Genomic DNA, 71,359 nt, shown 5'->3' with positions numbered 1-71,359 from the left:
CAGAGCAAGGTCAGAGTACAAATGCACAGGGCAGTGAGCTGGGTTTTCATTATCTATAACATCAGAGAGCATCCATATAGCTGCATTTGTCCCCAAACCTGCCATGTACAAAGCAAAGCACAGCCTGTCCCTATCTATGATCCCAGCCTTGGGTGCAGGAGGAGGGGGTAAGCCATGATTGTCCTTCTCCTTCAGCCCAGAGAAATCAGGCTTGGGGCTAGGCTGAAAGGAGGCTTTTTCAAATACTTGCTCATTCAAGAGGGAACTGGAGAGACATGGTTCCAGGTCAAAACAAACCATCGGCACTATACAGATCAAATTGCCTTTTAATATGTAACCAAATAGAGGGGGTGAGTTTCAGGACATCTTTTTCTCCTCAGGATCTACCAACAGCAATACAAAGAAATCACGAAGCATAAAATGAGATCCAGCCATGAAAACAGAGGTTGTATGCACACACACAACTTAGAAGACACAGAGCACCAGGGGTCTATCTCAGCCTCAGTCAGAACACCCTGGCAGGGTGTACCCTCCCCAAGGGCACCTCTGGCAGAACCAGGAGACCTCAGCACCTTCTGGCACCATTTCACATCATCTTACAGCTGCCAGGACCCTAAAAGCTCATGAGCAGTGTCTATTCTGCTGCTTTTTGGATTTGCTGATTTGTAAGGCTCCATAATCATGGACAGTCAGCTCCTTGTCCCATCCTAGATGCTCCTCCAAGTAATTTCAAACGGGTCTGACCTGTTTCCATCATCTGTCACAGTCAGGAGCTCAATCCTTCCCAAGCCCCATCTTTCTCTGTGAGCAGCTGTGGGAGCCCTTGCACAGCAAGACAAAGCAAGGCATGGAGGAAGAGACCCAGGGAAATGAAGCCACCCCACACCAGGTGTGCAGGACACACACAGACTTGCTGCTGGGCTAGCCCTGCACCAGTTACCTGGTTTTACTTACATGCCACAGTACATGCTTAATACTGCTGCTCGTGGTGATGGGTGCAAGAGGGGATGTGGAGGTCCCCAAACAACTCTGACCTCTCTGACCAACCTGGCTTGCCATGTTTGAGCTTGAACCAAGCCCTTTCCCTCCAGATTTCTCTCTGTGTTGTGTTTTTTTTTTTTTTTCTTTCCCTGAGGTATCTGGGGGAATTTGTCCCATGGCAGAATAAAGTAAAAAAAAAATTCACATCCTGGGTTAAAATACAGGAGAAAGGGAATTCAAAGTGGTTGTGCTGGTCTCCAGGATGACAGTTTGAAGGGCACAAAGTTGGTCAGAAGTAGAGAGGCAGACGGGAGTCAGTGTATCCATTCCTGCCTTTCCTTTTCGCTGCTTTAGCAAAACCACATCACCCTGAACAGCAGCAGGAGGAAATCCCATCGTTCCTCCATCTGATGGCACTGCTGAGCACAAGAGAGGAAGGCAAGGACACATCAGTGACAAATCCAGCAGAAGCTTGCTGGACCTTCCCCACCCTGCTGTAAGGGAAAGTCACAACAATCTGGTACATGCTTCTCCCACTCACCGGGAAGGCTTCTGGGAAGCCCAAAACTCTAAGCTGCCTCTGCTTTCTCCAACCCCATCTTCCACAGAGACTCTTCAGATGCTGCTGAGCTTCACGAAGTACTTGGAAACATCCCCTTTTCTAAAGGAGCTGGGTCACCAGAGGCTCAGGAGGAGGAGAGGAGACAGAGAGAAGAGGAGCAAATCACAGAGGCTCAGGCAGGCTGAAATGATGAAGGGGACCAAACAGCAACATGACTGTGGTCCACACGCAAAGGTGATGAGGAAACCACACTGCATCAAGAAACAGCAATTCAGTGTTCCAAGCCTCAAAGGGAGCAGGTCCATCTGCAAGGGGCTCCCATGAGCACATGGGCCAGAGTGTCCTTCCTTGGATCCCAAGAGCATGACAAACCTCCCCACTGGCATGGCTGCATCTGCGTGAAAGACTTCTCATGAAAACAAAACAAAACCCAACCACAAAATTTCATCCTAAACTGCTTGTAAGCTCTGCCAGGGCATCTAATTTCAGGTGCTGGAAGACAAAATCTTGAGTCACAGGTGTGCAGTCCAAAGGGCTCATCATTGCTGGTAGCTTTTAAAAATGTGGCTTCTAGTTCATAGTGAGTCCATGCAGTTCCCTGCATCCCCCATGAGAAATATCTGCTCCACATAAGGTGTCACCTCAGTGCCTAGCCTCTCAATAACCTCCCAAGCCAGCAGCTCTTCCTCCTCTGCATCCAAGCTGAGCAGAACCTCCTCCCGCTGCTGCAGCTTTGTGTTGTCTACGTGGAGATTATGGAGGGTCTGGCAGATACTTCTGTCCACCTTGCTCTTCTCAAAGAACAAGTATTGCACTAGATAATAATTCCTGCCCTCTGCTCTTGTCTGTAATAGATTTATTAGTGAATAGAAGGAGAGAAATTAGGAAAATGAAACCTTAAGTGGAAGTCTGGGTTTGATCAGGATGCAGGCAGAAGTCTCAGCAGATTTTCATGAGCATCAGGCCAGGACCTTCCGCAAACATATTCTCTGCCCTCACTGTCCAACTTGGCCATGCTGAGCTGCGCCTGGGCAGGGGGTGACCATGGGCATGTGCTGTTTGCTTGAGACCAGGCTGGAGAGAAAGGTCTGGCCACCCATGCTGTTTCTTCAGCCCTGCTCACCCTCACGCCACAGGGGGTGCCAGTCAGCTGGCACCACTGCTGCATTTGCTCATTTACAGCCACGCTCAGGGTGCCTGGTGTGGCTTTTTTTAGTCACTTGGATTCCTTGAGAGGCTGCTGGATTGAGCACATTGCTTCTAACCATACAGATCCAGCTTGCAGCAGGATATGGGTCCCTTTGTGCACTGCAGCTCCCCAAGGGGCCCTGACTCAGAGTTTTCTGCAAATTACAGCATCTGATTAAAATGCTTTTTGAGGAAAAAACCCCAAGCCCATCAGGCAGCTCAGCTAGGGGATTTCTGTCACATTAACACCTCTTCAGCTTTCCAGATGCCATCAATCACCCTAGGCTGCCAAAGCTCTGGTGACTTAATAAATTGCCTTCATATGGTCCAGCTCAGACCCCAGGAGAACCCTTATGAGCAGCTCCATCATGTGACTGGTGCAACTGTAGGCTCCCCCCTGGCTATTGTGTCATTCCAGCTGTTCCTCCATGACTAATCACACTTTCAGACAGCTGAGACCACTCCTGGGAGTGAAGCCTACATGGGAGACTTCATGTAGTCCAAGCTTTGTTGCCAAAAGTTACACTGGGCTTTCAGCAAAAATCTCAGCATTTTTTCACAGCAAAATCCCCCACAGGGACTCCCTGCTCATACCAACCTGCCGGTCCATAACAGTGAGCATTCATGTCAGGCTGTGCAGGAGCAGGCTTGTAGGAACCAACATCAGACTTTGAAAAACTAAGTGTCCATCTGCTAGTGTTTGGAGAATCAGAAGGTAGAAGAGGACTGAAGTCCCAAAAAGCACAGACACAAGCAACATCAGCGTATGCCATGGAATTAAAGATCTTGCACACACTTGTTCCTGCAGCCTCAAGGAGCAGCACATTCCTAAGTTGAGATGTTTAGATGTTTATTCAGCAACCAGCCTTTCTATGTGACCTTTCTAGCTGATTTCGTTCCAGCTTACATTTATAAGTTGTAGCTCAAGTAAACAGCATCCTGGCCAGCTGATTCACCAGCTCCTTGTTCTCTGAAATCCAGTGAGAGCTATTTCATAAGACTCACACTGGCCTTTCTACAAAGAAAAGCTCCCATCACACATTGAATTTGCCACCACTGTCTTCCAAGATCCAGCTTCCCTTCTTTCCTGCCCCTCAACCTACAAATAGAACCACCAGAAACACCACTCAAGACTAAGCAGTCTTCAGGTTAGGGCCTGGTACAGCTGGAGTTGGCTTCAAGCCACCCCAGAGCCACAGTGTCTGTTCTCCTGTGCTTTACAGCTGATGAAAGAAGATGGTTTGGGAAGGTTTTCCACCAAAGATGCCACCAAAAGACCCATAATTTTTTCTCCTTTTCACCTTTGGCTGCTCAGAAGCAGATCAGAAGGTTGGTGGCCATGGCACTTCCAGTGAGACACCTGAGCAGTTCTTGGCTCCCAGGACTTGCTGCCAAGACCTTACTAGGCTGCTTCGTGTGCTGCCTCACGCTTTCTCTCTAAATGTCTTTAAGGCAACACCTGTGGATGCTGCCACTGTGAAACCTCCTGCCCTAGTCACAGGACCTCAAGCATCATGGGACACACAAAGCTGGTTGTTCAGGGAACAGGAATGAGGATGGTGGCTCCAGGGGACATCCCCAGCGTAGCACTTCATCTGCTGGGGAATTACTACTGAAAAACAGAATCCAAACACAGCTTCCATGAAAATGACAATTTACAAGGCATGTTTTAGTGCCAACTTGACCAAACACCCACAGTAAAACTTCAAAGCAGCCCCTGTGTAGGAACCACCCCACCTCTGCCACTGCCACCAGTTCCTGCAGTGCCCTGAGGTCAGACGGTACTCACGTGTCCTGCGTACAGCCACATTCCAACACAGCATCAAGCCTGCCCCACTGAACCCCAGGTTTCTGATGGTATTGCATGACCTTAACTGGATCCAAAGAGAAAAAGTATTCTGAATTTGGGGGAATGGTAGGAAATGATGAAAAACTTTAAACCGTCCCAAGTCTCACCACACTTTTTTTTCTTTTCATGGTAGAAGCTCTCACTTCACTATTGAAAGGTTTGAATGATTTGTGTTTGGGTTGTGATTTTGGCTTTGTTTTTCTTCCAAAAAACCCCAACATAATTCCAAACCTAAAAAAAAAGGGTCCATCTGAAACTTCTCATATGAGACATTTTCCTTTTCATCAAACAATCAATATACAAGATATCCCATAACAATCAGTATTCCTTGACAGATCTGCATTTTCGTATTAAAACCCAGTTTGAGGTCAAAACATCACGCAGACCTACCTACATATGGAGCCTGAGTGACAAGTACCTGTTCATGCAGGCTTTCAGCAACCAGGAACATGGTTACAGATAATTAGCTGAAAGTCTTGCATAGGGTGACACAGAGAAGCCACACAAGTTTAGTAAAATCAGAGAGCAAGGGTGTTCAGAGCCCACCAAGGAGAATTAGCCTCAGTTGTTACTGCTGATGGGACTGGGCTACCTCAGCCTCCTCCAAACCTTGAGTGCTCCTTGGAGATGCTCGGGCCACAATTTCATCTTTGGTGCCTCCACTTGCTTCTGGTTTCTACAGACAGCCCTATCATAGATTCACAAAATGCTTTGGCATCTCAATGGACCTTCTGCACTGACACTTCCCAAACGGGCAGGAGGTGAATCAGCCAGGCCAGGGAACATGAGACTTCTGGGAAAGATGAGGTTCAACATCAGGAAAGCAGTCTCTGTGCTCAGTTTAATCATCAGTCAAAGAGAGGCGTGTCCCCAAGAGCTTCTAAAGGCAGATTTGAGGCAGTCACCAAACAAAAAGCCTCCTCACATCACTGCCAAGCAATCCCCAAGGCAAAACATCCAAAGCCCATCTGGACCATGAGTATGGCTTCAATTTACACATGATAGAGAAGAAAAGCTTCAAAATGAAACATAGATTCTTTTTCTAAATTTGAATTCTTTTGAAGGGCTGACTCCTCTCTAAAGCACTGAAATGAAGCAAGCTGGCAGGGAAATTATAGAAGAAAGCAAGTTCTTCCAAAACGAAGCCCTAACAGGCCAGAGAGTATTTTAAAAGGACACATATCCCAAGAGCCATCCATCTCTCTCCCGGTGTACACCACCAGTAGGGAGAGCTGCAACAAGCTGGGGAGACTCCTGTAGGCTTACAGAATCCAAAATGAAACAGCTATTTTCTCATTTTGTGCTTTCCAGCAAAATGATTCTTCCAACTCTCGCATCAGTCACAGCAAGGGGTTTTTAATCTCCCATCAGAGATGGTCACTTCTGCTCTCAAACACAGGTAGTCCATTTCTGCACAGCTAAGCTGGAAAAACCCCCAGAAGCCATCTCCTGTGGAATAAACTGATGACTTGGCTTGGGGAAAAGGCCTGGAACACAGTGAGAGAGAGAAAGAAACCTAAAGAGATAGTGCCTGTAATTGCTTTGCCATGAAGCATCACTGCACTGGGGTTGCAAGGTCCCAGCTGCAGGGCATGGATTAGAACTGGTGCTTCTAAGTATTGATGGTGTAGAGGAGCTGCAGCTTCCATCCAGCCCATACTCACCATCCATAGCTAGAGGCCAGTGTGTGAGGCAAAATGCATGGCTCTCTCCAAACCAAATAGTTCATGAATGTGTGACACCAGCTCCCCTGACTTTCATCATCACTTCAACACCTGCAGCCTGGTCTTGTTCTTCCAGGACTGTGCTTCAAGAGACAGCCACTCTGCTGGGGATGGCCAGTAGCAGAGTGGGCATCCAGCAGACGGGCAGAGCTGAATCTGCTCTGAGAAGCCACAGGCATTCCTCAGCACTCTTGATGATCTGCAGACCTCCTACACATTTTCAGGTAGTGATCCTCCCCATGTTCAAACATGTCATGACTGCATGTCCTTCTCAACCAACAAGTAAGAAGCAAAGTGTCCCTGTGGGTCCTCTCCTCCACACAGGTCTCTGAACTTATCCTCGCTCAAACTGCCAAGAACTGCAGGAGTTGGGAACAATCCCAAGAGATGCCTGAACACATCCAGATAGAGGACTCCAGGCCCATGTAACCACCAGGTGTACAAAGTCTATTTCCAGTAGTTTTTTGAGTTGGAAAGGGGAAAAAAAAGTAAAAATCCTTTTATTCAAGCTGCAGAAAAAATAAACATCCCACACATCTGCAACATGGGTAATCTCACAGGAGGGAGGGATCACTCCTGAAATATCCCCCATTTACTTAAGACAAGTTATCAGTCTCTGGGGGACTTCACCAGTACATATATTCATGCTTACAGAAACAACTTGCAGGATGATCACTCCAAGACAGGCAACTTTAAATCCCTCTCCAGAGGGTAGTGGCTTGAAGCCTCTTTCCCCTGCTCCTCAACAGCCCTTCATCCCTTCCTGGGTGAAGGAGATGCAGAAAGCATCTCTGAGACATGCTATAACTCGAGAGTAGAGCCTGTGGCAAGGTCAAGCTGGAGCCAGCACTACTGGGAGCAAAGAGGACTGACAGCCAGAGTTCTTCACCCCAGCAGAGCAGGCTCCATGATGAGGAGATGCCACTCCTCAGCATCCAACCAAGAGCCCTGGGTGCCTCAGCCTGCTGAAGTCATGTCTCCAAGGGGCTGCTGGCTAAGATACAGACAACAATTAATGGCAAGAAGAGGAGATCCCTGTCTGCTGCAAGGCAGGGGAAAACAGCTGCCAAGTCACATTAAAAGCTAGCTAATTCATCCTCTGTTTAAGATACTCATTGTAATTGACCACTACATGTCAAGGCACACTTCCACACAGAGCAGCTGAGACCACAACACTAACATGACTAAAAGAAACAGGTGTAACATCTGTACGAACTACAATGTACCCACAGCAAACGAGGTCATTACAGATAAAAGGAGAGTGCACATTTGATGTCTGTGCCCAGCTTTTTCAGTCTCCTGCTTGTGCAGCTTTGAGAACGAATGAGAATTGGTGCAGGATTAAAAAGACCATGACAAAAGTGATCTGTGGTTACAAGACAAACTAGACATTTGCTGAAGCGATTGGTGATCATTTCTATTTCTGAAGTGCTGTGATAACATGCAATGGTTAAAACTGGAAGAGGAATTCCAACTCTATCCTGAATCCCCACACTGGCCAAGAGCACCAGAGAGGCTTCCTGCTGCTGGTGTGATTCCCCAAAGCCTGAAAGGCTTTCATTCAGCAGGAAGACAGGCGAGATGTCAGCCCAGATCAGTAACATTTTCAGCATTAATGAGTTAAGAGGTGTCTTGTACATCTTCAGGAGCATCACTTTGGGTTGGCTTTATTGCCTCTGCAAGGAGGTTTCTAAGCCCTGCAGTGTGGAGGAAAGACCTCAAGCATGAGAAAAAGAGAAAGGACTGAAGCAATCTAATCTCTTCACTTTTTGCTTACCATGTTCACAAAGTAAAACACTGCAATGCAGTCATGGAAGCTAACACACCCCTTGCCTCTGGCATAGTTTTGTCACTGAAAAAAGTTATTGCTATAAAATTCTGGAGTCAGTTCTGCTCTCATGGACTGAGAGATGTGGGAGATGACAGACTTCACCCATGGTAAACGTTGCCCTTTGAACAGGCTCCAGAGCTGCCTGGCATCAAGAAACCAGGAGCTCCCAGCAGTTCCACCAACACCAAGTTGTACACCACCATCTTTATTTTGAATCTGATCCCAAAGCCCATCAAGTCGGCACCAGCCTTTGCCTCAGCTGTTTAAAAAAGGCATTGTGCCAAGCAGAGTAGCCTCATGCTATCTAAGGCAAATGCCAAACCCAAGATTATAAACCTATCAGGAAGAAATTTAAGCTTGACTCCTTTCTCTGTATCAGTTAACTTCAAGTCCAGACCCCTCCAGCGCTCACCTATGGCAAGAACAAACAATGAGATGACTACTAAAAGCTAATTTAATGCTGACTGCAGTGAAATTATCCAGGCAAACCTGCTGCCAGCTGCTCTGCAGCAGAGCATTGCAGTCACATGGAGAACAGCCAAGGTGGGAAGGCACCCAGTGAGATCTCCTGGGCCAGCTAGAACAGGCTTTCTTGGACTGTGAGCAGCCCCTGGCACACATGGCAGATGGGAATTTTGGATCTAAACTTCATGACTGTACCAGTGCAGGGACAGGGAATGTCTGAGACTGTTGGTGGGAAGCACAAACCTTGGAGGACTCATCCTGTCCTCCTTCGTGGGCAGGAGGACAGAGAACCACCAGGACTCCAGCTGCTGTGGTGGCAGAACCATGCCAGCCAGTTGATCCTTGTGGGATCCACCTCTGCATTGGTACCTGGTGGTGCCCAAATGTTTGCCTGCAAACAGCAGCTATGGGCCTTGCTCTGGAGCTAAGAGGCTGTCATTACAGCTGAAAGGTGGCAGCCAAGACCAGTTGGACCTAGCACAAAGAGGGACTCTTGCTCAGCACAAAGCAGAAGATCCCATCATGGCTGTCTGGAGAGCTTTAGGTGCCCAGGGGAAAGGTTGCATCATGCAAAACCATCCCCATATTCATCCTAAGTGTGTTGCAACACTGAAATGGAAGCAGTCTAAAAATGTATCCATGTTTAAGTGTCAGATTCAAAACAAATTCATAGCCTGTGACCTGCTACCTCTGGTGCAGCAGCATAAAGCACAGCCCCTGAAATTCATCCCACCTGGCCAGCCTCTATCTGCAGCCTTAACTACTTGTGCCCATCAAGCCAAAATGCCCAATAACCTTGTAGGTGTATTTCTAGGTCTTCAACTGTGCTTACAAGGTGCAGAATTCTGCAAAGGAGATAGGCTTGCCACATATTGTTTGGGTCACAGCCCCTGCAAAATACTGTCATGCCCTCCCTTAACCTTGGGCAGCAGCCTAGACTGGGTATTCAGTGCAGGTTTGGCAACAGGTGAAACAGAACAAAGCCATGTAAGGAGCACACCTTCTCAAAAACACTCATGTGGAAAACAGCAAGTCCTGCCCCAGGTTGACACTGGGATTGGTGCAGACCAGTGGGTTGCAGGGAGGTATCCCATTATTTGCCATTTATTATGAGCTCCTAGCCATGATAAGTTTTTACAGCCTTCTGAGCATGGTTTTGTATCAGGAGAGAGGTTTTTCCTCCAGTCTTTTCTATTGCAGAACCTGCCACCCAGGTGACCTCAATCTATGAAGAGGACACTGCAGCACATATCTTAAAAAGCACATCTTCTCCACCTCATAATACATTTTGAGCCCCATTTTCTTGATGCTCTCACTCTTGGCAGAGCCACATCTTAATCCCCCAGCATCTGCATTGTTCCACAAACCCTACAAAATGAACCCCCAGCACAGATCTACAGCTAGCTGGAGGTTTTCCAAGCCATTCAACACAAAACAAAACCACCCAAGCTTTCATGAGGTCTCACTGCTTACAGCAAATGGAGCTCCCATCACATTGTACAGAGACCAGAACATCACAGCAGCTAGCAGCACTGTGAACACAGAGAAAGAAGCTTTTCTTCTTGGGCACGTACTCTCAGAGACACAGGGATCAGCAAAATCACTCCAAATTTATCTGAAGACCAAGTAGCAATCACTGCAAATTGGTTTGCAGACAGAAACTTGATGCAGGTCTGGTTCAGCCTTTTTTATACAAAGGTATAGATGTTTAGCCTGGATCTGAACCTAAACTACAGCAGTTGCTCTATTACTCAGTGACCCCTCCCCAGCAGGGAAGGGGAACCAAGAAAAGAAGATGCAGGGGTTGAAATGAAAGGACATTTAATGAAATTACCAAACTGACACCAATGTCAATATGAATTATATAAAGTACTAGCAGAGGTACAGCAGCCACACTAAATAAGAAAACAGTCCTCAAGAGCAGGAGAAGAAAGAAGAGCAGTACAAGAAGAGACCCAAGCAAAAAGCTCCCCTCCCCATAGCAGACTTACCCCTTTATACCAAGTGTGATGTCCATGGCATGGGATACACCTGTGAGTCAACCCAAGTCAGCTGCCCTGGTTGACCCAGAATTCCTAATGGCCTGCAGCCCATGGCTGGCCTGTAATACTGTTCCAGCAAAACCAGAACACATGGGCAGAAGACAAAGAACATTTTAAAGTGAAGCAGATTTAAAAGACGATCCAGTGAGTCATTACCCTGCAATATCATCTCCTAGTTTACAAAGAGCCCTCTGCTCCAGACCAGCTTCAAATCCCAAAAGCATTTTCTTTCAACTTTCAAAAATTAAGTCCTTGTGAGTTTCCAGCCATGATCCAGCTGCAGATTCTAAGCATAAATCATAACCAGGATCCTGCCCAGCTAGGAGAGAGGAGGGTGTAGAAGCTCCTGTGTATCTGCTGCTGTCCCACAGCTCTCATGGACCATCCCTCACCTTGGCCAGTCCCCCTACTATGCCCACCAACCAGCTCTTCCTTACACCCCAGGGAAGGTGATGGTGAGCTAAAAACAGCATTATGAAGGAATCACACAGTTACTTTTTTTCAATTGCACCAATTACCTGGAGACAAGGAAACAGACTTGGGCTGCTGATAGAGAGATGGAGTCAGCAGAAGACAGGGATGCTTACCAGGTGATGCCACTCTCTCCTGCTACAGGAGAGGAGCCTGAAAGCATGAAGCAGAAAGCAGAGGACAGCAACACAACCAGAAAACACAGCATGAAGGCTTTCACCACGAGCAGGCTGCTGTGGCTTGCAGCTGACACAGGTCTTCATCAGGCAGAGCTCGAATTGAGGTCGAACTTGATGAATCGGTGAAATGATCTGAAGTCAAACAAGATGAACTTCAGGGCAGACACAGGCAAAGCAAGTGGGAGGTGTAAATCAAAGGTATAGTGGCCAAATGGCAGTAATTGGCCTGGCAGAACAGGTCTCCAAGGACTGGACAAGGCTGCCCCTGGGAGTGAATCCATACAACACTGATTTCCAAAGCAGTTCTCACACTGGGAAGCACATAGTGAGTGCATCCAGAGGGAACACCTCCTTCCCTGAGGCAATGGTCCCGGCTGGACTGCTCTCTTCCTGGAGACTAGCATCCCTAGCTGGAGAGGACCCTGGGAGAGTCCCAAGGGACTGGGCATGGGACAAAAGCTAAGGGAGCCAAATTTGTTCAGTCTAGGGGGAAGAAGATGCAATAGGAGCTTCTAAATATGGAGAGATGCTGATGGCTTCCAGCCATGTCCGATAGGCGCTTTCCAAACCCAGTGTTGACTTTGGTGCAGCCACAAGAGTAAAACATCAGGTGGCCAAGGTAAGGCCACGTGGCAGCAACAGTAAGCTCCAGAAAGTCCACAATGCAATGGCTGGAAGAGACATGGACATCCCAGCTGGCTACCTTGTGCAGCCCCAGGCATGATGTTCTTCAGAAGGAGTGTTGGTTGATAATCATCTGAGCACATTAGTGTGCAGCCTGGTTGAGACAGCTCAGCAGCATACTACAGCCTTGCTCTCACCACTGGGTCCTGTCAGGGAAAAGGATACCAACACAGAGACCTACAACCCATCCAAGCATCTGTTGGAGGTCTGGTTAGACTTTTCCATCCACACTGTGCTCTGCCTGTCCTTTATCTTCTTCTTCCTCATCCCATACCTTTCCCTACATGTGTCTGTGGCCACACTCCGCATGCTCAGACCAGATCCTCTCCATGGAAAGTGCTACCTTGAGTTGCTCAGAAGACTCACATCAGCAGGACTTAGCAGCTCTCAGTGAGGTTTTTGCAATGAATATGCTAACAAAGAGAAAGACTGGAAAGCAGGAAGGTCAAATTTTTTTTTTTTACTTGAATTTATTTCAATTAGCTTCTTTAAGATTCCTCTGACTGCTCAGATTCTGAACCCAGTGCTTTAATATTACGAAGAGGAGTGCATGTGAAAGTTAATGACAGGGCTTGGACAAAGAGATGTCACATAGGATGATTTAGGGCACATCACTTCAAAAACAAAACAAAAGGAGACTAAAAAAAAAAATGTATTGTTCTGTTCCAATATTATGATTTCTGATTTTCTTAAATGGGTATTTGCACCTAAAGCAGCATCTGCCATAGTCTGCAGAAGAAATAAGGTCCATGAGAGCAGATCCTCTCTCCTGTCTTGGATGCCACCTTGTCTCCTTTGTTTTTTAATGCTGATTTGAATTTTCTAGCTTGAAGAAGAACCCTTCAGAGCCTCCCCTCTGTATTTGGCTTGACTGCATCCTGTAACAAGCAACTCATGTTGTTCTGATGTAATTTGTCTAACCACAGCCTCCCCCTCTGCAGGCATCCTTACTGCATCAAGTAGGATTGGATAACAGGATCTGCCAGTATTTAGCAGCAATTTCAGCTCTCCCCCCGACTATCACTCTTGAATCTCATCTGGCAGGACTGCTTGTGTGTGTGACAAGAGAGGAAATGAGCATTAAGTGAGATGCAGCAAGGTGCCTGTTGAGTTTTCCTTGCAGGAACCTACCAAGTATCACTGGAAAACTGTAGCATTTCTCCAGAAAAGCTCAGTCATGCTATTTTGTAAAATAAGCATCAGGAGGGACATACCCTGCTTCTCAGAGAGGCTAGGTTATAACTCAGGACCAAAGCAGTCCATATAAGCTGGGCAAAACAAACTGGCACCAGTACTTTAAGTACTCCAGAACCCAGTGGTTGAGTCACTTCTGAAATCAGTCATTCCTCATGAAGGAAAAAATACGGTAGTTTTCAGTTGACTCTGTCTAGAATTAAAAAAAAAAAAAAAGAGAGAGAGAGAGATTGAGAGGGTTATTCTGATTTTCCTCAGGTATCCTTTAAAGAAAAGTCCTCTGCCTAGTCACTATCCAAAAATCTAGACCACAAACAGCCAGAAAGAAGAGAAAACAAGCCTTCACAGGAAAAAGCTAGCCCAGAATTGCAAGCTCCATTTAGTCTCTCTCCTCAAAATAGAGCAAATGGAAAAAGAAATTTGGTGCTAGGAGGTTCCCTTCATCTGTTAGCCCCCAATGCTTTTGTTTGTCTCTGTGCGGCTTGTAAAGCAACTTTTTCCCCCATGCTTAGACAAGGCTGTAGCTGGTGACAAGAAAGAGCTAACCCAGAATTGCAAGCTCCATTTAGTCTCTCTCCTCAAAATAGAGCAAATGGAAAAAGAAATTTGGTGCTAGGAGGTTTTCTTCATGTGATAGGTCCCAATGATTTTGTTTATCTCTGTGCGGCTTGTAAAGCAACTTTTTTCCCCATGCTTGGACATGGCTGTAACTGGTGACAGGAAAGAGCTAGCCCAGAATTGCAAGCTCAGTTTAGACTCTCTCCTCAAAAGAGACCAAATGGAAAATGAAATTTTGTTATTAGAGGTTCCCTTCATGTGTTAGCCCCAATGCTTTTGTTTGTCTCTGTGCGGCCTTTAAAGCAGCATTTTTCCACATGCTTAGACATGGCTGTAACTGCTGCCAGGAAAGAGCTAGCCGAGAATTGCAAGCTCCATTTAGACTCTCTCCTCAAAATACACTAATTGGCAAAAGAAATTTGGTGCTAGGATGTTCCCTTGATGTGTTAGCCCCCATGCTTTTCTTTGTCTCTGTGCGGCTTGTAAAGCAGCTTTTCTCCACCTGCTTAGACATGGCTGTAACTGGTGACAGGAAAGAGCTAGGCCAGAATTGCAAGCTCCATTTAGTCTCTCTCCTCAAAATACACTAATTGGCAAAAGAAATTTGGTGCTAGGATGTTCCCTTGATGTGTTAGCCCCCAATGCTTTTCTTTGTCTCTGTGCGGCTTGTAAAGCAACTTTTTTCCACATGCTTAGACATGGCTGTAACTGGTGACAGGAAAGAGCTAGCCCAGAATTGCAAGCTCCATTTAGTCTCTCTCCTCAAAATAGACCAAATGGAAAAAGAAATTTGTTGCTAGGAGGTTCCCTTGATGTGTTAGCCCCCAATGCTTTTATTTGTCTCTGGGCGGCTTGTAAACAACTTTTTTCCAAAAGCTTAGACATGGCTACAACTGGTGACAGGAAAGAGCTAGCCCAGAATTGCAAGCTCCATTTAGTCTCTCTCCTCAAAAGACCCTAATTGGCAAAAGAAATTTGGTGCTAGGATGTTCCCTTGATGTGTTAGCCCCATTGCTTTTCTTTGTCTCTGTGCGGCTTGTAAAGCAACTTTTTTCCACCTGCTTAGACATGGCTGTAACTGGTGACAGGAAAGAGCTAGCCCAGAATTGCAAGCTCCATTTAGTCTCTCTCCTCAAAATAGATCAAATGGAAAAAGAAATTTGGTGCTAGGAGGTTCCCTTCATCTGTTAGCCCCTAATGTTTTCGTTTGATTCTCTCTGTGCGGCTTGTAAAGCAGCTTTTTTCCACCTGCTTAGACATGGCTGTAACTGGTGACAGGAAAGAGCTAGGCCAGAATTGCAAGCTCCATTTAGACTCTCTCCTCAAAATACACTAATTGGCAAAAGAAATTTGGTGCTAGGATGTTCCCTTGATGTGTTAGCCCCCATGCTTTTCTTTGTCTCTGTGCGGCTTGTAAAGCAGCTTTTTTCCACCTGCTTAGACATGGGTGTAACTGGTGACAGGAAAGAGCTAGGCCAGAATTGCAAGCTCCATTTAGTCTCTCTCCTCAAAATAGAGCAAATGGAAAAAGAAATTTGGTCTAGGAGGTTTCCTTCATGTGTTAGCCCCCAATGCTTTTCTTTGTCTCTCTACGGCCAGTAAAGCAACTTTTTTCCCCATGCTTAGACATGGCTGTAACTGGTGACAGGAAAGAGCTAGCCCAGAATTGCAAGCTCCATTTAGACTCTCTCCTCAAAAGAGACCAAATGGAAAAAGAAATTTGGTGCTAGGAGGTTCCCTTCATCTGTTAGCCCCTAATGCTTTCTTTTGTCTCTGTGCGGCTTGTAAAGCAACTTTTTTCCCCATGCTTAGACATGGGGTTATCTGTTTACAGGAAAGAGCTAGCCGAGAATTGCAAGCTCCATTTAGTCTCTCTCCTCAAAATAGAGCAAATGGAAAAAGAAATTTGATCTAGGAGGTTTTCTTCATGTGATAGGCCCCAATGCTTTAGTTTGTGTCTGTACGGCCAGTAAAGCAACTTTTTTCCCCATGCATGCACATGGCTGTAACTGGTGACAGGAAAGAGCTAGCCCAGAATTGCAAGCTCCATTTAGACTCTCTCCTCAAAATAGACCAAATGGGAAAAGAAACTGGTGCTAGGAGGTTCCCTTCATGTGTTAGGCCCCAATGATTTTCTTTGTCTCTGGGCGGCTTGTAAAGCAACTTTTTTCCACATGCTTAGACATGACTGGTGACAGCAGGGAGTGCTGCTCTGTATGGGAGGGGGTGAAATGCAGAGGTGTAATGGGGTCTCCTGGAGAGTCTGGCCAAGCATTGAAAATGCTCTGGCTGAGATAGATGGGGTGACACAGCCAGTAGCAAAGCCCCACAAGACTAAAGGACGACACCTCAACATCTCTGTTTCTGCATGTTCCCAGCTGCAGCACACAGAACACTTCACAACCACTCCTAAAAGGAGGAATGACAAATTGGAGAACAGCTCTGGTGATGCTGGGTGGCACTTTCAGCAGCCTGTTTCTCTGGCAAACACTGCACCCTGCACCCAGGAACTGACAGGGCCAGGAGCTTCAGAGTTCTCAACCCTTAGGGATGCCACAGGAAAACAGCTTCCAGGTGCTCAGTGCTGATAAATCTGATTTTTTTTCACAACAAGAACAATCAGCCATTGGAACCATCTGTGGGTCCTCAACATTGGACACTCTTAAGATTCATCTGATAGTGTGCTGGGCTATCTTGTCTAGATTATACTTTTGCCAAGAAAGCTTGGACCAGATGATCCTTGAGGTCCCTTCCATCCTGGTATTCTATGATTTTCTGCCAGGCAGTTATGAAGCTCCAAAGAGCTCTGTGCAGGCAGGACCAGGAGAAACACCAGCCTCCACCACACACACCAAGGGAAAGGCATTGGCTTGAGTACAACCACATTATTAGTCACCAGAGCATCTGCACAGGTGAACACTACATGAAAGGACATTTCCCCTCACAGAAACAGTGAAGCATGGTCTGGATGTTTAAAATATGTTTAAATTCCCTGACCTTAGGACTGTCTTCATCCTCACAGCAGGGAAAAGCCCTGGCTGACTCTTCCAGCCCTGGGCATCATGCAAGGCTGTCCCAGATAGTACTGCTATCCAATCACAACCCTGGAGTTCAATGAAGCAGCTCGACACCTATCCAAGCAAGCAAGGAAAAGGCATTTTAAAGGGGTCTGAGCCCCCACTCTGTTTGCAGGGGCCCTAATGAAGCACAGTCTTGTGAAATGGATCCAATGCAAAGCTCAATGTGGCCATGCCATACAGTTTATAATGAAGCTGCTGAGAAAAGCTGCTAAACCCTGCATAGAGAGGCTGGAACAGAGCCACAGGGAAAGCTCTCCTCCCAGCAGGGCAAAGGCTGTGCCACTGCTGCAGTGTTGTTTTTCCCCGGCTGCCCTTTGAATGGGGAACCCAGCAGGAAGTTTATCACTTTTGCAATCTGGTGAGTACCAAGTGATACTAACTATTAGCAACAGCTGAGATCGCCTGAGCTGATCTATTGCCTCCTCATTTTTATTAAATTTTAATAAGTAAAAAGCTCTGAGGGAACGGCAGAAGGACTAGAGAACTCTCTAACCCCATTCTCCCCTCTCCACCTCTCTGGTTGCACATCTCACCACCTCCAGACCAGCTCTGCCTGACCTCTCCCAGCAGGACCCTCCTGCAAGATCTGCCCAGTCACAGGGGAAAAAAAATCCCTTCTGATTCCCAGGGTTGGCCCTGCAATACCAGGGATTGAGGTCACTTCTGCTCCAAAAGGACACCTTCTCTTGCACCCTGAACCACACAAATCCAGCCCAAAACGTCAATCTGGCCATAGCAGCCCCACCACAGGACTGGAATCACCAATCCAAGGTCAGCAGGCAGAAGGTTTGAGGCAGGGGAACTACCCTTTGCATTTTCACACTTCTTTAAGACTCCCTAAGAAACACCCAAGAGAGGCTCTTCTCACAATAGGTTTAGAACTTGGATTCTTCTTCCCTTCATCCCAGGTTTGGGCTCAGTTCATCTGTCTCCCCTGCACTACCTCCCAGAAATACATATATGTATATACACACCTTTATTTCCCATGCACCTGGTAACCTGAGGTAAACAGTCTGAAGTGACTTTGGAGCTGGTGTGGGGACAGGCACAGGGATCTGGTTTTAAAGCCTGGCTTCTACCACTCACATTGTCATGTGGATTTTTGATTGTCCTTTCTTGCCTTTCTTTTCCACCACATCCTTTCTGAAACAAAAAGGACAAGAAAACTGTGAGTTCACACCAGTGACAGATGACGTCCTTTATATTCTTTCCACGTTTCCTCACAGCTTTCCATTTTTGATCCTTGCTGAGCTGAACATTTTCAGGGACAAGGTGCTGGTCTTAAGCAGCAAGACTCAGCTCAGAGCCCATGTGTTACATGTCCATGTGAGAACATATTCCTACCTACATCACTTTTATAGTTGCCTACACTGAATAGGACCTGCTATTCTACTGCTCCATCCTGTAAGCCCCCTGTGATCTCATCCTTAGGATGAGTAAACATCACCAAACATTCTCCTCAGCATTCACAGCCCATTTAGGATGCTGGTGTCAAACAACAGTTTCCAGCTTGACCTCCTGGTGCTGTGGGAACGTCTATCTTATTCCCACATGGGTAAAGAGGAGCATAGTGCAATGGTCCCTGAGAACCAGCCTGTCTCCTGCTTGGGTTACTCCTTCAGTCTCCACTGGATGAGTTTTTCCTATCATCCCACGGGAAAGACCTGACAGCATGCTGCAGAGCTTAACAGCTTACAGAGCTGTTAAGGTTAGAAAGCCAGACACAATGTATGGGGGTTGTGGTTTTTAAGCCGTTTGCAAATTCCAGGGATAACTTCTTGAAATGAAATGTGATCACTTCTTGCCAAGGGGCAAAGCAGAAGGAGCTAATGGTACAAAAAAGGTCTCAGGTCAGCAGAACTGATGTCAGTTTGATGGGGAGTATGGATGACCTTCTTGGATTGTATGTAGAGACCCAGTAATTTAGCTGTGCTTTTGAGTAAGGCAGGCAAAGATCTAGCTCAGCCCTGGAAACTGTTTCAATCCAGTGGAGAAGGGAAGCTAGGGGAGGAGGGTGGTGAGGCACGGGAGCAGATTGTCCAGAGAGGTTCCGGGTGCCCCAGTCCTGGAGGTATTGAAAGTAATCTTAGAAGAGGCTTTGAGCAATGTGGTCCAGTGGAAGGTATCCCTGCCCATGGCAGGGGGGCTGTAACTAGAGGATATTTAAGGTCCCTTCCAGCCCATATCATGCTGTGAAAGGGTCCCAGCTGCCAGCACCATGGGATGCCAAGCTCTCAGATGTCTCAGTGGCAGGCAGGGCTATGGGAAGGCAGTTTCCAGAGCCACTGGGACACCCCCAGATTTGGAAATCACACAAATGAGCTCTTGTTCAGTCAAAGCCATCCCGCCCCTCTTTTTCTGCGATGCTCTCCTGGACTTATCCTCCTCAGCTCCTACAAACGACAGCACCTCTCCAAAGCACCTCTCCATTGCTCTCCTACCTTTACTACCAACTCTCCTCTGGGGAAAACGCACCACTGGAGGTGGACTTTGTGTCAGAGGTGGAGCAAGGAACTACTGAAGAGAGTTCAGTGGAGGGTCACAAAGATGATGAGGGATCTGGAGCATCTGTTTTAATGAGGAAAGTTTGAAAGACCTCAGCTGTTTAGCCTTGAGAAGACTGAGAGGGGATCTTAGTAATGCTTATCAATATCTAAAGAGTGTGTGTCACTAAGTTTAGGCTAGACTGTTTCCAGTGGTGCCCAGGAACAAGGGGCAACAGGCATAAACCTACACAGGAGGTTCCATCTGAGCATGAGAAAAAACTTATTTCCTTTGAGGATATCTGAGCACTGGAACAGGCTGCCCAGAGAGATTGTAGAGCCTCTTTCTCTGAAGATGTTCAAAACACTCCTGGAAACAATCCTGTGCAGCCTTCTGTAGGTGAACCTTCTTTAGCATGGGGGTTGGACTAGATGATCTCCAGAGGTCCCTTCCAACCCCCACTGTTCTGTGATTCTGTGAAGACCTAGAGCAGCTTTGAGCAAACAGGCATTGCAAGGCAGAGCCAGGCTTGGAGCACTGCACATGATTCAAGCTGTAAAACCAGGAACCCTTCACAGGTGTCTCTGGTACTGCTGAATGCAGGAAGGAGGGAGCTGTGAACATCCCCACTGAGATCCAGGCCCCAAAACCAGGTGCCTGGAGTTGTTTTCTCATTGCTTATATTCCTCACCTTACATTCCTCATCACCTGCTCTACACAGACTCACAGGAGTCTTGGTGGGAAGGGACCTCTGCAAGTTTCCAGTCTCACCTCCCACCTGGAGCAGGAAAGGCACAAGGCATGAAAATGGATCATCAGGGAGGTTGCATGAAGTATGCAGTCCTGTGGGTTAACAAGGCAGGATGTCTCTGGGGCTGTCCCTTCCTGTTCATGTGGGCTTACCTGCTGGCAGCTTCCCAGTGGGCCAGGTTTGCAGCTGGGAGATTATTTTATTGTACCTGGGCTGCTGTCTTTGTCAGCATCTGTACACTCAGGTGTCAAAGGTCAGCTGCACCCTGCTTTGAGTGACTCAACTTCCCTTCTCCACTTGATTGAACATGGAAGCTCAATTTCCATAGCTGCCCTGATGTCAGCAGTGCCAGCAGCCTTTCCATCGAGCTCTGGGCTAGATGGGTGCTTACTGGTGGTCAGAGTATGGCTCTGTAGGACAAGCCATGGTAGTGGACAGCGGGAAGGCAGCTTCCCTTCAGCATTACCCAGCTCCATCTTGTGGCAAGGATCAGTAAAACCTCCAAAGGCAGCAGGGAATTTCACCACCACCAATTCTCCTGCCCTGTGGTTAAGGCATCCCCTCTCCTCTAGCACCCACAGTCCCAGTCACAGGCAAGAGTGGTAGGGTTGGTCTGAGCTGCAAATGGCCAGCTCCAGTGCGTGCATGAAGATCTTGTCCTTGTCTGCTGTCACTTGAACCTCCTGTGGGGTTTGTGTAAACATGTTGGGCACATCTTGGCTGCAGAAGCACGTTGGTGAGCTATGCCCTCTCTTTGCTACCTCATTGTGGTCCCTGTTCCCAGTCCACCTTTAACTTCTGGAGACGATCAATCTAGTTCACTCCCAACCCTGATGAAGGAGGCCCAGGGAGCTCTGCTACAATCAGAGAGCAACAGCAAGAAGCACCGCAAGATGCTCTTCTCTCTGTAGAGAGTGATGGGAATCTTCCCTCCATGGTGGCCGAGCAACCCAAGGCTGGGAGCAGCTGGTGGCATTGTGAAGTGACAAATACGTACAAGTGTTGGCGGATCTTCACCACTCTTTTCTCCAAGGATAAAAGAAAGACAGGTAAGGATGCAGATGAGGATGGGATGATTCAAAGGGAGCAGTATTGAAGGTACCATGCTGTCCCTAGCTCGCAAGGGCTAGCAAACACAACCCAAATCAAAGGCCCAAAGTACGAGGGCAGGAAGCGTTTTAGATGGGGAACTGGAAGCTGAGCTAGATCATGCGCTTCCATACAGATGGAGAAGGGCCTAGATCTTTATTTCATTTCATATAATAGAATGGGTTGGGTTGGAAGAGACCTCAGAGAACATCTAGCTCAAATCCCCTTGCTATGTGCATGGACACCTTATCTTAGATCAGGTTGCTCAAGGCCCCATCTAACTTGGCTTTGAACACTTCCACAGTTGGAATCTCCACAGCTTCGCTGGGCAACCTGTTCCAGTGCCTCACCACCCCCATAGGGAAGAGTTTCCTCCTAACATCTAATCTAATTCTAGCTTCCTCCAGTTTGAAGCTGCTACCTCTCATTATGCCACTACATGCCTTTGTAAAAAGTCCCTTCCATCTGAGTTGCAGGCCTCTTTCAAGTACTGCAGGGCTGCAGTAAGGTCTCCCCAGAGCCTTTTATTCTCCAGGATGAACAACCCAAACTCTCTCAGCCTGACTTCATAGGGTAAGTGCTCCTGCCCTCTGATCATCTTTGTGGCCTTTCCCTCCTTTGCAATTCTTGAGTGGGGCCTTTGTTCTAAATGAGAGATACCAACCAGTCTGGAACAGCAACTGGTGGTCTTGCCTACCTTCTGTCAGGTAAGAGGAGGAACACTGGGGTGGACACAATGGCTGGCTGTGAGGAGGCAGTGGGAGCACATGGGCTGTATCCTCCATATCCAACTGTGTGATCCACCACGCTGCCTGATGGAAAGTGTACATGATGGCAGAACACGGCTGGTGTGCAGTGGCATCTATCACAGTAGAGAAAACACGACTAAGCAGCTTGCTTAGTCCCCAGAGCTCAAGCCCTGAACATCGCACTCCTCTTGGCTCCCAGACCCAGTGGGCAGGGGCAGCGTGAGGGGCTTTCGCACGAGTCTTCCTGTCTATTTCGGCCAAGGGATCAACACCTGAGGAGCCAGCGGGGACACTGGTGCAGAAATGTCATTTTCCCATCTTCTGCGCTCCTCACAGAGCCTTGGGACTGTCCAAGGGAACAACATTTGCCAGAGAACCTTCCCGCCCACCTGCTGCCAGCCTTCAGAACCCAGGCGGGGCGGTGCCCGGGCGAGGGGCAGGGCGGAGCGGCTCGTGCCCTCAAGGCCGCCCCGCACAGGCTCCACCCCTTCCGCCAAACGTCATCTCTCCGCGCCGGTCTCTTCCGTCGCTTCGGGGCCGGCTGCGACTCCTCGGTGCCGCTATGTCCTTGTGGGTGGCCAAGCTGGGCCCGGCTGCGGCCGCTGCCGCTCGGGGCCAGCTGAGGAGTGCCGTCGTGCCGGCGGTGAGCGGGGTCAGGGAAGGGGGAGGTCTCCGCACCCAGCCAGGGTCCCCTGGGCTGCCGCGGCCGACCCTCAGCGCGGACGGCGGGCTCACCTTGGGGTGCCCGGGCTCGTCCGGCCTCGCCGTGGGGCGGGCGGCTGGGGCCTGACCGGTTGCGTGGCGGAGGGCTCTCCTGGCAGTGCGTTCTCCGCACCTCTTGGGAGTAGGGCTGGGCTCCCGAGCCGGCTTCTGCTAATTCCTAGCAGCGTTCCTGGGCTCGGGGACGCTGTGTCTCGGGGAGCGCTGAGGAAAGGCTCACGGCGGGGGGCGGGGCACTGAGCTAGGCTGGCCCTAGTTGCTCCTTAAAAAGTGACATTCCTAGTGGGCTTCAGAGAGAAGGAGATTTATGGTAGAGACACAAATACTTGAGACTGGAGTGTGGTGACCCAGTGACCTTCAGTATGTGAATGCCATCGCTGGTTGTGCAGGCAGAAGACTAGCACATAAAAATAAAATCTTACTTGTGCAATTGAGGTCACGTCATTGTTCAAACTAAGCCTTACTCTGTTCATATCAGTCGCTTGGTGGCTTTGCTGAGGAAGGCTTATTAAGATAATGCCTTCAGGCTTACAGGTCAGGTGCTATTTCTTCACACATTTGACCAGGAATTGTTTTGTGCAGAAACGAAGCTCTAACTCTACTGAGAGACAGGGGGAGGGCCTTGAGACAAGGAGAATGTTTAATGTTAATCTCTGCCCAGCAACAAACAAACAAAAAAAAGCAAGCAAATGCACACTGTAGGATGTGCCATGGGAATGCATGGTGCATTGTGTGTCTGTCCTTCAGTAAGTCTGGAAAGTTTCAGTCGTAGTGCATGTTCAGAGCAGTGTTTAGGCAGAGCAGTCCTGCTTTAAATGCACTGAGAATTGTCATTTCTGTAATTTCAGCCTTATATTTCATAAACAGCTTCTTGCAGTTGTTAGGCTGAAATGGCAGCACTAGCTTCACAGTGTGAAAATTCCTTTCTGCTATGTGTGTGAGTGTGTATCCTGCATGTGCAGAAGCTGCTGAAAAAGTTGCCTTTTGAGCCTGCCTGGCTCAGCTGAGAGAGCTAAAACGTGTGAATTTTGTTGTGTTTTCTTTCAGGCAAGAATTCATATGAGTCCTGAGCGGAATTTGGAGTATGGTTGGTTGGCTTATATGTTGGGAGAAAGAACTACAAAAAGATTCACTGAACACAGCAAAATCTTCACAGTGGAGGGAAACTTATCTTCTGGGAAGGGCAAGCTTGCACAAAAAATAGCAGAAAAACTAGGTAAATCGTACTGTTTCGCTAATAGAGTTTAACAATGGAATTGTGATTCTTTGACTAGCAATTCTTTGACTAGCAATTTATTAGTTAGGCATTGCCACAGTTTGTGTGGAGGGCTTACAGACAAGAAGAGAATAAAATGTTGGTGAGGTGTGAAATGATGGTTAGAACACTTGTCAGATCTGTGGGATGCTTGAGTAGGTATGATTTGTTGTGAATGAAATTTCAGTTCTAATGAAGTTGGTTTGCTCACTGAGCTTCTGGCTCTGGTAAAGTCACCAAGCACCTTGAGAGCTAGGATCTTCTGCATGAATGTATGCAGAGCATCGAGGTGCTTAGAGGATTGGTGGCGTAAAGGTTCTACTTAGAACCAGCTCTCACTGGGAAGATGAAAGGTGGCAATACTTCAAATTAAGGTTTATCTGCCCTCTGTGATGTCATTGACCAAAGGACTTTGGACTGTTTGTAAGAGTTGCTTAGAGTATGGCTTATATTGAAATAAGCTGAATAGAAGTTTACTGTAAATGAACAAAACTTACTATTTTTATTTGTGCTCTGTTGTGGCTTTTTTTTTTTTTTTTTGTCAGGAATGAAATATTTTCCAGAAGCAGACATCTATTATCTAAACAGAATCACGGGAGATGGAACACTGCTGCCTGAGAAATTTAATGGTTTCTGTAACCTCGAGAGGTTTTACAATGATCCGAAATGTGCTGATGGACATTCTTATCGAATGCAGGCTTGGCTGTTTGGTAACCGTGTTTTACAGTATGCTGATGCTTTGGAGCATCTGCTGAGCACAGGTTAGGCTTCACAGTAAACACATTTCATTTCTAAATTAACAACTTCTGAGTATAAGCTGTGAGTGAGCTGTTTTGAAGTGCTTTGCTGGTATCTGCATTTTAAAATAAAACGCTTTTTTTATTGTTAAGCCTTTTATCTTTTTTATCTTAGTACAAGATAAGAACCAGTTTAGAAAACTGTTGCATATTTTCTGTTAGAACAGTATCTTATATGCTTTCCAGCAAAAGAAATATGTACCAGTTACCAATTTAATTAGTTTTAATTTGACAAGCCCTGATGATTATTTTCAGAAAGACGTTTTAAACATACCAAGACAGTCATGTTTTACCACCTTTTAAAAACTCTCCTTGATTTTGGTCCTGACGGTGTCTTTTGATCAGATTTTATTCCCTTAAATACTGTTCTGTGATGGTATGGTTAAAATTTGAGTGTCTTCTGGTGAGAAGAGATCTCCTTTACCAATGGCAATTTTACCTGTTGTTTGTTTGTGAAGTATTTTCCAAAAAAGATGGGAAGATGTGAATTCTAGGAAGTTCCAGACACAAATGTAAATGCAGTCCTTAGGTATAGTAATTCTTTGCTGCTGTAGTGATAGGCACAGTAGGAGAATATAAATCATTACACATCCAGTATATTTGTGCAAGCCAAAGGTTAGCTTTTTTACTGTATTTAAAATTGCTAGAAAAAACATTCAGAAAATTGACTGTAAGTCTTAAATTTGAAATGTTGCTTCCAGCAGTTTCTGGACCTTGCTGACTGGGACCTACTTCTTGTTGCAGGACAAGGTGTGGTGATGGAGCGCTCTCCCTACAGTGACTTTGTGTTCCTGGATGCAATGTTTAAACAAGGCTATATCCACAAGCGGTGTAAGTTACTGGCATGTAAAAGGAAATTATTTTGCCATAATCTTAGCCAGAAGTGTGGTAGTTTAGTTTTAAGGAAACAAAACTCTCTGCCCTGGTGAGGTTGCAATCTGGAATATGTGTAAATCAGTCGCAGCCTAAATATGCAAACTAACATGAAAGTGTGAAAGTCTGGAGAAAATAGCAGTAAATCCCAGTCATCAGGTGACCTTTTGATAAGTTGCTACAGAGTCTGTTGTTTCTGCCTGTTCTTGGCAAATCTGGCATTTTGGCTATTCCTGAAGTGAAGGTAGTTTCCCTGACTGCTTTCTGTTCCTGCTCTCCTTTAATGTGCCTTAGATTTAGGAGATGTGCATTTGTATTTTTAACACCTGCTATAAGTTGCAACTTCTTGCTCAATGAGTGCTGGTTATAATGAGCTGTGTCTTGCTGCTCTGCATTTGGGAAAGCAAGAAAAGCCCAGCAACCCACAATTTATAGGTAATATAAAATCCTGACAAAAAATAGAGGATTGTGCTAAAATCCTTAAACAGCAATCAGACATGCTGCTGACTCCTGCTTACTGTGCTGCCAAGCACAGCAGACTTCAAACTTTTCACAAACTGTTTGAAGTTGAAAACCTGATGACAACATTTCTGGCTAAGCCAGTGAGTCTCACTGAGGAAAGCTTGCATTTGAGCTAGGTTAAATGGACCATGTGCTAGTAGTGCCTCTTAAATGTTGAGTAGATGCTTCCCCTGAACCTGTGTGGCTTGCTAATCACCAATTATCACCTCCAAAATGTTTAGGTTTTTGATTTGGTAGGAGATGTGGTAGGACAATCCAGCTGCACAGAAGTGACCGGTTTCTCTTTAGACACATTACTCTGTGTGGCAAGGTGAGGTCCTCCAGTTCTGTCCTCCTAAGTGAAGTCTGGTGGTTGTTTTTGGAGAGGTCTGCTATCTTTTTGTAGAGCACAGAGCTCTTGAATAACAGTAACTGGAAGCATGCTCAGTGCAGGTGAGGGAGGGCTGCTGTTGGGTTGGTGATTTCTTAAAGTATTTGCTACACCTGAGCATGATTTTGTGTGCATTAGAAGGTAGGGCAAATGCCTGCCTGTTCTGAGAGTTTTCCCCCTATTTGGGAAATGTCTTGTTGAATCATGACTCTCTTGTTTTTCATTGCAAGTTTTTGCTCACTATTATTTTTGTGGTAGGATAGGGCCATTTATTTTGTGTGAGGCTGTGGCAGAAGGCACCTTCTGCCAGGTGACCTGAGTGCTGGAGTCCCAATGATGTTTTGAGAGGAAAAACTAGGTTTCTCTAAACGTAGGTCACAAATCCCCACTTTGATAAAAGCATGCTAAGGGTCTTATATCTCAGTCTTGCGGCTTGTTTAATTTTTTTAACTTTTTTTTTTGAGGCTTGTTTATTCTAGAAAGTGAATCCTATCTGAGGAAAAGTCTACCCTTTGTTTTTGTGCAGGTCTTGATCACTACAAGGAGATTAAAGATATCAGCATTTGTGAATTCCTGCCACCTCACTTGGTTATCTATATAGATATACCTGTCCAAGAGGTGCAGAAGAGGATTCAAGAGAAAGGAGAGGTAATTTTACTCGCTATTAATGTGTGTTGAACTCATGTCATTATATGTGGTTTCTGAAACTGGTGGGGTATTCTGGTATGCTTGCTCTGAAAAAAAAAAAAAAACCAAACCAAAACAAACCCCAAACAAGCAAAACCCAACAGCAACATAAAACCAATGACAAAACCAACAACTTTTTTTGACTTCATCAGCATGCTGTCATTTCTGTAATGAGTAGTTCTATAAAATTCATCTGATCTTAAAGCCCAGCCTTTGTAGCTGCCATTTCAGGAGTCATGGCCAGGTAACCTGCTTCTTGCAGTAAAATCTCAGGATCATCTGAACTTCATGAGTGCCAGAAGCCCCTGTCAGCTTCCCCAGCTAACTGCTCTTCAGACATGTTATTAGAGTGGGTCACTTGTGATCAGCAATTTCTGCTGACTTTCTGAAAATTAAGAGAATTACTGCTTGATGCTTTTGTGCTAACACAGTGAAACCCCTCACTTTAAACTGAAAACTGATTTTGTATAGATATTCCATGAAATACAATATCTGGGAAGCTTTCTGGCTAATGTCACAAAGTTGTTAAGAAAAACAGTTACTACTTGTCACTAGTGCAACTGCAATGTAGTCTGAGGTCATCCTATGTGACTCTTGCCTTTTGACATCTGACAGCTCTGGCATATGACAACTTTTGCTCTTAAAATTCCTCCTTTGAGGGGTGCTGTGATTTCTCTCTTCAAGATGTCATTTTTGAAGTCATGGTATTGAATAGAGACAGTTAATATGAAAAAAAATTAACTTCTGTGGCATTGTCTTCAGATTACCTCTTGTTATACCAATGTATTGGGTTATTGAGATAGTTTTGGATCAGAAGAGCTGTATAATATCATATAGTGACTTATCTAAAGTTGTGTTTTTTTGATTCCCTCCTATGATACTTGTGCTTCTAACTGTTGTTAGATGTCTTATGAGGATTAACTGATGTTTACCTTGTACCTTTCTCAAAGGCAGAGGGAAATTGTGGACAAAGCACTTAGCAGCAGAAAGCTTGGGAGAAGATTCAAAGAAAATTTAAATTTATTACTTAAAAATTTCTCATCACTCAGAAACATTTGGTGATGACTGCTTCCTGGAGCATGTGTGTTTATGTTTGTGTGCCAGGGTGAGCTAACAGTGTTTCATTTTGCAGTTTCCTGCTCACTTAAGAGTGATGATTGCTGAAGGGCAGTGAGCCATAAATGGAAGGCTGCCCTTGCTGCTTTGTGATTTGTGTGGCCTGAATTTCGTACTCTACTGGTTGAGTAACTTTTGCTTTCTGCCCTCTAGCAGTTTAGGCCTCTGCACTTTAATGAACAGGATTCTTTTGTGTAGGAAAACTATAGCTTTTGTGTTCTAGCAACTTTAGTGACAGAATTACAAGCTGCTTAATGTGTTGTGGGAACCTGTGAGTTCCTTGCCCTTGGAAGCATAAAGGCTAGTGGCAATTTTGAGACCTTATGGGAAAATTGCTGCTGTAGTTTCTTTGGGGCAATGGCTGTTGAATACTAGTACTGAATAGTTTTGGGAATTCTGCCTTCTTTGGTGGATGGAGTGTCTGGTATTCGATATACTGTTGTTGCAGGTCACTGGAAAAAGAAAATCCCTCCACTGGGCCCAACTAGCAGAGACACAGATCAATGTAATAGGCATCTTAGATGAACATTGTAAGCAGGAAATGCATTTTAGATTTTAACCAAAGGCAACACATGGTAGATCAGAGAAATTTGTAGTATTTTTCCCATGTGGAATTGAAGTCCACCATGTTGCAGATGGTGGTAAACTGCTTTAAAAGCAGATACAATAGCCATGAAATCCCAAAGATTTTTGGAATGGATGATTGCCTGTGCACTTGTTTGAAACTGAAGAAATGGGTGCATTTTGGTACTGTCAGGAAAAGGCAGGCTTGGACAATTTTCTAGTCTGATTATCTTTTTTTTTTTTTTTTCCTGGATGATTCTGTGTAGTGTGAAGATGCAGGTAGCTGGGCTTAATCATTCTTGGCAAAGTTAAACTTTGAGTCTCTTTGGTACTCTTAGTTTGTGTGAGCTCAAAGAGAACAAGATGATTGCTGTAACCAACTGAAGTAAGTTGCAAGGAAATTAATTTCACTTTTGCTTTCTTCTGTTGAACCCACTTTTCCCTTTCTAGATTCACTAGTGCATCAGAAGCTTACTCATATGGCTAATTGTTAAAACAGTGGACATAGTATGTGGCAAAGCAACAATTAATGCAGTCTGACTTGTTTCTTGGGGTAGATGCTTAGTGTCACATAAGAATTTCTAAGCATTCTAAATGTCTTAATTCTTAAAATTTTCATTAATGTATTTGTGGTTCACTGGAGATTTGGTCTTGGCAGATGATGTAACACTGCCTTCTGCTTAGACTGGAATCTGCACTGTGGGGAAGAAAAGAAAACTCATTTCACAGTGTTTTTTTTTCTGTTTGTTTTTTAGCCATATGAGAAAAAGGTGTCTCCCTTGTATCTCCAGGACATTGAGGATGCTTACAAGAAAACCTTCTTGCCAGAGATCAGGTTAGCAAACTGAACTGTTTTCACTGAGTCTTTGAATAAAAAAATGTGTGCAAATCCTAAAATCTCAGCCAATAAGCAAATGAAATCATGTCAAGTGAGAAATCCTTTGTGCTGTGTGATTACAATATTATGTCAATATTATATCAAATAATATGTACGATATTATGGGGTATTTCATCCATCGCATGACTGTGTATACTTGTTTGTAGTTGCCTCTAGTGTTTGAGAAGCCTGATGCCAGTGTTACAATGTGGAAGATTATAAATGAAATCATTTTAGGTGTGAGTTTTAATAAAGCAGTGCTTTTTCACTCTTAACAGATTCAGAGTGGATAAGTGTTGTGAAATGTGAAATGCACATGAAGTATAGTGCAATATTAAATTAAGTGGATTTTATTAATTGGACTACCTATGTTGCAAAGTTGATGGACCCTGCTCTGTAGTATGTTTTTCCATCCTGCTGTCTTGAGGTACTAAAGCATTTAATCTTCTCTGTCATGAAGTCAGATACAGGGAAGCATAAACTTTTTTCATAGCTCAAAGAGCACTTCTGCAACAAAACTAGGAATCTGCTCTATTTGCTCTGCAAAACCAAGTTCTGTTTCCCTTTATGGCAGTATTGTGTATGTGGTTGGTGTAGTCACCTGCTTCTCTTTCTCTTAGCTTGTGGCAGTGGCTGGAGTGCTTTGTAGATGTCCAGAGTGCTGTAAGGTGTAGCAGTGTTTGCATGACTTGAGGACGTAATGCAATATAAGGTTTTCTCAGGCCATTTTGGAAGGTTTGGGATTTTCCGTTCCTGAAACCACCTTTCAGTTGTCCTGACTTTGGCTAGTTTCTTGGTAGTTGTTCAGAGTGAGAGGAGAAGGGTTTTTTGTTTCTGTTTCTTGACCTCGTGAGGCATACACCTGACAGCCTTCCACATTTGAAAAGGGGTTGATGGACTTTGTGCTCTTAAGTCTGCACTGCTGCCTCCTTTGAGAGACTGAAGGTGCTCTTCTCTGGGCTCCCTTGGCTCTCTCTAGCTGGGAAGCAAGAATGTATGCACTGAGACTGTTACAATTTGCCATCTGTCTCAGTTCTTATAGAAGTAGTATATAAAAAAAAAAAATCAGACTGTTTTAATGTAAAAGCATCTGAACATAAGCAGTCTCAGTCCCTCATAAATGACTTTCTGGAAGGGAAACTCTTGAAGGTCACAGAGCCAGACCTACTTTACATCAAAATGATCTGTAATCCAGTGTGTGCATGAAGCTGATTAAGTGAAAGGAGATCTTCAGGTATATTGTAGCCTGCTTGTTTCCCCTTGCTTTCTTGCTCCATTTCCCAGGGTAAATCAGTGCAATTGTGCTGTCAGTAACTGAACTGAATAACTTCATACTGACCTTGTAATTCATACAGGGTGGGAGTTGTTGGTGTGATGTATGGTCATGTGCCTCTCAGTGCATCCCCCATGGGTTAGTGGCCAGCACATGGCTCCCAGAAGGCAGCAGGCTAAGGATGGAGAGGGAGGGTGGGAAGCCTTGGGTCTGGCATTCCCCCTGAGGGCAGAACTGTTTTGAATTTACTGGTGAGGAGAAAAATACTGCTTGTTCTTTGGCTCAAATCGAGTCCCAGAAATATACCATGGTGTTTAGTGAGGCTAAATCCTAGACCTGGTCCTGCTGTGATTTCAACTCTTTGCCCTTTGTCTGTACATGGTCAGTACACTCGTTAATCAAACAGCCTCTGTTTGGCATCCTCGTCAGTGGATGGGCTTACAACGGCTTGTCAGATCAATCTTTGCGCTCGGGTCTGAAGGACATCTCTGTCCCCTTGGTGTGGGGGAGTTGTGAATGTGTTGAAGTTCAGCTTTCTGCATCTCGACCTCACTGATGGCTTGTATGTTGGCTAAATGTGCAGGAGCTTTATCTGTCTTTAACTGTTGGTGTGCCAGCTTGCAGAGTGATGCAGTGAACTACATTCATACTTCGCTGTTAGTCTCTAGGCAGACTGAAGTATTTGATTCCCTAACTAACCTTGAGAATGGCCAAAATCTGGTTCAGATAGACTGAAAAGAGTTGTTGTAGACTGTTGAACAAACTGATGCATACTTTCCATGCTTGAGCTTATGTTTGCTTGTCCTCTTGCTCCTCTTGAAGTGCATCAGAGAAACAGTTTGTTACTTAGTAAAATTCCTGTTATCTGGTTCCATTTGTTTGGAACAACTTGGTGCTGCTTGATGTGTTTTATAGTGAATATTGAACTGTCTTAAAATTGATGCTTCTTTTGTAGTTTGACATGTTCATTAGCATCTTTTATTGCTTTTTTGATAGTGATTTGTGAGTCAGCTGTTGTGGCAGCTACTATGCTGTGATTTTGAACAGGCAGCTTTTGGTTTTAATTTGATTTTTTTTTTTTTTTTCTCTTCCTGGACCAAAGCCCTAACATTGCTAGTGTTCTCCTTCATACCAGTACTGTTTCTGCTGAGCAGCTGTTTTCTCTTAATGAAAGCCATAATAATCTGCAGAGTAGTAAGTGATTTGATCTGCATTCTTACAGCAATTGCCAGTATTGAGATTCTGGTGAGCTATAACCTCTCCCTTTGATTACCAACAGTTGGTATTGAAGATGTGTGTGTGTGTGTGTGTGTGCGCTACACTGTCACAGCAGCTCCCTTTGAAAGGAGGGCATTTCCTCCTGTGACTGAAGAGGCCTTGTGAGGCTTTCTGCTTTGCTCTCAAGTTGAGAGCAAACTCCTTAAGTAGTTCCCCTACTAGGAGTATGTTAAATGGCTGACTGTAGGCGCTTGGGAGCTTGTAGGAATTAAAGGCATTTTTATAAACAAACTTTTTATACCAGAGCTGTTTTAACTGATCAGGGTTATTGCAGTCCAGAAACTAGTTTGGACTCCTGCAATTAAGTTATTTTTATATTGTGACTACTTAGATGCCAGCCTTAATGCTGATTAAACTTGAAAGTGGTCGTCTGAGCAGTCTGCAAATTCTTTTCCATGCTCCTCAGCTTTGCTATGTATTTTTTGATATAGCATCCACATTGGGCTTTCAGTTTATTTTCTCTGATGTTTTTGTTAGCTAAAGTAAAGGTCTCCCAGATCAGCTGAAGAAGGTTTGGCAACAAGTCTTACTGCGAGAAGGGCAACGAGGCTGGTGAGAGTCCTTGAGCACAAGCCCTATGAGGAGAGGCTAAGGGAGCTGGGACTGTTTAGCCTGGAGAAGAGGAGGCTCAGGGGTGACCTCATTGCTGTCTACAACTACCTGAAGGGAGGTTGTAGCCAGGAGGGGTTTGGTCTCTTCTCCCAGGCAGCCAGCACCAGAACAGGAAGACACAGTCTCAAGCTGCACCAGGGGAGGTTTAGGCTGGAGGTGAGGAGAAAGTTCTTCATAGAGAGAGTGGTTGGCCATTGGAATGTGCTGCCCAGGGAGGTGGTGGAGTCACCATCCCTGGAGGTGTTCAAGAGGGGATTGGATGTGGCACTTGGTGCCATGGTTTAGATAGTCATGAGGTTTAGGGTGACAGGTTGGACTCGATGATCTTTGAGGTCTCTTCCAGCCTTCTTGATTCTATGATTCTATGAGGGTGGCTGTGCCTATGTAGTAGTGAAATGTGTTCATCTAGGAGCTCCTGTCATGGCCTTACTCTGCAGGTGCCTTTTCTGTAATGGTTGCTGTATCAATAAGAAAGTCTTGTAACCAGGAAGCTATTACCTGTTTTAAATGTTTTTTTTTTTTTCCACTTACAGACCCTGCTGCCTGCATTGTATTGCTTCAGTTAGCTCAGTGTTAGAACATAAAGAATGTATTCGTCTCTTAAAAATTAAATATTAATGTATTTGTTATAAAATAGGTGTATGAAAGTTTTGAGTTAGGCTGATTGGACATTTCACTTGGCTTCCAGTAGATTTGGGCAAGTATCTACATTAGAGAAATGGAAACAAATTCACAGATAGAACTTTTTTTTTTTAACTGAAACTATGTAGGTACCACAGGCCATTTGCCCTTTAAAACCAAATTTCTACCAGGAAAGGAGCAATGTACAAGCCTACCTGGAATTCTATTGCAAGAACTCTAACCATTAAAAAAGCTGTAATAACTCTGCTTCTGTGTTTCTGCCTTTTAACTTGATTTCTGCTTCATTTTGAAGCAGCAGGGAGAGGATGGGTAGAGCAGTTGTCAGGGCAATTCAGTTGTTTTTCTCTTTGCAGTGAGACCACCGAGATTCTGCAGTACACAGGAACTGAAGCAGAGGACATAGAGAAGGTAAATGTTTGCTGCATATATTGCTTCCCCCCCCCCCCCCCAAACTTCCAAGACTGCAATGTAAAGGAAACATGTTGTCCTAGATAACAAACTTGGTTAACTACTTAGATGCATTGTGTATGTTGCTATGACAAAGATCTGGGCTGGCTCTGTACTAGAATATTCTGGTGAGTGTCTGTCGCTGTCAGGAGAGTGGAAATTTCACTTCTCATCCCTGTTGCAGAAATTCCTTTCTGGCCGGACAAGCAAAGTCCTCTATAGACCACATGATTATCACTAATTTTTTAGTGTCTTTGATGTACATCTTTAGATATAACTTATGCCTGGTGTTTCCAAATTTAGTTCATTTCTCCATGCAGATCCTTTGAAGGAGGTGAAAACAACATTCCCTCAGAACCTGCTGGGCTGTGCAGTGTTTGTTCAGTCAGCATCCCTCTTTGAAGTGGCTGGTGGGATAGGCAAGGCTTTGCATACCTCAGTTTGGGAACTGATGGCATTAACCAAGAGTTAAGTCAAACCCAGCTGTGACTTTATCTACCCATGTAAGGTTGTTCTGTTGGCTTTTGCCATTGAGCAGTGTCCTGTGTTGGAGTTTGGCACACAAATTCTTGTGTGGTAAAACAGCTGCTGTTTTCTAAAAGCTGGTCACTACTTGCTTACAGCAAAGAGCTGGGTAATCAGAGCTGTTACAAGTGTTGTAGCCTTGGGTTATTGATTTATATGAGCTAGCAGGTGGTATCTGAACTGCAGACTTGCCTTCCAATGGTTTTACCAGACATATTAGCCTTGCACCAAGCCAGATAAATTGCCTTCTCATTTCCAGAAATACACCTGCTCTTACTATGTGACAGGATTAACATGAGATCATTGCTTTTTCCTACTCTGCTGTGTAATTTTTATGGAGTAGGTGTAATGTATTACTTCAGCAAACATGCTCACAGTGGACTCGTGGGACAAGAAACCGTTCGCTTCTCCATTATTAACTTTTGTCTGTAGCTACTGTCCCATGTTGAGAAGAGCAGCAAGGTTTTTGTAATGCTGGACAAGTCTGTAGTGGGCTTGTTTTAGTTCTAGGGATGGAAGCTATACAGTGAGTCCCTCAAAGCTCACTTTAATTCTGTAGTAGCAATAAGGATCTCAGCTGCACTAAAAACGTCTTTTCATATGTGTCTTGCCGATACTAATATTTTCATCCTGTTTTTCTTCTCTGAAAGCTCTGACAATTCTTCTGAAGTCCACTTAATGCTCTCTTTTCTGATACAGTGGAAAAGAAATATAAGGCTCATTACATTGGTTTTTGCTTTAAGAAATAAGTCAAGGCAATTGCACAGCAGTTAGTGATTAATTCCTAAATCAGCTGGGAAGAGAGAAGCAGCAGAGTGATAACTCTGAGGTAGAAAACTTAGTAGTTTGGGAAAGGGAGCAGTCTGGAAAAGTATAACAGGCAAAAGGGAAGCCATATTTGTTTCAGTATAGCAGCCCCTGTCCACCCACCTGCACTAAGTATGGTGTTCAGCAGGTTGTTGGATGACTCCCTGCAGATGTTTGCATGTAGTTCTGGGGAGACACTTCTATCTGGCCATGGGAAATGTCTTGCAGCCATTCCTAGCTGAACCTCCAGGCCAGTGCTTCACTAAAGATATGTAAGCCCAGCCTTGATGTTCATAGCAAGGGAGGTTTCTGACTGCTTACTGCCCCTGTGGAACTCTTCTTACAAAACAAGATACATGAACCTTTATGGGTGTTGCAGGTGGCACACTATTACTGCTGTGCTCGCTTGCTAGTGGTCTGGGTTTGACTGAAGTCAAGGTAATTTTCTTTGCAAGAGCCCATATGGTGCTGTGCCTTAGATCTGCCCAGAACAGTGCTGCAAATGCAGCAGTATTTTGGCTGTTGCTGAGCAGTGCTTTCACAGTGCCAAATCTGCCTTTAACACTGCTTGCTGTAATTAGGTTGGGGGGTGTGCAGACCGGTTTGGGGAGGGGCACAGCTGAGACAATCTGACCTGGACTGACCAAAGGGATATTCCATACCATGTAACTTCACTATTAGCAAGAAAACTGCAGGAAGGCTTTTTCCAAACTAGCAGTTGCTGAGGACAGTCTTGGGAGCAAGGGGCTGGAAAATCTTCTCAACCTTTGAACTTGGTTCCTACTGTTGGAACAGGTGATGTATCTGTTTCACTTGAAGTCTATAGTAAACTCCCCTGTTCAGCCCAACTTTGTTCAAAGGAACAAAGTATGGATTTTAGTTGGCCTTCTATGTTACAATAGTTTGTACCTAATATCCTTGTGTGCCCTTATAAAAGCTTTGTGAAGCAGAAAATAACACCTTCCCTGGTCATAAAATTTGTACCTCCTGTTGACTGCACTGCTGTGCGTTTCTAGGCCTCTTAGTTTCCTTTATGAGAAAGTGGTTGTGTGCTGTGTTTTGGGTCCTGCCCTATTGTGGCAGAACCCATGCAGTTAATGGGCAGTTTCTGGACACTCATGCAGTTAATAACAGAGGTTGTCATTATTAACCAGTAAACTTGTGAGGCAGTTTGAGTTTATACCCAGAAAAAAGGCTGATGGCTTCAATGTGGCACCAAATAAATAGAAGTTCACTGTGAAATCACACTTCAAGGAGGCAACTGTTTGCATTGGAATAGTGCAAAATTTCTGAAGTCTCTGGAAATGAGGTGATTTTTGGAAGCTTCAAAAAAAACAGATAAAAATCCAAAGGCCTTTCCCTTTTTGTAAGATCAACTATATATATGCAAATAGCTACCTGCAACCTTCACCAGCAGACAATTCTGATGTGAATCCTTCTGTATCATCATGGGCAGCGGCAAGGCTGCACTTTCAATACCCCGTTCAGTTTTGTATCCATCACTACAATAAAGACATTGAGGTGCTAAAGAGGCCAAGGGGAGGGGTATCTTGCTCTATACAGCTACCTGAAAGGTTTCAGAGATGTAGGGATCAGTCTCTTTTCCCAACTACTGAGTGAGGAACAAGAGGAAACAGCATCAAGTTGCACCAGGTGAGGTTTAGGTTGGCTATTTCTTCACTGAAAGGATTGCAAAGCACTGGCAGAGGCTGCCCAGGGCAATGGCAGGGTCACTATCTGTGGAGGTATTTGAAAGACACAGATGAGGTGCTTAGGGACATGGTTTACTGATGGAATTGGCAGTGCAGGGTTAATGGTTGAGCTTGATCCTAAAGGTCTTTTATAACCTAAATGATTCCATGATTTTCAGGAAGGGGGAGAAAAAAAGGACTGAAGAAGAAAAACCTTCATATTTTGTCTTTAGTCCTGGAGTTACTGTTTCTGAATAGCTCTTGAATCTCAGATTTCAGTCTTTTGAGCATGCCTGTGAAACATGGAGAGCACAGCCTCATTGTTCTTGTGCATAAAAAAATAAAGCATTGCTCTCCTGCTAGCAGGGTGCCCTTGTTTCTATGGTGGGCATACTGCAGCTGGAAGGCACTGCTTGTTAAAGTTCACACACCTGCAGCCACAGTGATTTGCAATGAGAAGCATCCTTTCTGTCAAGAAGAATCAGCATCCCAGGAATCAAATGTTCTCTGCCATATTTTTAGATTTTTTTTTTTTCCTTGAGGGACAAAAATAATAGGAAGAAGCTGAAATGAACAAAAAGCCAAGGTCAGGGTGTGGGTGGGAATATTGAGCAATTACTGTTTGTTTGTTTGTTTTTTTTCCCATGTAACATAAAGGATAAGATTTGAGAACCATGATATTTCAAGAAGGTAGCAATGTTTGGTAGCAGAAATAAGAGAAAGTTGGGATGAGGCTGTTATTTACTTGGTTTTGTCCCCTTCCTTCTCTAAGCATGTCTTGAAGTGGTCAGAATAAAGCAGTTTGTTTCCTCCTTTGAGTGTGTTTGCTTTTTCTTTTTTTTGTAAACTCCATTGCTAGAGATTTTATTTTAATCCTTTAAATCAGGGTTTGAAGTCACTCTGAAGCTCTTACGGCTCAAGTAGAGAGTCTTCCTGTGTTATCACTGTACGTAGGGTCATCAGTATGCACTGATTGTAGTTCTTAATTTGGTTGGACCAATCTGAGCTAGAGCAAGAACTAAAATTTTGAAGTATAAGATGTGGTATAATTTTCATTGTTAGAAGCTAGCTATAAAATATGGTACTCTTTTCCACTCCAGAGAATAAAGTTTTTTTTACTCTTCTGGTTCAGTTTACCTTGGAATGAAGTGGTTTAAATTTGGAAAGAAGAGTTAGCAGGATGGATTTGCCTTTGGCTTGGAGGCAGTTTGTTTACACCAGTGTATTCTGCTGACAGATAGCAATGCTTAGCTATTAGCTGCAATCTGCAGATGATTTGCTATGTGATTTGGGAACTTCTTTTTGTTTGTTTTTTTTTTTTTTTTTAAATCACCTTATAGTTGAATGGCTTCTAATTTGCTTATAGCAGATGTATGAAACTTAGAAATTACTTCTATTTCTGAAGTGAGTTTTGAAAGGATCATATTGTGATTAACATCAGTTGTAGTGGCCAAAGGAGTGCTGAGTGCTGAAATGAGCTTCATTAGCATGGCTCAGACTGCTTTTACCTGAGAATAAAACTGGGAATAAGTAGTAAGCTATATGTTTATTTTTTCTTTTTTTTAAAGCCCTGGATATTAGAAAAGGGCTGGAGGTAGAAAGGAAGTGGCTTGAAAACCTAAGTTGTTTCAATTTTTCTGTGCTTGTGCATAGTGTTTTTGTGTTATGTATCAGTTTTATTCAGTGTCACCAGCTTGTATAAACTGGAGAAAATGATGAAGATAGGAGGCTACTGACAGACCAAATTTGTGCCGTGTCCTTTGCTATTGCAGCAGTGAAATTTTGAATTTTCCAGTTGTAGGTATGTATACTGAGTTGCTTTCTGCAAGCTGTGGTCTGAACTTTGTAGGGTTGTAGCCTGTATTGCTCCTTCTGTCCATCTCTTGCTTGAAGAACCTGAGGGGAAGGAATTTGGGGAGAAGCCAACTGACAGAGCAGGCTATTGAAGTTTGGTGTCTTTGTCCTCGGAAATGATAGGAATAGGAACAGCGTCACCTTCAGCCATTCGTCACCCTCCTTGCTCTTCCAGAAACAGCATTCACCAGATTGTTGTGAAACAAGCTCAGAAGCTTAGCTGCAAAGATTATGGAAAGGAATCTCATTACTGAAACAGTTGTGGTTATTTTCCCCCTTTTTTTTCCCTCCGAAATCCTGCTGTTCTCTGCAATTCATTAAGTTGTCATCTCTCCTGGATATTATTACAAGTTGTGCTGTGATCAGGTTTAAATCATTCATTTCCTGCTAATTCCCAGGGGATGCTAGGATATTTATCTTTAAATTAGGAAGCTGTTAAGAAGCTGCTGGGAGAGATGTCTTCTGATATGATGATAGGAATGCACAAAACTAATTAGGATACAGTTTTCTTTTTCCCTGCAATAAATTGAGCAATAGAGTTAGTCACTCTATCATTAGTCCTGTTGTGAGCCATTGCAGGGTGTTTCCAAAGCTTTGCTGTGGAGTAGAGAAGCAATTTCTTTTGCATAGCTAACAGGAAGTATGGTGGAAATTCAGTGTTAACATCAGTTAAAATAAGTAATGGGTATTTGAACTAACTAATCTTTCTTTATATCCTTGAATGCTATTCTTGGGGATGTGTGTGTTACAGCAGTTTGGTAGGAAAAAACAGTTCTGAAATGCACTTTTGAAAAATCTTACAGATGCCTGTGATGCAGTTTTCTGTAGTGTTTTTTTGAAGGTTGAAACATTTTTCCATCAACATAGGAATTTGTTATTGTTTTTTTTTCTGGGTGTGAAACATAGTTTTCCTATGCTCTCAGCTGCAGCATCTGGCTTTGCCACTGTAGTAAATGAACTAACCAAAAGTGTCTTTTAGAGTTTTATTAAGAATAAGGACAAGCAAAGAAAACAGCATGCTGGGCTGAGTAAAGGGAACGAAAATCCAGCAAAGCAATGGTTTTTCTCTCCTTCTTATATAGCTATCTCATTTACATAAACAGACTTATGTTAAATAGAAGGCAGGACATGGTAATGGGTCCCCAGAATGTTCTGAAGTGCTCAGGAGAGGAAAAAAAAAAGGGATCAGAGAGTAAAAGCATCTTTCTCACAGAACACCGCAGAACTCCCACATACTTTTCTGACACACACATTCCAAGGCAGAGCCAAGCAAGGCCACCTTTATCTTTGATTTGTCTAATAAGAGGTCAAATTGAGCTCCTTGAAAACGATCTTCCAAATGAAATTCACTGAACTTAACTTTTTACTTGACACAAATCACATATTCCTCCATGAATATTGTAAAAATATTCACATCTCCCCTATTTCTCTTTAAGCCATAATTGATTTGTGTTATGATTTCTAAGTTTTCAAAACTACCTGTCATCTACCTTTTACCTAGAGGACCTATCATCCTAGGACAATAATTACAAATTACTAAGGCTTATACAGATCAGTGTTACAATTATTCTAAGAAGCATTACAAACAATACCTATTCATAAAGCAAATCTGAGGCTAATCTATTTTGAGTAAGTATTTTCAAAAGACCATCAATCTTTATTTATCTATGTCTACCCAATTTACTTTCACCTAGGAATATGTTAGGTGATATCTTTGATTTTGGCTGGACTCCTTATACAAAACAGGGTTAGGATCAGAGTTCCACCTGTATGTCAATTCTGCCTCCTTAGCCTACTGGGTTGCACCCAGCAGCTAGGTATGATGTCTTCTCGACAGCAATTGCATTCTTCAGGAACAGACTCCTTAACCTGCTTTAAGATTTTAGTAGGATTTCACTTTTCTACTTCCTCAGTTAGCTTGTTTATCATTTCCCAAAGTGCTTTTATTTTTATTCCTCTTTTTTACTAATTCCCTCAATTACTCCTAGTATTCCTTAACTAAAATTTCCCTATTATACTATAACATTATAAAATTATAAAACATTATGAAATCATAACATTACAAAATTATAAAACACAGTAAAATTGTAACAGATACAATACCATCTCTTACAACATCTAAAAACATTTGCAAACTCTAGGATGCTTTATATGAAATAGGGGTGTAAGAAATCCTCGGTGTCCTCTCGCAACGCAGATTCAATATCGGAGGGTAGGTTGAGTCTGTCTCGTGAGCTCCAGAGCTCCTGGATTAAAGTGTTAGGTTTATTCGGGTACTTATCTGGTCTGTTGGCACTAACCACAGTCCTGGATATACTTCAAACCACCTGTTTAGTGCTGGCACCAGCTTCACTTTCTTTGTAGAATCACTTCAGTCTCTCCAGGCTCAGAGGTTACTGTCCGTTCCCGAATTGGTCCTTTCACTCGTGAGACATGCATCCACCCTTTCTCCGCAGTTCGAACGGCAGCATCTGTTGTCAATAAAACAGGAAACGGTCCCTCCCAAGGGGGAATCTAATTCATTTCATAATTTGTCCTAATGTGAGGGGTATAGAGGTCCAAGGCCAGTGGGATAGGCCTATAGGCCCTCCACAAACATAAGAGTTACCTAAATTAAAAGCCTCACTTGTAAATTTTGCCCACAAAATAAACTCATTACCCCAAAGGGGTTATGTGGATAAAGAAGAGAAGAAGGTAACTTCCCTCTCTCTATACAAAAAAGGCTGGCATTAGCACCGAGAAGCATGACTTACACGACCCACGCATTTTTCTATGGCTGCTTCTGTAGCCGATTCTGAATCTGCAGTCTGCATTCAGAGGATGATAAAAGCACTGGTTAAACACATCTTGCTGAGACCTAGCATAGTCCAGAACCTGTTGAGACACAAACAGATCCTCTACCCCAGCTTACTAATTCACAGAAATCAGACCATTGACCTGTTTGTAGGTTTCAGACTTCTACTTTGGCACCTGAAGGTGCGGCATCGGTGGTGGTCAGGGAATTAGAATGGTGTATCATTAGGATCTCTTGAAAATCGTCAGAGAAATGCAAAAAGACTTTTTAAAACAGTAAATAGTTATCTGATGGGATACTCCAGCAATAAAAGGCTCACTACCAATGGCAAATGATATAGAATCATAGAATCAGTCAGGGTTGGAAGGGACCACAAGGATCATCCAGTTCCAACCCCCTGCCAAGGGCAGGGACACCTCACACTAGATCAGGCTGGCCAGAGCCTCATCCAGTCTGGCCTTAAACACCTCCAGGGATGGGGCCCCAACCACCTCCCTGGACAACCCATTTCAGGCTCTCACCACTCTCATGGGGAAGAACTTCTTCCTCACTTCCAGCCTTCTCCCCACTTCCAGCTTAATTCCATTCCCCCTAGTCCTGTCACTACCTGATATCCTAAAAAGTCCCTCCCCAGCTTTCTTGTAGGCCCCCTTCAGCCACAATAAGGTCACCTCAGAGTCTTCTCTTCTCCAGACTGAACAGCCCCAACTCTTTCAGTCTGTCCTCATAGGAGAGGTGCTCCAGCCCTCTGATCATCCTGGTGGCCCTACTCTGGACACGTTCCAGCATGTCCATATCCCTCTTGTAATAGTGGCTCCAGAACTGGACACAGTACTCCAGGTGGGGTCTCACCATGAACAGTAGCAATGATGACTAAGGAAAATGTATTAATAGTTACATGAGCAAATTTTTAAGCTGCCAAATTCAGTAATATGGCAGACCTGAAAAGCTCACAACCTCTCCAGAGTAAGTCTCATAATAATGAGGGATGTGATAATATTGTTGAACCTTCCAGTGAGTCAACATATAAATCCACACATGAACATATTCCCTAATTACACAATATTAAAGCATTGAGATATTTAGCCCCCAAATAGGAGGTTTCCTTGGGGAGGACACTCGTGAGATCCACTTCAGATTCACAGACATTGCCGTTTGTCCCATCCTTTGAGTCTGGCATCAGGAATAAAATCCTTATCTTAACAATCTTTATAAACACAAAGACCAAAACAACATTCTATAACGTTTCTAAAATAAGCTCTTAAATCCTGCCAAAAAGGCATGCTAGAAACTTAAAGAACTATGTGAAAATTAAACTATCAAAGTAATGTACAAGAAAAGTGCAAAAAGTGGGTATATCACATAAAGCGTGCTTCTCAAAATGAAAATTTCTTTACAGAGCTCCTCTTTTTAAAAAAAAAAATTAAAAATTGCCAGCACACTCAAAAAGAAAAAAAAAAGGTTCGAATAAAAAAAAAAAAGCTTAACCTACAAACTTATAAAACAATTTACACTTACTTATTAATCATTATTGTTAATGCAAAAATGCAATGACTACAGATATCAAAAGAGTAAGTGTCCAAAACTTCATACACTCAAAAATAATACCAAAAACACTATCCATATCAAGTTTACTTTCACAAAATGCTACAATACCTTTTTCTTCAAACTTAACACCGTTATTTTAAATTTCCCTGCTTGCAGCTTCCTACAGGCGTGGGGGAGAGAACAGAGAGTAAAAAGGGAGGGTGAAAGGGGGTGAGAGGATATGGAGTAGGAAAAAGTTCTTGTCCCACCATTTACAAGCTGTCATTAAGCTATCAGTCACTAGCTTTTTATTGCCATAATAGCCAATGGTAACTTTTTCCCTCTGAACCCTGTCAGTCTGTTTCTACTTCTAGTGTTTTCTGACTTTCTGTTAAAACATTTGCAAACAAGTTAGCTTTAGCCTTTTGTTTCTCTTCGTCTCTTCTTACAGATACCTTCTGAGCCTCTCGTAATAAATCTTCTAACCCTCTGTCTTGCCAATCCTCGATCTTCTCCAACTTCTTTCTAATATCTCCCCTTGATTTCACTACAAACTGCGTTCTGAGAAGTATCACTCCAGCTGCAGAATTGGGGTCTATTCCCGAATACATTTGTAAACTTTTCTTCAGTCTTTCCATCCATTCAGTGGGAGACTCGTCCTTCCTCTGTTGTTCACTAAAAGCTTTGTCAATATTTTTTCCCCTGGGTACAGCTTCTTTAATTCCTTCTATTAATGTAGTCCTCAGGTCACTCATATTCTGTCTCCCCTGAGGTTGTTGATGGTCCCACCCAGGATCTTGATTAGGCCACTTCTGATCTCCTGGTGGCCCCCCCTTGGTTTTGTCTCTCCCATATCCTCATTCCAGCCTGTCTGATCAAATTTCTTTCCTCTGAGGTAAATAGAATACTCAAAAATGGTTCTTTTGGCCATAGCTTCATACAGTAGTGGATCATCTTTTCCTTTGATTTACCTTTTAACAGCCCGCATTCCCCCCAAAACTGTACCATCAGACCGAGTGGGCTTTCCGGGGGGATAAAGGGAAGAAGCTTTCCTCCTTCCTGTTCTAAAGATTTATTCTTCTTTTGTCCCATTTTCTTAATTAATTTGTCTCGTGGCTACCGCAAATATTCATGCAAGTGAAAGAACCTCAATAATTCTCACCCGTGAATACTATTTCATAGCTACTCGAAAAGACTCATGCAGGCAGAGGAATCCCAGCCCCCTGCCGGCGGATTCTCTTAAGTACCTAAACTTAAGCACTTCGGTCTTTGACAGACCGGTAACCAAGGTTACCAAGGGTCACGACCCTGGCAAACGGCTCAGACAGAAGCCACGCAACTAAGAGATCCCGAAACCGGATCGCCTCGGAACTCAAATACGTAGCCGAAAACAAACACAGGTAGCTCTCCCCGAACGGAATACAATTTTACTCATTTTACTCACCCTCATCCGGGTCTTTGTGCACGAAAATAACGTATTGCCAATTGAACAAAAGGAATGTCTTTGCTTGCACTTATTCGGGTTCAGAAAGCGCTGATTTCCTGTCTTCCAAAGCCACACTGAAGCCACCGGAACTTTCGGTGGGGGGCCCCCTTCAAATGAGGCTGAAAGGCAGAAAAATCAAAACTTTCCCGGCCAACGCACCAAATTGTAGTAAATGAACTAACCAAAAGTGTCTTTTAGAGTTTTATTAAGAATAAGGACAAGCAAAGAAAACAGCATGCTGGGCTGAGTAAAGGGAACGAAAATCCAGCAAAGCAATAGTTTTTCTCTCCTTCTTATATAGCTATCTCATTTACATAAACAGACTTATGTTAAATAGAAGGCAGGACATGATAATGAGCCCCCAGAATGTTCTGAAGTGCTCAGGAGAGGAAAAAAAAAAAAGGGATCAGAGAGTAAAAGCATCTTTCTCACAGAACGCCGCAGAACTCCAACATACTTACCTGACACACACATTCCAAGGCAGAGCCAAGCAAGGCCACCTTTATCTTTTTTGTCTAATAAGAGGTCAAATTGAGCTCCTTGAAAACGATCTTCCAAATGAAATTCACTGAACTTAACTCTTTACTTGACACAAATCACATATTCCTCCATGAATATTGTAAAAATATTTACAACACCACCTTTGCCTCTTTAAGACAAAAATAGTTAAGCTGCTTCTAAACTTGCTTGAAGTTTTACATGCTTTGGTGGTATCATCAAAAGATTTTTAAAGTCCTTATCAACAAAATCTGTTTTCAAAAAATGTATATGCCTGAAGGACATGACCATGCAGTCATATCTATAAGCCATTACTTGTTGTCATAACATAATACTGGTAATACAGTGGACCTTTGTAGTTGAAACTACTTTGTAATTAACCTTTGTTACTGCTTTTAAGTGGTAGTAGATGGGATTTAGCATTTACTGTGATTGCAGGGAATAATTATAGTGGATTTAACATACCGTAAGGAATAAAAGTATTTTTCATTTACCATTCTGTTATTCATGTTGGTACTGGTGGCCTCCTTGTTGTCAGTGGCCTGCCAGTGTCATCAGGATTTCGTTCCTGACCTCATAGCTTTATCTTTTACTTATGGGGAAGGCCCCTAAAAAGTGATACTTGAAGAGGTAACAATCCACTCCTCTCCAGCTTGCTTCAAGGTACTATCTCCACCTTGTCATGCACCTTAAGTGCATACTCCTGACACTACTTCAGGTTTCCTTCAGGTCTAGTCAGTCATGAATAAGCTCAGGCTTGTGTTAAGCAATTACCCATTGGACCAGCAAAGATCTGTTTTCTGGTGAAGCCAGGCTGTAAATGAAGCTCAAATGTGGGATTGGTAAATTTGGGGATGCTGAGGAAAATAACTGGCTGAGCTGATGTTACTTGTTTGAATGGTGCTGGGTGCTCAGCTGTGAGTTTTACCTTGGGGTGTGTGCATGTGTAGGTAGCTCCTCTGCATGCACCTGTAGGTGGTCTGATGAAATGATGAGCATTTGGGCTTCTCTCAGGGTGACTGCTTCAAGTGTTTTGAGTTTTCTAGACTGAAACATGGCTCGATTTGTGATGTGAACCACACAGAGCAACCTGGAGAGGACTACAATTTCTCCTCAACATGTCTTGGTTACTGTGTTACTGACTCTTTTTGGAACAAACCAACCCAGCAAACCAACAGGCATCCTATGTAGCATGATATTTTTTGTTTGCAACAAAATGGGGTTAAATTTAGACTTAGTTCTGTTTTCTCCTCATTCTGCCTTTGGCAGGATTGTACTTTCTTTGCTTCCTTTCAACTTCAGTGACAGGTTGAAGAAGAGTGTCTTGGAGCAGGTAAGAATTTGGAAATAAGGCATCTCTCAGCCAGTTTATTACCTATCATCCTCTGCTCACCAAGGCTGAAAGCATGAAGAACTTCAGGGCTGGCCCCCATGTGTCTGCCCAGTGCTTATAGCAGGGTTGTGACCTCCAGAAATGTGACAGAGATGTTACACAGCTTTAGCAGCGAGGCCTTTTTGCTATGTGATTGTTCAATAACCCATTTTGATTATTTAATTGATTTGCAGATTGCATCCATTGATTATTTTTTTTTTTTTAATGTTCTGATCAGACTCATTTTTATCTTCTGATTCCAGGTAATTGAAGACATTGAGTACGTGAAGTTTGACAAGGGGCCATGGCTGGAGCAGGATGATGTTTCTTTCCATCATTTGAGACTTTAGTAAGTGTGATGTTTTCCAGTAACTGAATGTTACTTTGCATCAGATCTCAGGGAAAATGGTTAAAGCCTTGAGGTCAGCAGCAGTAGCAGGCTTTTGTAGTATTGGTGCTTGGCACTGTAATACAGTGTGGCATTTTGCTGCTGCTGCTAATTGATTAGATGAGAGACTCTAGACTAACAGATTGCATTCCATTAGTAAAGCGCAAGAACTCTCCAGGCATTTCCTAAGTACTGTGACCTGTGGCCCTTAGGGAGGTATTTTTGTGAGCAATTCTTTTCCTGGGTAATAAAATAAAAAAGCTTTTTACTTTAAACCAGCATTTATGCAGTTGGCATGGTGATTTCTCTTCTGTCCTGGCAGCATGACATCCTTCAACAAAGCTCATTGACAGAGCTTGTAGCAAGTTTTATGTGTGATGCTGCTTAGATTGGCTGTGTTTAGAGTGTGTTGTGTGTTTTACTTTGGTTTGTTTTTCTAAATCCAGTCTGATTTCTTATCCTGTCTGCTTTCAAATACCTTTCCAGCAGTTGAGGAGCTGGCCGACCAGAGTATAGGGAAAAGAAAAGGCATCAGGCAAACTGGAGTGACTGGTCAATAAATCCTTATTTACTCCTTTCCCCTGACTCCCAGTAAATAACTCTAAATAGAAGCTTTAATCCTAATTCATAGAATCATTAAGGTTGGAGAAGACCTCTAAGATCATCAAGTCCAACTGTCAACCCAACACTGCCATGACTGATAAACCATGTCCTGAAGTGCCACATCTACTCATTTTTTTAACATCTCCAGGGAAGGTGACTCTGCCACTTCCCTGGGCAGCCTGTTCCAACGCCTGACCATTCTTTCAGTAAAGAAAATTGGAATGAATCATGGAATGAAGTATTTCAGTTCTGTTGTCCGCCCTCTGTAATAACAAGGGGGATTGTAAAGTGCTGCAGTTTAAGGATGAGATTTTGTTGGGGGATTTGTTTGGGGTTTTTGAGTTTTGGATTTTTTTTTTTTTTTTGGTTAAAGGGCCTAGTCTGTTTAGTTACTTGTGAAGAGATCAGACTCAGATAGTGTATTAAAATGCTTTGCAAGTACTCCATGATGTTCTGTCCTCCAGTTCAGCTGGGGAGTGCTACTGGTGGGCCTGCATGTGTCCTCAGTACTGAAAAGAGGTAGCCTTCTAAACTCCAAAATATGTTGACCCAAGCTATGTTACAGATGTAGAGACACTTAGATGAAGTATGAAGAGTGCCACTCAGAAGTTGTTGATGAACAAAATGTTCTCTGGATAACCCTGTATAAAGAATAAATCTATGCTTGTAAGGCTATAAATAGAGATAACCTTGCACTAAAGTGAGGCAGACTTCCCATTTTGCTAGACCTTCATCTTTAGACTGAATGTGCAGGTAGCAAGTGCAAGGTAGTTGCTGTTTTTTAAACAAAATATGAGAATTATGTTCTTTCCATATTTCTGGTTGCTTCAAGTTAATAGAAACAGATTTTTAAAACAATGTCTGCCCTTGAATTTCTACCTTTGTGACAAGCATTGGAAGAGTAAGTTAAACATTCTTACAGGTTTCTGATACTCTTTTGCCTTTTACTTTTTTGTGCTGTTACTTCAAATGTTTCCTAAAATTAGAGATACAGTGTTCCTTTTCTACAGCCTTTCTATCAAGGGTGAAAATGAATCACAGAAGAGCAGTATTGGGTGGCATCTAAGAAATAAGTTATGATTTGGGTGCCCTTGAAGTATCTGTGAAGTCGTTTCTTTGTATAGTAATTGAAAGATAGCAGCTGGTAACTTAAAACCTGCAAAACTGTCAATATCAGTTTTTCTTTGAAAGAAAACAGTTACTTGTTTTCCTGTGGCTTCATACTGGTGCAGATTAAGAAAGGATTGTTAATTGCAGAGAGTAGGAGGCAGTTAAAGGAAAGCATAGAATCAAGGAGCAATATATTGTTATTGTTATATGAAAATTCTACTTTGTAGAAAGGGAATAAATTGCATTGTTAACCCTGGAGGAGGGTGGCAGGGTCTCCTGTACAAGACTTTTGTCATTGTAGGTAATATGAAGTTATTTCTTCTGTTGACAGTGTTCAGCTGTTTTAAGACCTTGCAGTGCAACAAGCTGCTAATTTAAATGTTCTTATGGTTTGAGCTTTGCTGTTCCCTTTGCCTTCAGAACAGCACTGTCAGGTAGCATTCATGTTTGGATGTCTTTACAGTAATGTTGGTGAGACACTGAAACAGGTTGCCCAGGGAGGTCATGGAAGTGTTTGAGTCCTTGTGCAACCTAGTGGAAGGTGTGGCTGTCCATGGCAGGGAGGTTGGAACTAGATGGCTCTTCAAGGTGCATTCCAACCTAAAACATTGTACAAATTGGTGAATGTGCTGTGAGTCTGCTTTGCATCTTCATTTGGTGCTGGGGTATTGAGACCTCTGTCAAATGTGTTACAAGTCCTGTGCCAGTTTTGTGCTCGTCCCTTGCTCAGCTGAATGAGGGAAATCATGGGCAGTATGTTGAGCAGCCTGGTAGAGCACCTTTATAACTTTAAAAACGTGGACTTGGACATAATCTTTTCTCATGTTAACTCCAGAAGTGCAGGACAGACACGAGTCTCCTGTCACAGCTTTCACAAACCTCACTCATGAAAATGTCAGGGCTAATGCCAAACAGGACAGTTGGGGAAGGACCAAACAAACACTGCAGGGAGTCAGCTGCTTGTCTTCAGGGTTGGAATTGCATCCCAAAGCATCAAATGCCAAACTCAGGTGCCAGTTCATGGATGTTAAACCTGATGCTTTCCTTGCTTTTTCCAATGTCCAAGTAGAAAAGAGCTTGTGGTATGTACCCAGCCATGTACCCATTACATCCCATGCCTACAGTAAATTTTCCTGTAGGGAAGAGGTTTGGAATTTTTTTCACGTTGCTGGTGGTCTGTCTGTTCTGTACGCTGGCACCTGCTGCCCCCCTGTGGGTGTTTCTGGGAGACTGCAGAAAGTATTCCTTTGGTTTTTTCATCAGTTTCTTCACTGACCTCCCAGCGTTTTGCACTCATTCTGACTTGGGCCATTTCAGCTGTACTGTTGCAGGGGCAGCATGCTCTGACCAGGCACCACAGCGATGGTGCTGGTTTGGCTGGCTAGGCAGTTTTACTTTCCAAAACTTCGGCTTGTATCAGCATGTCTGGGGGAAGGGGAGCAGTGAGGGTAACTCTTTCATTGCACATATGCAGGGTCTGAGGCACAGAAACCCCAGCAGGGCCTTTGACTGCTTTGGTAATGCAAATAATCTAATCAAACTAGTGAGCCACACCCATACAAAATCAGCTGCATAATGATACCTTTTATCTCCCAGCCTTGCCCTAGAGTCTTCTCTTCTTCGCCCTAATAGGGAGTAAGCAGTGTGGTTGTGGGGCTGAGGCGTGTCTTGGTAAAAGGTTAAAAATGTATATACTTGTGTTTGTAAGCTGGAGAGATCTCCAAGAAGATACTCCTTACAGCTTTCCTCTTCTGCAAGTGCCAAGTCTTTTTGAAATGTCTCAAAGAGTTCCTCTATGGCCACTGCACTGTCTCAAGCATGTTTTTATCCGTGCCCTACCGTGTAAAATTGTGTGACTGTCTACATGCGTTGCAAAATATATCATGTATTGGAATGAGGAGCTGTAGTTTGTTACCTGTGTTACTTTATCAGATGGTGTGGGGGAGTTTACAGCATTTGACTTGTTACATCAGACAGGTCTATAGTTAAATCTGTTACATCCCAGCAGTTCCTTCATAATTTGCTAGAGCAGAACATATTTTTTATGGGCAAGTTGTTGGCTTTTTAAAACTACCACTGATTTAATGTTTTTAAAAAAAAAAAAAAGATATTGGCATTTGGTTTAGCCTGATGAAGAGGAGATCTATTTCCATTTAATCCATCCATGAAACAGTTTGCCACTCTCATCTGTTCAATTTTGCTCATTAATAACTCTTAATGTGCCAATGTACAAACCCTGTGTAGTAAATCCTCCAGTGTTGAATTTGATGGGACATCAGATGCTTTGAAGTTGTTACAGAAGTACCTTGTATGTGTAGCAACTGGTCATTCCTGACTTCTCTGAATGCTTGTTTAGCTTCTTGGAGCTATTGCTGACCCCTTATTTCCTTTCTGTAGATTTTACTCTGGTTAGATGAAATGTTGTAGCAAGGAAGCACTGAAGCTGAATGGATGAGAGCAACCCTTCAGCTCTGTGATTACCTTCACGGTGTAGTTGAGCATGCTTAGCAAAAGGAAGAAAGGTCCATGTGTGGATATCTGTCCTACTTCAAACAGCAGGACTAGAAATTCTTCCAGGTGTATTGGTTTTAAAACTTTTTTGTCAGGAAGATTCCTAAAATCACAAACTATTCAATGTAAAACTTCTGACGCTATTAAAAACTGCTTCCTTTAGTGCCTTATTTCTCTCCTGCTGCAACTGGAACAGTTCTTTGTAATTACAGTGGCTTTTTATAGATTTCGAGGGCCATTGTTGCACCTTCTCACCTTCTCTCACAGACCTGCTTTTCTTGGCAAACTCTTTTTCTTTCTTCGTGTTCACGGTGATTGTTTGCTCACCAAGGGAGTGGCCACGTTTCACCTTGGCCGTGGCATTCTTGTTCTGCCTTTGGCAGAAGGAGGTCTGTATGCCATTGCCCTGCCCTTGCTAAGTTCTGGAGGGAATTGGGTGAGGAGGAAATGACAGGCAAGGAAAGATACATGGTGGGTGGGACAGCTCACAGCTGTGCTGTATGCCTGCTGAATGAGCACAGGAGTAGAGGAGGTCAGTACAGTTAAGAATTGGATGCAGAAACCGTCTCTCCCACTCAGCTCTGTGGCCATGGTATGAGTCAAGAGCATTTCTCCTTTCCCCTCTCACAGGCATGGGCAAAATCATGAGTGTCTCTCACAGTTGCTGGTTCACTCACATGTGTTGGTTTCAAGGCGAGTGAGAAAATGCTCTGTTTTCCAGTGGGATCCAACTGCTTGTTCTCAAGTTACTTTTGTGTTGTAAGTGCAGAATTTAACTTGATATGCTTTTTTGTTGCTGGTTCTAAGCCTCTTTAGCAAGTGAATGGTTTTAGGTAAGAAGCATTGTTTTTCTAATACTGTGTATTGTTGTGTCACTTCAGCTTTTGTGACTATGCCAACATCTTTTGTTGAGAAATCATGGCTCAGACTATGCAAACTGGATTTTCGTTTGGTTGGCTTGTTTGTTTTTTTCCAAACAGTCTTACTCTATCCTACTTACACCTTTAGCAAATATGTTCATAAGACTTCATGGTGTTCACTGTGGTAGGCAATCTTAAGATTTTGTCATATATACAGTAGGTGAGGGGGGAAAAAAGCCAAGTTACTTGTGTATCATCAGGCTTCTGCAGATTCCCTGAAAAATCTGTGTCCCCTTGCTGGTTGGGCCAGATGATCCTTGGAGTCTCTTCTGCCTTGCATTTTGTGATTCTGTAAATTGTCTGTATGGGGAAAAGGATTTCCTCCTCCAAAAAGAGGCAGGACTGTCCCAGGTCCTCATACCTGCTCATGTATGTCATGCTGGACATCGCATGTGAAGTAGGTGTGTAATAGGTGCTTTTGGAGCAGAGATTATCTGCCCATTGCTGTAGTATAGTTGGAAGTGTGATTCCTGTGTAGTTGTGAGAAGAGCTCAAGTGATGGGATTATGGATAATTGCAATCTTAATGAGCTAAAATCTTAGGTTCCTGCAGTATTAGGACCACACAGCCACTTACATGTTCTCAGCTAAGTGTCACATGATCTTATGGGTAGGTAAAGCACGCTCTGGGAAGCTGTGCTACTGTGTGATGAAAGCTGCTTCAAGAAAATATGGTGAAGTGCCAGAAAATAGTAAATAGTGATAATTTTGCGCTAGAGGAGAGAGAGTACTAAGGAAACATAAAAGGTGCTTTTAAATGCTTCCTGCTGAGCAGTGAATTAGTTCTGGCAAGCAAATGCAGTTTCGTGGTTAAAGACATTGTTGTGGCAGGTGGCTTTGGGTGGTGCTTTTAGTTAGCATTCATAGTTTGTTTTTTTTTTTTTCTGAAGGTGCAGAGCTGAAGCTGGAGAAGCCATCTTTGGTAGCATTAAACTTGCTTTTTTTTTTTTTTTTTTGTGCAGTGGTTTCTTTGGAGGCAGCGGTTGTGAGAGCAAAGATGATTTAAGAGCAGCAGGTTTTCCATCTTGGCCACTAACTAAAACAAGTTGTGCCTGGGAATTGTTCTCTGCAATTGCCATTTGGCTGAGATTCACAAAGGAACGGATTAACTGCAGATGGATTAACTACTGGACACAGTTTGCATGTCAAATTATACTTCACATATGCCTTGACGAATATTATCTGCTCTCTCCTACAGACTTGTAAGGTCCAGAACATCTGCTGCTACTTGTCAGAGCACGGACTCTCCCATTTCAGTGGGAGCTGCAGAATGAACTGTATTTAAGGACTGAAGAGCTGATATCTGAAGGCCTGCTTTTTGCCAGGACTTTTTTTTTCTTTTTTTAGTTGTGGGTTAATTAGCAGTAGGTATTAGAGCAGATCCCTTCTCAGCAGAACCTCGAGAGAGGAGACTTAGCAGGTGTGAAGGTGGTGTTCTTAAGGTATACTGGGGTGCAGAAATAAAACCGGTTGCATTGTCAGATCACTGTTTTGGGCAAGGTATTCCATCCCAGCTTGGTTATCCCAGGCTATCCTGGAGTGGGAAGGCTAGGACTGGCCCACAGGAGGGCTAGTGCTAGCATGTTATGAAAAGAAATCCTGCTGTGTTTGTGAGGAGGTGGAGGAGGGCTCCTTTTCCTGGTTTCCAGCATGGAATACATACACATTGATTGTATGTGAAGATAGATAACACGTAGTAGCTTATAGGAAGTGTTTTTGGTGCTCCTCCTGGTCTTGTAGAATGATGTTTATCCTTGCCTTCTCCCATCTCCACTTTTACTCAATTATTGAATTTCCTTACTAATTTTTCTGTAGTAGGATAATTTGCAGTGTGCATGTCAGGATACACTAGCAGGCTAGTTTACTTGTAGAAACTATTCAGTGCTACGAAGTAAAGTCCCAAAATTTGTGATTTAGGGAAAAGAATTAGTTGCTTAAAGTAGATTAACTGCTTTGCTGAGGGCATATGCTTTGTGTATGTTTTTGAAGAAATGCAATTCAGTGAAAACAACTCAATCTGCAGAGTTTCCAGTTAATCACAAATGGGTATGTTTTTCCCCAAACAAGTATAGGTGGCACTGTTGGTCTGCATATAATACCAGAGTGCAGAAGGTGGCTTTCTAGCAGTTTCTGAGACGTTTTAAATTTGGGGTATTTGACAGTGCTGGTACTGTGCAGCATGGGTTTTTGGTGGATCCTGGTATTTGTGATTCCATCTGCTGCAGCAGGCTTTGCCCAGTTACTCTCTGGCAGGATACTAGAGGCACTGCTTGCTTCCAATGCCTGTGATTGCCTCAGCGTCCATCCGTTTAGGATAGGCATTTGGGGAAGAGCACCACCACCTTATTTTAATCCTTATGAGGGCTCACATATGAAAACTAACTGAGCAGTAGGCAATTAAATGAAGTCGTTATAACGAGATAGTTGTGGGAGTCAGTAAAACCACTGGATTTACCTCGCTTGCATAGGAAAGAAAAATTCTAGAGGTGGCTTACGGAGAAGGCTTTTGGGAATGACAGAACATCTCCAGGGAGGAACAACTTGGGGTGGGAATGGAAAAGTGGGGAGAAGTTGGAGCAGGAGCAAGTGGAATCAAGGGGAGGAAAAGAATTGTATGTGAGGTAAAGATAGTGTATTCACTGTAGCTGCAAAATACCCCAGACCTGTGGAACCAGTGTTTACCAGAGAAATAACTTTTCAATATTTGGTCAAACTCAGAAGTGATGTTGCTCTCTTTGGGGCAGGCTGTAGACTAACTGTTCCTTTGTCTGTCTTTCCTTCTTTCTTTTGCTTCAGTGTTCAGGACAAACGTAAAGTGCTGGATCCCGTGTCCATCCCTCGCTTCATTCCAGAAATCACAATTGGAGGCACTGAATTTGATAAAATCTATTATGAATATCGATCGGTAAGTACTGCTGGAAGGGGAGTGGTTGTGTGATAGCCAGGCAGCCATCCCTGCCACAGTGGAAGCACCTTCCTAGCTGTCCTGTGCACAGCCAGAGTGTCTATCTCATGCACAAGGATACACATTTCGAAGAGTAAGTTCTGGATTTTGCCCAGATTCCCACCTTTTTTTGAAGTCTAGCTTCCCCATGAGGAATAATGAAGCAAATGGTTTGTTTTGTAAGCTGATTTTCTTTTTTGATCCTTAGATGTGGACTAAAAGATAAGTGGTTTTCATTTGTTTTTGTTTCTCCTGCCCTGATTAGTCTCTGACCTCTGAAATCTAAAATAACTCTTTGAGTCAAACGAGAAAATTGGAAACCCATGGCGGCTTCTATAAAGAAGACTGCTTATAAAACACTGAGGGAAGGGGTAGTTTTTTCTGGAGTAGGCTGAGGAGGTTTGAACGTTACATTGCTTCTCAAAACTGTTGTTGCTTTAAATAGTGTGTTTCTGTATGTGGGCACACATCCAAAGCCTGTTGTGGCCCAGCGCTCTCTTACACCTCATGTGGGCTCCCACACAGTGTTTTAATTAGCTGCTTGCCTTTCTGATTCTGGAGACAACGGTTTCCAGTTGACCTCGCACTTTGCCCTATCACTTACTGTTGTGTAGCTGGCATGAGGTCCTCTTGCACCACGCAGACTTTTCTGAAGGACTGGGTATTGTAAATTCTCGTTAGAGAAATTGTGGAGCTGATGACAATTAATACTGATTGGACAAACTGCAGTTTCAGATGGTGGTATATTTTCCAATTGGATTGAAATCTTTACTGCCAACATTTTTAAGCACTCACTGAAGACAAAGAAAGGTCTGTTTATATAAATTGTTGTAAACCATGGTTTTCATAACAAAACCACTATCATTTTTCTGGACCTGTTAGTATACAGTCTCTTACTGAAATTAAAATGCAGGACACAGTTTTGTGGGCTTGTTTGAGAATGCTGAACTTCAAATGTTTTCTTCTGGATTGGTCAGTTCAGAAGTCTGTGTGAATATTCAACATAATTTGTTCCTCTTTAGCTAGCTGTGCAGTGGAGAGGCTTCTGGGTTCATGCTGTTCTGCCTCATTTGAGATGTCTTTCTAGCTTGTAGAAGAGAGATAAAGATTGAAGCAACAGGCAGCATCTCAGTACTTCTTGAGACCATCTCTAATGGGTTTGAAAACTCTCTGGTCCATCTGAAGAATTTCTATAAGAATTTTGTGCTTCTTCAGAATGCATTTTTAAGTCCAAAACTTCAAACTCAACCTAAGGATTTTTGGAGTCGCTCACTCCAAGAGACGTCTGTGCTTGTGCAGCACATATGCAGCAGAACCTTCTGAAATGACTTGTTGCCAGCATGCAACATCCATCTGTACTGACAGTGCCTTTCTTCTCAAAGATGATAGGGTTTTTTGGCTGAAATGTCACTTTGCAGTGGAGCTGGGAATTACTGAGGCTGCCTGACACACAGCTAGATGTGACCTCAGCACTGCATGCTGAGACCTGGGGTAATACTTCTGAAAGCCTTCCCTCTCTAGCTGTACAACAGAACATTCCTCTTTGTGTTGGCAAGAAACTGACAATGCCCTGGCTCATCAAATAGCTGGCTTCCAGGAAAAAATTGTGACTTGCCTTGCAGAGGATACTTAGGAATAGGAATATGGATACCTGGGAAGGAAAACTGGGCTCTTGGATTGCTCTGCACAGTGCCAGTTAGTTGACAGCAGAAGCTGAGTGCTGTTAGTGCAAAAAAAAAATTGCCAAAATATCACCCTTTCTACAGGCATGTGGTTTTTTTCTTGATCAGGAAAGTACTCTGGAAGTTGACAGTGTTCTTTGGAATAAGGAAAAGGGGCACATTTCATGAAACATTCTGTTACATTCAGGCAATATTAACTACTCTTTTTGTCTCTTCTGGATGCTTGTAATCCTTCAGGGATGGAGCAGAGATCTATAGGGATGGTGTATAATGCAAAAGATGCTGAGTTTTCCTACTTCCTGTAAGCTGCTGGAAGGGGAAGCACAAAGCCAGCCCCACCCATTGTTTTATGTTCTAAGAATTAAATTCTTTGTGTTGAAACTTCAAAGATCTGTGTTTTTTCCATCCAAATTCATTTAGCAGATGAAGGTGTGAATTTTAGTTAGACAAGGCTTACATTCAGAGGTGATACAGCATGAGACCAATCAGTGCAGGCAGAAAAAGCAGATAAATTTACAGATACCTGAATGTTGACTATAGGATTTCTGGGTCTAATGAGGGAACTGTAAGCTGTTTCCTTGCCTATGTCTATACAGCCATGGTTACAGCTGGGCTACCACATGCATGATGAGGACATCAACATTTTAGACTCACATGAGTTTTAAGTAAAGACTTAATTATGGTATAATTACAGAACTTTCCCTTGTGGGAATTATGTGCTTTTAAAGTTAGTGTACTGATGTTTGCCACATAAATACAATGATTTGCATAGGGGATTTTTTCCTCGGCGGTCCTTTAACTAGTCACAAATCCTTGGTTGTACCAATAAGCAGCTAGCTGCTGTGCTTTTCAGAGTTGCATGCACACAATTCATGTTGCCTAATAATGGTGGTTTTCAGGGATTTGCAGACTCCAGGCAGAAGCTGGGCTTTGTGCAAATATTCATTAGTCAGAAGCAACTGAGAAGGGAGGAGGAGGAAACACTCTACAGAGCCCAAAATTTTAGTATTGCCTGCCTTTCTGCAGAATAACAAGGTAGCTGCAAACAGCTCTGAATACTAGAAGCTTGGGGGGAGGTTATGTATATCCTCTAAACTTCTTGTGTAAGCTTTCTGTTCACATGAGGAGGTGGCTTTCTGCTTCCTTCTCTTACCATAGTCATCTGACGAGGTTCAGGCATTCATAAACTTCTAAAGATGCTTTTCTGGCAAGGGAAAAGTAACCTTTTAGTCAAGTTATGTAGATCAGAGATAAGCATGTTCATTCTGAAGTGAAGCAACATTATTTTAGGAACTGTCAGACTAGTAAAGACTTGACTGCTTTCTTTTTTTTTTTTTTAACTGCTCTATCTCTCTGCTCTCTTCCAACCGCACACAATCCCCACGGATAATGCTCCAACTCCATGTGCTGTTTGTGAAGCTGGAGCACTTAGGCAGATGTGTTTGCAGAGAAGGCAAAAACAAATGGTTCTGTTTAATAGAATCAGTGTACTTCAATAATGTGCTGATGTGCTTCACACTCCTAAATCATCTTGGCAAGTCCTGCCAAATCTCCTAGGGGCGGTGGGGAAAAGGCTTCTTTTACATGAATGCTCTTTGCTGTATACATAAAAGTACAGCTGTCTAAGATTCATATTCAAGTCATCACCTATGTCTACCTCTGAAAGCAAAGCAGGAGAACCTTCAAATACTCTTTGCCCCCTCTCCCTTCACTGCAGATCATAGGGAAATAATCAGTATTTCAGTTATGCAACCTTAGTGCTTAAAAATATGAAAAAAAAAAAGTATTGGGTTTGCTTATCACAAAATGTACCAGACACTGGAGTCCAATCCTTGCTGGTGTTCACTTTGTCAGTGCAGTGGAGGATACCTCCACTAGAACAGGTGAAAGTAAAATGGTTAAAGTGTAGTCTCCTTTCTCATGTCATCAGCCCCAACAGAATGTGTTTGTGCTATCCTGCTCACCCCACTTTGGCCCATGTAACCCATGTTACATCTGGTAAATGATCCTCTGTTTGTCCAGCAGCTTGCCCCAAGATCTTTAAACACGAGTCTAAGAAATGCTGAAGGAGAAAAGGGCTATGCTTTTACTAGCATGTGGCTAAAAACTGTGGCTGGCATCTCATGCTTTAAGACTTGGTTGTGTTTTTTCCATCTTTTCAGAGGGGTAAGATTGTGCAGTGGGAGGAGTATCCTCTCCTCTTTGTAGCTTGCTGAGATTCTTTAAGTATATATGCTGGTGTGTATATTAAAGAAAATGTCCAAATGCTTGAGTACAGAGATTCTTCTTCAGACAATACAAGCCTAAGCACCTATAAGTTCCTTTTGTACTAAGGCAAATCCCATATGGAAATGGTGTATCTTTTGTTAGCCTCACACAAACAGACAAAAGAAGGTTGGGGATGTGTTCCTCTTGAAGCGGACAATGTGTGATGAGTTCTTTGAAGAATGTGTTCCACACTCCTGAGCTACTTTCAAAGACACTTCCTATCCCAATATGAGCTCCAGCTCTAGTGAGTGCATGTGCTCATGTGTAAGGCTTTCTTAGATCAGTTTTAGTTGTCATCTTTCAATCTGAAGTGCCCATTTGCTCTGGCAATGAAATGAACGACATTTCTTCACCTTTTTGCTTTTCCCCACCATGCACTGACTGTTGCTGATCCTGGCATACTCCAACTTCCATCCCTTGGTTCCTTTCTGTGATGGCTCTCGTTGTCCTCCTCTGAACTCATTGTGTGGTGTCCTTTTCTGTGGTGACAAACTTTGCACTTGTGCCTTGTTCACCACATGAGGAAAAGAGAGGCTTATTTGGCAGTGGTCATGATTCTGCTCTGTGCACCCCTGTCAGTGCAGCTCCATATTAAGCAGAGACAAAAGTAGTGGCTCAGAATGTTCTGCCTAACATTTAACTCAAGAAAGCAAATAAATATGCTACTGAAAGGTAAGACAAAGCTCTTGTTTTATTTTCCCTACCCTCTTCCCTTGGTGGAAGACTATTTATGGAATGTGGGGATGCTGACCATGAGGAAAGGAAAGCTTGAGATAGTCAAAGACCTAGCTACTGCTATGAAGTGCAATGTGGCTCCTATAACTGTGTCTCTGGCAAGTCCCTTCATCTTGCATCTTAGCAAGGATTTTTTTTTTTTTTTTTGTTATTCCAGGGCTAAACTTATGCTAGATTACCAAACTGAATGGGTTGCTGGAGCTAGGTGAATACTGGAGCTATGGAAGAGAAGTAGCAGCAGTGTGTTTGTGGGGTGAAGTGGCTGCCTTTTCCACAGCAGCTGCATCAGCTCAGCTGCCTTGTCAAGCTGTATCTTGGTATTTAGCTGTTCTGCCTCAGGACCTGGGAGTGTGGCTGGCAGTCCCCTTCTGTAGCAGTGAGTGGAGAAGAGGCAACATATTGGAGGGGTGGGGCATCCCATGCTTTCCCCCTAGGCTCTTCATTTCCCTCATTTTCATAAGGATACAACCTTGGGAGGGGAAATCCTTAAGTGTATGATGTCTGCTGTGCCTCCAGATATTTAGGTAGTTGGAGGGAAATAGCTATAACACAGTGAGCTTTTGAGTGATGGGAAGGTGAGCCTGCAGAAGTAGTCAACTCTCAGCCTCATGACCCAGGAAGAACTTTACGATTGTAATAAGATCATAATGAGCCTAACAGGGAGAACATGAAGGGAAGACTTTTCTCCAGGTTTGCATGCAGAGTTCAGTCCTGACAGTTTTTGGTGGTTGGGGTTGTAAAGGGCTGAAGGTAACTGCTGGCAAATGGGGGATTAGAAAATTCTTTAGCTGTCTCCTATTAATGTGCAGAGCACTGCTGCCTTACACACAAATCCTCCATTTAAAATACCCTGAATTACAAAGAAATACTTGAGCATTCAGGAACCCAGAGTCTGGATCAACAGCAGGGAGTGTTTCTGTCAAAATTAAGCACTGAAGTTTAATGTGGTGATACTTGGGTGGGTGGGGTCCTTGGCCTTTGATTGCAGATTCTGCTTTACAGGCTTCTAAAAAGACCTGTTTGACCAATTCTGCTTGTGTGCACAGAGGACGTTGCCCATGCATATAAAGTGCAACTGTAGCAAGAAGCCTTATCTAAGCCATGAATTGCCCTTCGTGTTGCTCTTGCCTCTGCAGAAGCAAGGAGCTTAAGATACCTTTTTGCTTGTGATTGTTGCCATAGTGGCTGTTGTTGATGCAGTCTCCTGTTTTTTCTCTTCTGGCGTTTTTCCTTGGCTTGATGAAGTTTTAATTTTTGGAGGATCAAGGTCTGCCTTCCTAATTCTTATTTTAATGGATGTATTTGACAGCTGTTATGCCCAGCTGTGTCTCCCTGTCTGCTCTTGAATCCAGGAAGGAGTGAAAGCAGACACACAATAAATTAGGAGAGGCTTAGCTTATTTTTTTTCTTTATCTCTGCAAAAATATTTTTGGCCCTTTCTAAAACAAGACGTTGCCTGGCTAAATACTGGGAAGACCAGAACCTGAAGAATAACTAAAGCCTAGGAATGATGTTGTTCCTTAAGGACCCCTGGAAGGGGGTGGGAGTAAGCATCTGATCTTCTCTTTCCACTCCTCCACTCTCACCTATATTGCATGTATGGAGAGAGCATGAAAGCAGCCCCTCTGCTGCTTCAGAAACGCATAGCTTCTATCCTACTCCCTATAAAAAATGTCACAGGCAGCTGGCAAGGGATATCTATCCCAGATGCAGGGAAGAAGGAAACTAAGAGACCATGGGACTACCTCAAATTTTGTTCTTGGTAGTTGTCTGTTTAGTTTTAGATGACAGAACATGCTGTCCCAGGCAGTGGGCACCTATGTAAATCAAAAAAGACATTAAAATAAGATGGTTTAATGTTGACTCTTTGCCACTGGCCCCTATGAGAGAAAACACTTTTTTACTTGGGAGCAAGGGGCAATGGGTGGAAGTTGAGGCATAGGAAGTTCCATGGAAACATGAAGAAAAAATTTTTTCACTGTGAGGGTAACAGAACACTGGAACAGGCTGCCCAGGGGGTTTGTGGGTGGAGATACTCAAAACCTACATGCATATGTTCCTGTGTGATCTGGTATAGGTGATCCTGTTCTGGCAAGGGGGTTGGACTGGATGATCTTTAAAAGTCCCTTCCAGCCTCTAATATTCTGTGATTCTATGATTTGGACCATATCGTCCCTGTCCCAAACCTCTGTCTTAATCCCATCCCCATGCAGGGATGTGAGCCCCAGGGCAGATCTCTATTAAATTAAAAAAATAATTAAAAGAACTAAAACTTGGAAGAAGAATCTTTTGTTAATGATTCAGCAAAGGGGATAAAAATTGCAGGTGAGCTGCTCCCACTCCACTCTTCTGTATCTCCTAGGAAACTTTAATTAAAAAAAATAAATCCAACCCTCAGAGGACAGTTTCATTGTCATATCTTATATCAAAAAATCATGCTTTAGATGAGGAAAAGGTTTTGGTGAATCTGTTAAAAAGAATAGTTTGATTTATTTCTTGCTCTTCCTGCTTTGCTCCAGCTTCTTGGATATTAAGCTGTGAAATAGTGTCAGTTTGAGGTGTATAACTGTGCTGGTATGGTGCTACAGTTTTGGTTGGGATGACGTTAGTGTATCAGCTTCCTTGTTTCCTGATAGTGTTCTTCTGCTGAGAAAGAAATGCTTTGGGCTTTTTGATGTAGAAGTGGCATTGCCAAGACTTGCTGCTACCTTGAGAAAAGTAACATAAGGAAAGCCATTTTAAGAGGCCTTTTGTGTTTTACCTGTCCAGTTAGAAAAGCCAACCTATGGTTAGTAGCATATCACTTTACTGGCTTGGATGGAGTTACTTGGCACTCTGTAGTGGATAATTGGCATTTCGAACAAATTTGAGGAGAAAAAAAAATAGATAATTATTCTGCCACTGTGGAGAATAGTCATTAGGGCAGGTAGGCACTGAAGGGAAAAACTTCAACAAAATACTTGGGCCATACCCTGTCACTTATTCTTGGCTGTTCTGTGAAAGCAAGGCTAGAGATACACATTGGCTGGTGGTGGTCATAGTTGTTCAAACTGTAAGTCACAAATTCATTTTTACAAATCACATTCCTTCTTCTTATGGACGCTTCTCTTTACAAAAGATTTCTTCTTTCTTGCCTGACATTTTTTTAATGAAGGGCAAGACCAGATGCATTGAACAATTCCAGCAAACAAAAACCTCAGTTCAGTAAAGCTCTTGAGTACCCCTTACTTGGGCTGTAATGAATGTTAACAACATTAAGAATTTTGAGTAAAGAATGGCAGGAGTCAAGCTGCAATCAAGCATCTATTTGTGACAATCTTTTGGAAACCAAGCCATATGCACCACAAATATGTGTTTTGGGGGTATCATAGAATGATCTGGGCTGGAAGGGACCTCCAGAGGTCATGCAGTCCAATCCCCCCTCATCCTCAACAAGACCAGGCTGTCCAGAGCCCTGTTGAGCCTCACTTTGAATATCTCCAGGGATGAGGCCTAAACCACCTCCCTGGGCAACCTGTTCCAGTGTTCCACCACCCTTATGGTAAAGAACTTATTCCTAACATCCAATCTAAATCTGCTCTTTTGCACTTTGAAGCCATTGCCCCTTGTCTTATCACTACAAGCTGTTGTAAATAGTCTCTCTTCATCTTTCTTGTAGGCCCTGTTTAGGTACTGGAAGGCTGTTATTAGATCTCCCTGGGGCCTACTCTTCTGCAGGCTGAACAACCCCAGCTCCCTCAGCCTGTCCTCATAGCAGAGGTGCTCCTACCCCCGATCGTTTTCGTGGCCCTCCTCTGGATCCGCTCCATATTATGCCCCTCTACCTTTTTTTTTTTTTTTTTTTGATTGCTCTGGAACAGAAAACCCAAAACCTTCAGCAAGCAGTATATGAAACTGCATCTTCCTGTACTCTCTGATTCTAGCTGAGTGCCAGTGATACTGACAGTACACTTCCAGAAGTCAGGATTTTTACTGCGGGGTGGGGGGAAGTAGTAGGCTTTGCTAACAGTAGTGATGTAAGGTGCTATTACTATGCTTGTTACAAACAGCTACTAAATGACAAGGTTTGGATATTGATGAATGAGCCCATGCTTGCAGAGTAATGACTCTGTTGTTGAGTGCTCTTTGATCAGCCCTGCTCAAAACATGCTATTTATAGATCTCTTCTAGCTGCGAAGCTCAGCCATTAGTAGAAAGCAGCACAGGAATAGAAGGCAAAACAGTAATTCTTTTTTGCTCCTGAAATGTTGGAAAACAAGACAGGCTCTGAACTGATGGATGCAGACCATTCCAGATTGTTAAAACTCTCCAGAGCTCTACCTGTACGTGCCTGGTTTGAAATGATTTTTGAAGAGCTATGAAATGCAGTCGCAGGGCATAGCAAACAGCTGGCTGAAGCTGTTTGTTGCTGCTCTGCAGACTGTATCACTTTATATGGCTTTTCATCATGTTTATAGTTTTGACAGACACTTCTGTGGCAGAGTTCTTAATTTAACTGATGAGATGATCTTGTTTTCATCTTTTTTACTGATGTTCTTTTAAAGTTGAGCAGTTTCATTCCTTTGAGGTGGCTCTGCCTTTGGTTACAGTTCATTTCATTTGTTCCATGCTCTGTGTGGTGGATTTTATCTTGTACTTCTTGAAGTAATCTTGCTGCCAGCTTTAAGTTCTGTACAGTATAATGCAGCAGACCAAGGCTTGATTCTTAATCTCCTCTATTTCCATAGAGTGGAAAAATCTGTTACTTGACTTGGCAGTGACCTGGCAGGAGCTCATGCTTATTTCCTGCCTCAGGGATGTGTGTGAGCTGTTTGGATTGTCTAGTGAGATCTCTTTTTCTGTTTGCTTGTCCAGTGCTGCTTCAACTGTAAGCTTTCGAGGGCAGAGACTTAGTTCTTCTATTGCCAAGTGTGTGTCTAGATGGCTGCTGTGATAACGTGGCTTTTCCTGGGAAAGATGGTTCAGCTTTGGAGTGATGGTCAACATCATCTTCTGCCAGCGTTGGTGGATCTTTAGGTCTCTTTGAGCTAATGTCAATGAAGGACCTAAGAGGGTTTGAATGGATTTGTTTGACCTAATATGCTACTTGCCTGTGTTGTTAGTAGTACAACCTATTACATATGATTAATTACTATTATTTTTAATGTGACCATTAAGTCACACCTGTTGTTTGGTGTCACTCAAGTATGATTTGGAGGTTCCATATGTTGAATGTTGCTATGAATGTGTCAGCCTCTTGCAATGATGGTGACTTTCACTCTACTGCTGACCAGAAAAGTTGATAGTAATGCACCTATCTTGTGGAAAATGCAAGTCACCTTCAAATACTTGCCTGGGCTCCCATCAAGGCCATCAAAATGTTGTCAGCAGTATCTTTCATCATGGAGTCCTTCAAGCCATTGTTTTTATTTAATGGCACCTGTATTGTTTACTGGAAAAGGCATTCAGTCCCTCTGTTCCCTCAGCGATGGCCAAGTTCTGTAGAGCTTTGTCCTATCTCTCTTTCATCATCTCTTTTCTAGGCTGGACAGTTTACCTCTGCAGTACTGGCAGCCTCAGGGCTAGCTGCTTGTTCCCATCCCTGCCCTTGTGCTAGCTTAAGCAGCTATGGGCAGAACAGGTTGGGAGCTTAAGATGGGTGCAGTTTGGGGCACCAACTCAGCAACTTCTTTTCACCAAAAGAAGGATATCCTACTACCTGCCCTGTATCCCTAGATCTTCCCTGGTGCTCCCACTACTCTTTGCAGTGGTCTGGTATGTGTTTGGCCGACTGAGCTTGCAGAGTCACAGAGATCTAACCCAGCCAGGAGGATTGAATAGCTTCTTGCTGGGCAAGAGTGTTGATTGAGGTTGTGGAATGATCCAGCAAAGCTGCAGCAGAGAGATGAGAGGATGGGAACTGTTGGTACCATGCTATTCAGTCTATTCAGCCATGCTGTGCAACATTACTCTGACACTTTTTATTTGACTATTTGAATCCAGGCTCCTTACGACATTGAGCAAATGCTTGTTCTGGCAGGAGGTGGGCAGGAGGGGAGCTGGAGGGGCAGCAGAAGACTGCATGAACAGGAACATTTCCTGTGCCAGTATCTTTTCCAAAGGCTCAGTAAGTGCTAAAAGATCACCAGCTTCTTCCCCTCTGGGACAGACCTACCTCATTCCTAGTTGTGCAGCTTTATTGCTATTATCACAGCTGTAAAATGGGAGCTTTGAAGAGCCTGTTCTGAGGAAGTCACCTATGATACATGTACCTGGTGGAGATAGTGTGCAGAACATAAATTCACATTCACATCATTCTGTGTCATTGGTAGGTAATACAGGGTTTGTTTACTTTGCCTTTGTTGTCTTCCCTCTTCCCTCCCCTTGTTTTTTTGGCTCTTTTGAAAGCTTGGCTGTAACATATCCCAAAGCTCAACTGCTTTTGCCAAGGCCCACTGTGAATGATGGAGTATGGATGAATACTTATTATAAAATTTGCTTTGATGTATTGCATGTCTTTAACCAAAGGCACATGGGGAATTTGTTTTGGACAATGAAATTGAATTCTGTTGGGATTGATATTCTATCTCTTAGAGAGGGCAGATTTAGCCAGAAATGAAACTGTAAACTCCTGCATTTTCCCAGAGAGCTCCTGTTGCTTTAATAATCCAGTTATCTGGGAATCTCTTGAAGTATCAAAGGGCCAATTATGTGCTGCCTGGAGAGGACTAGGGAGAGCTGTTTTTATGCTAGAATTAATAGATACAGGCTGGTCACAACAGGTCTGATGTCCCTTGCTCACCACGGTAAATTTCTGGGGCAGAGATATTAATCATTTATTTTCATCTCACATCTCCTCTTTGCTCAGCAGGACTAACTCTTAACAGTTTCTTCTGATATTTAGACAAGACACTGAAGACAACTTTAAATTAAAAACTTTCCAAAAAACTGATCACAAATGACTTGTAACAAGGCAGGATGGGGATTGCCTCACAAAGGAGGTAAAAGTCTTCTGTTAGTTTGATATTTTAAAGAGGTGTCTTATTTTCTGGCCTTCAAATAAAAGAAACCAAACAAACACCACCTTCTTCCTCCAAATAGAGACTTCATCCTGGATTCAATAACTGGTTTTGTGGCCTGAGTATAGATTTCATCGAGATTGGGTCTTTTTTCTCTCTGCAAGGGCAGCTCTCTCAAATAGGATAGAGGTTTTTTTTCAAAGGAGAAATCATCAGGATAAGTCAGGGGGTCCTGTGTGAAACTGGAGTTTGTGTGGAGATGAGCAGATGATCTCTGCTTAGTTATTTGTAAAGGCTGGCAGCAGATAGAGTTTTATTATAGCACCTTTGCTTGCTTCAGACTCTCAACTCATTTGTTTTTTCAAGGTGGGTTTGCTTCTTGATTCCAGTGTTGTATTTCAAAGATGGAAGCTGTTTTCTGTCTCTTTCATTCCTGGCGTTAGGAAGAGAGGTTCTGGAGGCAGACTCTGCTTTTGGAGCTCGTTCTTAAGTGTCTCTGGCATTTTGGGTTGTAGTCAGTACTTCCCAAAGAGGAATGCTTTAACACCAGAGACTTAGAGGCTGAGATGTATCTGCATCTTTCTTTCACAGGATCAGTCAGCTTAGAGTAATTGCCAAAATATTACAGAATCACCATTTGGTAGGTGTTGGACAGCACTTCTGGGGATCGTTTAGTCCAACACCCTGGCCTAAAGAAGGTCCTCCCTGAGCAGATTGCACGGGATCGTGTCCAGGCAAGTTTTGAATCTCCTCAGAGATATCCTACAGCCTCTCTGGGCAGCCTGTTCCAGTGCCTTGAAACCCTCAAAGACCTTCCTCGTGTTCAGATGGAACCTCCTGTGTTCCAGTTTGTGCCTGTTGCCCCTTGTCCTGTTTCTGGGCCTTTAGATATTGACAAGCATTGCTAAGATCCCCTCTCAGTCTTCTCCAGGCTAAACAGTCCCAGGTCTCTCAGCCTTTTCTTGTCAGAGACCTTTTCCAATCCCCTCATCTTAGTGGCTTTCTGCTGGACTATCTGCAGTAGTTCCTTGTCTTTCTTGAGTTGGGGAGCCTAGAACTGGACACAGTACTCCAGATGAGGCCTGACTATGGCATAGTAGAGGGAGAGGAGAACCTACCTCATATTGCTGGACATGCTCTTCTTAATGCACCCCAAGAGGCCATTGTCCTTCTTGGCCACAAGGGCACATTGCTGGCTCATGGATAACTTGTTGTCCACCAGGATTCTTGGGTCTTTTTCTGCAGAGCTGCTTTCCAGCAGATCAACCCCTATGCTGTCCTGGTGCATGGGGTTAAGCCTGCCGAGGTGCAGGACTCTATGCTTGACTTTGAACCCTTAAAGCAGCTGCTGTATGCACTGGTAGGTTTTGTTCTGTGGTTTAGTTATCTAGCAAGTGCAGAGCCTGGTTTATGTTTGTTCAGGCTGGAACTGTGCTGAAAATTTGTGTTGCATTTGCAAAGTTAGTAGTTTGGAGATGATTTTGATGACAGCTTTGTTGGCACACTTGTGGTGAGTCTGTCACATCAGCATGCTTTTGCTGACCTGATGCAGCCTGCTTGGCCTGGAGGAGAGCTGTCCTTGCCTGTGCAGAGAGCACGTACTCTCTGTAAGGGGCGTTTGCTACTAGAACTTTACTGGCAGGCTGTCTTGTGGTCCTCTGCTGTGTCTGGAATCCCTTAAAGCAGCTCCTACTTAAGCAGCCTCTCTTCCCAAATCCTTAAAGCTGAACGTAGAATGGATTGGCCACTGGGATTTTGTCTGTAACTCTGCCTGAGTGAGTTTTGGAATCTGGCCGAGAGGTCCAGGCTTCACTTTCCATTCCAATGCATAGTAAGCACAGGTCTGTGTGTCCTCTTCCTCTTGAGCCCTTGTGGAAAGGTTTGGGTTGTAGAACATCTGTTTTGCTGGCTAGATGAACTACCAGGAAGAGGATTGTGTGCTTCAGTTCATGGACTTGGAGGTAACAGATCCTTATCTTGTGGTCTTAGATGCAGCTACTTCCAACTTCCAATTGCTAGGACTCTGCTTAGGCTACTGCTATTCTCCATTTGTTCACACCCCAGTGATAATTTGCCTTTCCCTGGTGAGAGTGCAGACCCTTCTGCTTCCCTAGTACATCTGATGTCTCACTGCCAGCGCTGCAGCCCATCCAGCCTTTCCCTCTGCAATGCATTTCCTGGTTCACTAGGCTCAAACCACTACTTGCATGATCTTCTTGGTCTGTACAACCAGCCCAAGCTCTTGAGATGGTGCCAGAAGTGAAGGCTTCCTGCTGTGCTCTGTAGCCCTCTGTCATCTTGCATACAGTGAGGTGTAACAGACTGCATGGAGGAGTGTCTTCATGCAGCAGCACCATGGTTCCTTGAGCCCTGGTTTGGGGACCACAGGTACAGTAAGGTTGGTCAGGCTAACCTGTGTCTAGAGCTGCCTGGGTGGAGGCTGCTCCCAGCAGCATTCAGGGTCTGTGCAGAAGAGATGCAGCCTGAAAGATCAGTAAGGTTCAGAGGCAGCAAGTGAAGGCTATGTTGCTTAGCTCCCAGGATACTGGTGAAATTTGGGTTGGGGGGTTCAAGAAACTTCTTTTTTTTTCCAGCAAGTAATGGCTCCTGGCTTGGCTTCTGAAGACACTTCTGCTTTAATGAAGTTGAGTTTAGCTCTTGAAGGCTAAATATGCAATTTCATTTGAATGTTTTAATGTAGTAATTAACTCAGTAGTTCATGCATTAAATATTCAATGTATTTAATAATGTGTGCCTATTTTGGCATAAGATTCTACTAACTGATTCAGATCCCCTACTACATGTTACAGTTAGAGGGGTCATCCCTTAGTAAAATGGAGAATAAGGGTGAAGAGAAGATTTGGGTGAATCCAGATGGAACGTGCTGTTGTACTGTTGAGATTATTGGCCTACTTTGATATATAAATGTTACAGCATACTGGGTTTTGTGGATCCTTCCTTCACAGCAGCACAGCTCAGTGTTTTCAAAGGGATTGACTTTTCTCTTAAGTTTTAATCATTAGGTTGTAAAAACACACTGCACTTCTGCAGATACTAGAATGCACTTCATAAAGAATCTAAATGTTTCTATAGAGAGTGAAAAGATAAATGTTTGACTGAACTTTCTGCTTTCTCTAGCTTCCTGGTCGCAATTTTAGGCCAGGCTACAACTCTGAAGTTGGTGACAAGTGGATCTGGCTGAAATGAATCTGTTCCCTTCGGAGCCCAAACCACAACGGACCACAGAACTTGAACGGAGTTCAGTGTGCCTGCTCCACATCAGTTGGTGTAGTATGAAGAAAATGCTAATTAAATCATCCTCCAGCTACAGCATAAGAGAATAGACTCCTAGAAGGGAAATCACTTTATTCTGGTTTGTTCTTCCGTGATGAATTCAGTCTTTGGATGTTGAATATAGTCAGTGTGTGATAGCAAAGGGGCAGACTTAAGATCGGTGCTGAACTTTGTCTTCATCGAGACTGTGGCATGTTATTGTACAGGATTGTTGCTGTTTTACTGAATCAAGAGAAATTAAACCTGTATCCTCTTGGCTCTCACTGAGTTAATTTCTTGCTCTGTCATGCATGGTGTTTTATTAGTTTCATTAGAAGAGTGCACATGCTGGGGAAAAAAAATGGTGTTTGTATCATGTTCTGAAAGCCTCTTGCTGAACATCAGCATCAAAGCAGGCAAGCATAAAAAAGTTGATTGAGAGAAGGAAATAAGTGTTGATCTCAATTTAAACAGCAAAAACATCTGTGCTTAGAAGTATAAAGAAATATTCAAAATAATTGCCAGCAGTTGTACTCATAGCTTCTTTCTTTGACTTTGGGTGTTACAGATCAAAATGTTTGTTGGGTATAAAAGGCAAACGTACTTATTATTTTTGCAGGTCCCTGAAAGTCCCAAGTTGGAGTTCTTTTTAAAGAAATTATTCATTTGGTATTAGTTAGTCACAGAAATGAGGCACCTTGGCACCGGTTCAAGCAATGCTGTCCAGATTGAGTCTGCGGTAACTCTGCATTTCCAGTAAGGGGCTAAGTACTTCAGTCACTGAGCAGAAGTGCTGCCAGGCATTCCAGCATTCAGGGCATTGCCTTTGAATTAAGCAGCCAAGTCTTGCCCAAGCCCCTGCCTGTATCAAAACTGGTATGGAAACACTCCTTTAACAAGAGCCTTGGGGGCCTGGTTAGATGGAGAAATAAATGAGCAGTGGTATAGAAATGTGGCTCTTCCCACTGTTCTCAGCTCATTTGTTTTCATGTTTTATGGCTTTATAGAGTTCCAGCTCTGGTCACAAAAGGACTGACTCTGCTTTGGTGCCACTGTGCCACTCTGTGCTAACGTGGCTGGTGGCAATGCTGGGGTGCACCTGTGTGAAAATGCAGCAGAACTGGTGCCAGTCCTGTGGGACTGTGTTTTGTTGAGTTGTTGCAAGATCTTGATGCGTTTTCCTCTTCCACGGGCTGGTTACTGGGGCACTTGGCCTATGCATGTTGCATCTCAACTGTACCCTGCAGTAAATTGTCCCACATCTCCTTTGCCAGGAGGCTGTATCTTGGTACTCTCAGGACCTGCCAACCTGTGCCTCTGTTGTCTTCTGTGCAATGAGATCCTGAGCTATTACTATTAGCTGTTCTTTACCTGTCCAGAGTGCCATCTCACAGCAGTCAGCAATGCTTGTGGAGATGAAAAGAACATCTGCTGTAGCTTTTGGTTCCCTTTGGGGTAGT

The 71,359-nt window shown here is 43.5% G+C and overlaps 1 protein-coding gene across 1 annotated transcript; it reads left to right on the top strand.

The window, feature by feature from the left end:
• Positions 1–22,443: 22,443 nt before the first annotated feature.
• Positions 22,444–70,381, top strand: NDUFA10 (NADH:ubiquinone oxidoreductase subunit A10). The gene is made up of 10 exons (XM_054380988.1): positions 22,444–22,524; positions 23,649–23,817; positions 24,402–24,617; positions 25,398–25,484; positions 26,945–27,066; positions 29,541–29,620; positions 33,821–33,875; positions 46,732–46,817; positions 54,796–54,904; positions 69,765–70,381. The coding sequence occupies exons 1-10, from the start codon at positions 22,444–22,446 to the stop codon at positions 69,831–69,833; spliced, it is 1,074 nt and encodes a 357-aa protein (XP_054236963.1). The 3' UTR covers positions 69,834–70,381.
• Positions 70,382–71,359: the final 978 nt, after the last annotated feature.

This window comes from Indicator indicator, chromosome 5, assembly GCF_027791375.1.
Source record: "Indicator indicator isolate 239-I01 chromosome 5, UM_Iind_1.1, whole genome shotgun sequence".
NCBI classification, from domain to species: Eukaryota; Metazoa; Chordata; class Aves; order Piciformes; family Indicatoridae; genus Indicator; species Indicator indicator.
This window is presented reverse-complemented; position numbering and strand designations above follow the sequence as displayed.

What these genes read in the sequence shown, in the direction of transcription:
- NDUFA10 (XM_054380988.1), top strand. Translation starts at nt 22,444, where the DNA reads ATGTCCTTGTGGGTGGCCAAGCTGGGCCCGGCTGCGGCCGCTGCCGCT. An exon ending in ACCTTCTTGCCAGAGATCAG is followed by an intron (nt 29,621 to 33,820) that starts GTTAGCAAACTG and finishes TTCTCTTTGCAG; the next exon opens with TGAGACCACCGAGATTCTGC. An exon ending in TCTATTATGAATATCGATCG is followed by an intron (nt 54,905 to 69,764) that starts GTAAGTACTGCT and finishes TGCTTTCTCTAG; the next exon opens with CTTCCTGGTCGCAATTTTAG.